The sequence below is a fragment of the Notamacropus eugenii genome, chromosome 3 (assembly GCF_028372415.1).
Source record: "Notamacropus eugenii isolate mMacEug1 chromosome 3, mMacEug1.pri_v2, whole genome shotgun sequence".
In the NCBI taxonomy this organism is placed as follows: domain Eukaryota; kingdom Metazoa; phylum Chordata; class Mammalia; order Diprotodontia; family Macropodidae; genus Notamacropus; species Notamacropus eugenii.
The window spans coordinates 107,041,711-107,113,636 of NC_092874.1; the positions used below are offsets into that span (position 1 = coordinate 107,041,711).

Consider the following 71,926-nt stretch of genomic DNA (forward strand, 5'->3'; position numbering starts at 1 on the left):
TTGTTACACAACATTATTACCTTCTACCTCCAATTGTTGCCCAGTACTTTTAACAATCCCAATCTGTTTCCTGAAAAAAAATCTAACATTGGTGATATTCTATAGCTAGGAATTGTAGAAAACCACAGTCACCAAAGAATCAGCATTGTGGATAACCCAAAAGGCAAAGGCAAAGCTCATGGTGCTTGTAAAATAAGCCATAGCATATTACCAATGTATGCAATAAAAAGCAAAACTGAGATCATCCAAGAGAGAGATGACTGAAAAAAGAGAAGCTTATAAGGCAGAGAGAGAGAGAGAGGAATAATAGATGGGTCGCCTGAGCTCTACATTAGCATCCATGTGATGTTAAGTCCCCTTGGAGGACTTTGAGTGTGTTTCAAGCTAACTCCTTCAAATTGTCCTTGTATGGCATGATCTTTGGTGTATTCATCCTCCTAAATTCCTTCTTCTGGACACACCCCAGTTTGTCTACACTGTTGTGATGCCCAGAATTGAACACAATACTATTGTTGTGGTGTGACAAGTGTCACTTCACTCCTTCTGGTTATCTGTTCCTCTGGATGACATAATAAGCTTGAAAACTACTCCACCCTGCTGTGGTCTGCAGTGGTCATCAGACTGGACACATTTCAGGATGCTTTCCATTATATCCATGAAGATATAAAGTGAGGACCCAGAATACACTAACCTTTCATACTGTTTATGTCAGACTGATAAATAGCCATTTCAGCATCTTCAGCACTAAGTCATCATCAACAACTTTTTTTCTTCTGAAACAGGTTTTTCCTTGCCCCCCTTACATGCTAATGTCTTTCCCTTTCAGTTGCCTTCCATTTTCTCTGTGGATATCTTGCGCATAATAATTTCTTGTAATAACATATCTTGTACATTCTTTACAATTTAGATGTTGTCTCTTCCATTTGAATTAAAGGCATTTTACCTTTCTTGGCATCCCCAGCACTTAGCACAGCATGACATATAGTAAGAGTTTATTTACTAAACACAAATTGACTGGCTTCTTTATCTGCTATAGCTGTCTCTTTTCTGGGTTCAGTAAGTTCAAAGGTCAGGATGACCACAACAATGAAAAAGGAAAGCTACAGTAAAAGACAAAAACATTTAGCTCAATATAACAAATAATCTTGATTCCAAAGGAATAAAGAAGAAACATATATGTGTGTACATATATGTATATATATGTATATGTACTGTCTCAATAGAGTAGTGTAGACTTATTGTGAAATGCTATATACATCATCATAAGGTTGTTCTGCTGGCTGTTTATAAATATTTTCCTTTGTTACAAAGATTTCTTTTGAGAGGAGAGAAGAAAATTGATTTTTTTTAAAAAAAAAAGCATTAATAAAACTTTTTAAGGGAGGCAGAGTCAACAATTTAAATTGTTTCAGAGAGGTCCAAGATGAATAATAAAAAGAATTAATTATTAATTAATAGTATTAACTATAATAATTACATAATTAATAATAATTAATTAAAAGAATGAAATGAATTAAAAACAAAGCAATGAATTTGATGATAAGAATTGGTTTATGGATGATTTGAGATTGAGCAGTTTTAACAGAACAGTGGGGGCAAAAATTGACATGTGCTGGGTATTGAAAAGTGGATAGTGAGAAAATGAGGTATAAGAATAAAGTTCTTTCTAAAAGTTTGACAGTGAATAAAGTGATAGAGCTAAGAAAATAATCAGATAATGTATCAGGATCACATGAAGGTTTTTAGGATAAGGGAGACTACACGTTTGTAGGCATAAGAGAAAGATCCAGTAGAGAGGGAGAGATGAAAGGTGAAAGAGACTAGGAATATAGAGGCAACTTCCTGAGGAGATGGGAATCTACATAGCCTTAGCTAAAGATGATATATTTTTCTGTGATAAAAAGGAGCAGATGAATGGAAACATAAGGGAGTTTTGAGGTATGGAGAAGGGAAGTTGAGGGATATGACATTCAATTCAACAAATATTTTAAGGCATCTCCAAGGCAAAGTTCTTAGCAACTGGAGAGAAGGGAAATCAAGATATGCTTCATCATGGAAGCAGCTGTTGAACTGAACTTTGAAGGAAGCTAAGAATTGTGTGAAGCAGATTGTCCAGGAAGAGTTTTGATCTCCATGAAGTAAAACATAAAAATGTCTCTGCTATGAGAAAGAAGGTGGGCACAGATTTGGGGATCTGAGAATAATGTTCATAGTGGAACAGCTAAATCAATAAAATATGAATAAAAAGATTCCCATGCAATAGTACAGACTCACTTGAATGTAAGTTGTTAAATTTATAGCAACCCCCAGTAGCTTTGTTTTGTGACTTGAAATCCAGCAGATTTCGACAACTTACAGATAGCAGCAGAGAAAGTAGATGAAAAGATATGCAATTCCGAAGTTGGGTTGCATGGTAGTAATGGGTGAAGATCACTGCATGAATCAAGGTTCAAGACTATGGGGAAAAAAATGAAGAATAAGGATAATGGGCTAGAAAAATAAGGAGCAATAAAGAGACTGGAGGTGATCATGTAACAAAGAAGAGGAGCAAAGAGAGAATGAGGAATAGAATAGCTAGGAAAAGGTGAGATAGAAAAGGATGATAGGAAAACTCCATTTACTCCATGGAATACTTTCACTTGTTATAGGAATTCATTCTCTCTGTTACGGAAATTCTTACACCTTGAGTCCATTTCCAAGAAACAGACAGGAACAGATATGGGGGAAGATGAAATGACCAGGAGTCAAAAGACCTGGGTTCTAATGATGGCTCTGCCATAAATTAGCTATTGCTCTTGGACAAGTCTCCTCTCTCCTTCTTAGGCCTCACTTTCCTTATCTATAATATGATGCAGTTGGAGTACATGATCTCTAAGGTCCCTTTTGTATCTAAATCTGTGGTCTTCATCTTCTTCCATAAAACCAAAATTTAGATTATGTAGCTTCTAAGATTCCTTGTAGACCTAGTAACATCTATGAGAAAAAAGATTAGACATATTTCAAAAGACAAATTAGGAACAATCTCATAATAAAACTCCTGCTATATTTTCTGGCCATGGAACCAAATTTTGCCGAAATATTGACAAAATAAGTCATTTTAGAATTGGAATTTAAACATCTGGACCTAACAGAATGGTTGTAATCCAACAACATGCAGTCACTCTTAATCTATACCAGATTATGTGCACACTTTACACAAGTGTGTATAATGAATACAATCAAGTAAGACTAAGAACTGAATCTTCCCCACTCATAAATTTGACACACTTGCTGTAACTAGAAAGACCTATAACAGCTAGGGAACAGCAATGATATCCAAGGGCACTGAGTAGAGCAGTTGGTACACTGTTATTGTAAAAACAATATCACATACTATCACATACTGATCTAAAAGAAAATGAAACTTTTAAATATTTTACAACATTTTGATGTTTTATAAAAGCTTTTATCAGCTATAGCTTGTATGTTTTACTTCTTCTGGGTATGTGTTGCATTTAAAAAAAATTAAAAGCCCCTTCTCTCCCCCCAAAAAATAAACAAATCATGGAAAACAGAAGAGACATGAAAGACAATGCAATTATGTATTATTGAAAGAGAACTGTCCTGGTAATATGATTTAAGTTCCTATATATAGAAACCATAAAATCATAGAACTTTGGAGCTATATGTCAGACTTTGAGATCATATAGTTCAGACCTTAAATTTTACAGTTGAAAAAACTGAGATCCAAAAACTTTAATCATCTTGTTGAAAGTCATACTTTTTAGAAGGGATAGGGAAAGAGCTAAGCTCTCCTGATTTCTAAATTCACAGTTATTCCATTCACATTTACACTGCCTCTGACATACATGATCTTCTTGTCACCCCACCATAACAAATACTCTGTTGTCAAATGTCTATTTTACTTTTAATCACTATCTGGCTTGATTTGAATGTGTTCTCAATTCCCACATGTACCCTAGCTGAATTGTTAGGGATGCATTTACTGAATATTGCTATTGGACATGATGTTGGAAAACATTACCATCTTGTTGCTCAGGACAACAAGGCTGATGATACCTATGGTGCAGAGAGGTTAACAGGGATGGGAGGGTCCCGTGTCATAAAAAGGGGAGGGTCCAGTATGACCCAGATGAACCATATAAATAGGGGCAAGGGTAGGGAGGAGAGGAGAGATACCACAGCTCTCTAGGGGAAAGGTATAAATAACCTGCCTCTGGGATAGTCTACTCTGTGGTACTCTTGAGTCCTGGATATATCCAGCTCAAGCTCTCATTGCATTGAAAAGTCCTTCCCAAAACCACTCAACTTTTTTAACCCATTACCCCTGAAAGGAATATAGTGAGACTAGGATCCACACTCTACTGAACTCCCCAGTGTCATTTCTAGGTTAGAATCTTAACACAACCATGAAGTTCATCCTTCTCTTTGCTCTCCTTTTGGGTGAGTGTCCTGAGTATCTAAAGGCTTTCATCTTGTCAAAAAAAATTGAATTTAGAGGAACAAGGGTATATATGGTCAAAGGTAGAGAAGTATAGAGTATAGAGACAGTTCACAGCAGAGATGGGTATTTACCATCCTTTTATTCCCCCTGCATTCTTCTCTTTGCTTTCCTTTCAGTTTAGTTTCTGTGGGTTCCCATCTTTATCAGGAAATATCTGGGTTAGGAGGGGTAGAAGTGTACATGGTAAGATATGGAAGAGAGATATAAGGAGAATCTGGAGATAGTTATGGGTCATGATGGATGCCTCCCATCTTTTTGTTAACCTCCACCCAAACCCCAACCTATGTCTCTTTTGAAGTTTATTCCTGCCCTGGAAAAAATACTTCTCCCTAATGCTCAGGTTATTAACATGGATTCATTACTACCTGTAGAAATCCTACTCTTAATCACAGGAAAGTGAAACTCAAGACCTCGGCTTCTTCTCCAGTCCTAGCAGGCAGTGATTTATCCATCCTGATTCCCTAGCCCCTATATTTCTGAGAATGTCTGGAAACACACACGCATGCACACATACATGCATTTGTGGAGGGGTGTGTGTGTGTGTGTGTGTGTGTGTGTGTGTGTGTTCTAGGGGACCACTTTCTGCTTCTTTTGGATCGATAACCACTGAAGGACAACAAGGTCGAGACCAAGATGACTAGATTGCCTATAACCAAAAATGTACTGGAAAAACTCAGCATAGAGGATATGCTGTTTTCTGATCTCACAGTTTATCTTTCTCATCCTCTTTTCTCCAGGTACATTTTCCTCTTATTATAATGCAGTAAAGGAAGACCTTCCCCCTTCCCTGGTATATGTCAAAAACCACTTCCATCCCTGCATCGCTGTTCTCCTCCACAAACAATCTTTGTTAGCTGCTGCTCGATGCTACTTATCGTGAGTAATGGAGCCCCTCCACTTCCATGTCCTCAGCCTCCCCACTCCAGATTAATACAAATAGCTAGAAAAAAAGGAGTCAGACTTCCAATCTGTGCCCTTAATGCTTTTTAAGTCTCATAGATTATAAATATATACATGTCTATATATAAATATGTGTGTATAAATTTATATAGGTATGTACACACAGATATACCTGTATATATGCATGTATATGCATATACACACACATAGATTCATGGGTCACTTGGAAATGTGCAGACATATATATCTTCCATGTTAAAAGGTAACCAGAAAGGGTTTTTATTGCATCATATGGAACCAAGGCTTTTAGAAGTCCTAGTTTGAGAGAGACAGAGAGGGGGGGAGGGAGGGAAAGAGAAAGAGGGGGTGGGTGGGAGACAGAGTATTTTCAATGAAATTGAGAGGATAAAAAAGAAGAAAATCCCCAAGGGTGAAGTGAACAAGGACCTGCTTTTCTGGCATTGAAAACAGATATGGTGTTAATTTTTAAAGGAAGAGGATATTACTATTAAGCTTTAAAAAATAATTCTCCCCTATACTCATTCCTTGTATATATCACCCACTCATCCCCACAGAAGCCACAAAGTGTTGGTGGAACATTTCTTGAAGAAATCTAAGGACAAAATAGAGAAAACAATTGATTCCATGCAGATCATTGGCCACTGGAACGTAACTACAGATTCTTTCAAGTACCCCTTGACCTCGATCTCTAAAAGTACCAGTGTTATCCCTGGGGTGACCAATAATTATACTGTCTCTGACTTGGATTGGAGCCCACAGAATGGTACTGGTAAGTAGAGTGGTCCATCTGGCAATAGGCTATGGTCATTTGGAAAAGGGGAGAAACTTGGGCATAGGTGAAGAAATGAGGGGAAAATCTCACTTATAGACTCTTCTTGAATTCCTTTTATGTCTCTTGTTAAGACTCCAAACTGGTCTCTCTTCTCTTTCAAAATCCAAACTTTTCTCTATAAAAGTACTAAATGTCCTTTTCCAAGGCAAGGGCCTCTTAAAAACAACAACAAAAATGGGTAATATTCATGTTTCCTCACAAAACAATCCATAGTCAATGCAGTGAATTTTCCTGTTAAAAAGGAGAGAAAGACAAAAATATACATTACACTGTGCGTATATAGTGGAGAGTGTGCTGGTCTCTCTCTGGTAAGCCTACCACAATGGCTTTGTGAGACACCCAGTGGACAATTCATAAACTGTTCATAGACAAAATTACTTCATTTTTTGTACAATGGGATGGAATCTCCGGAAAAGGGTGCTGAAGAAGAGCAACCTGTTGTTAGTAGTAAGCTTCCTATATCTAGCCTACTTTTAAATCCCTAGTAGTCTGAGTGAGTTCCCTAAGTTCCTGAAGTAGTAATTTCCTTTTCTACCCGGGACCACTTTCTTGGAAGAAAGTTGGAACTGTCTTCCTTGGGAAAACATGAATTATTAAATTCAGGGATTACCCCAGCAATGAAATGTGCTGTCTGTATCCTTTTCCCTGAATTATTTGAGTTACTTAATATTCAGCCCATCATATTCTTTTTGTGTCTCAGAGTAGTGGTACTTAAGGCAACTCCTGGGCTTTTTAGCATTAAATATAAACGTTTTCCATTAGATTTTTAAAATAAGTTGTTCTGCCTCCCAAGTCTTCCATCCTTTCAAAACACCCCATCAACTCAAGTTACAAAATTAAGGTTGACATAATCAGATCACCTCACTTTCTTGCTTAAAAAACTGGCAAAATGTAGCTTTCAATTATGACTCTTGGGGGGAAGAGAAGTGATGACCACAAAGTGATTTCGTTTACTTATTTTATACACATAAAAAAAGATCTTTTCTCACATAACCACAATCATTCTCTTTTCTATATGTCTAAACACAAAAAGGATGACCACACTAGAATGAATCATGGTAATTTAGGGGGAAAGGGAGGGAAGGTGTAGGGAGGCACTGGGTTGCAGGGTACTAGTTGGAAAAATCTCTCTTTTCTGCAGGAAAGCAGCTTAACCTTACGAAAACTTTTCAAACTGCTCTAATCAGAAATCAGAATCTAAATCAGAAAACAAAACTTGGGAAAGGCAGCAGAAAAAACAAGAGATACGTGAAATTCTTAATATCATTTCTGAAACTTTGTATGGGAATTTGGTAATTATCTTACACTCTATTCTCTTCTTGACTTGAAATGTTTGTATATGTTTATAATACATAATTGGAGGAGATTCCCATTATTTTAGACTCCATTAATTTCAGATTTGACCCTGTGATGGGTGGTTGCTGCTATTATTTGCCCTTCGTTCTTGAAGAGGATTATGACATCAGGGAGATGATGCCGTATGAAAATTAAAACTTTTATATCTACAAAAGAGCTTTCTTAACTTGCTTCTCTCTTCTCTATTTCCTTTATTATATGACTTGGAACAGGACTATAGCCCTGTAATGTGTTTTTTTTATTCTATCATTGTGCTAAATTTTGGATTGTTTGGTTTTTTTCTATAAGATTAATGACATAAAAATGGTACATGGCTATTGATGAGGGAGATATGAGGGATTATTATTAATTCTCCAAAGATTATCCCGGCTTGTTGGAGATGGGGAACATTATGTTTTCTAGGGAGATATAGGGAAGGTAAAATGAGACTCAGAGATTGACAACTCAGTGAAATCTCTGGCTGTTTCTAAAGTTTTGGGGAGATGATGATGTGTTTTCAAGTCAACTAAAGTGAATTCAAAGATTGGTGTGAGCTGAGTTGCGAACAGTCTCATACTTCAAAATAAAGATTCCATTAAGCCCTCTTTACTAGGATACTATAAAATATGTATGCATCATAAAATATATTATGCCCTTATGTCTGGGGTATCATAAAATCAAAGTTATCATATGTAGCTAATTAAATTTTAATTTTAGAAATTTTTCTCCTTAAGAATGAATAAGAAAATTGTCCCTGAGAAGGGCCTCAAGCCCAGCACCCATGAGGGAGCTCAATTTTATACTCTTAAAAACTTGCTCCCTAAGATATCATAAATTCACTATTTCATATTTTTAAACAAAACTTTAGAAATTTGCTCCTTATAGAAACTATTCTCATAAAGTCTCTCAAGCCCAGAGATCAAAATTTTAGTGTTAATTTTAGAGCTCAGATTTAAACTCAAGACTTCTGTTTCTCCCAATATAGTATTTTTCTATTACATCATGCAACCTTGGGGGAGGGGGTAAGAAGAGATGGAATTTGGGGCAGCTTTTGTTCCATTTTAGGGAGATGGAGAATACTCTCAACTAGAAGAAATAACTGGTGATCACTGTTTTTTTTCCCTCTTTTTTAGGAAATGGTATTCGCTGCTATCATCTGTAATGACAAGATTTAAGGGGAAAAAGAAAAGGCATTCCCTGGGAAATACTATCAGTCTCTGTAATGATATTTTCCAGTATTTCCTTGGCATCCAGAAAATTGTCTACATGATGAATTACTTCTGTTCCCTCTGACTCACAACATTGTCAGAAAAAAGTCATGGGTTGTAAATTAAAGATAATATGACAGGAAAAGATATCTGCAGCATCTCATTTTTGTTCTCCCTTCTTCATTTCATAAAGTATTCAAATTAGACAAGGCTTATACACTTAATTCTCCCACACACTGAATAAAGTGTTTAGTAGGTTGCTTCCCTCAGGGGAAAGCACTTAGGGGAAAAGAACACATTGATATTGATATGAGATCACATCTGACTCTCAAAGACTCTGTATTGCATTAAAAATATTATTATTGAAATAGGAGGCATTAATGTGGCACATACATGTTGAGGTCGCAAGATGGCTGTTCTTGGAATGAAGAAAGGTCTTAATCCACGTCTGACTCTTTGAACCCTTCAGGTCACTTAATAACAATATATACCCCCAAACAACTCTCTAAGGCTATGGTGTTGGAGCTGATTGCAATCTGTCTGGTTATTAGGAGAGGGACTTTACTAATAGGAGCTTTCTATTATGGACAGATCACAAGGAGGAAGAGGAAGTAGTAGTAGTACTAGTAGAAACCAGCAGCAGCAGCAGCAGTAGTAGTAGTAGTAGTTTCATAGTTTTGAAGAAATATTATTGGGAGGCACTGATATTGAATGACTCTGAGAATAGAGAAGAAGGGGGAAAATTATGAAACAAGATTCAAAGAAGAAGACAATAACCACAGCCAAATTCCAGAACCCGAATTACAGCCATAAATGTGGAACTAAGTAAAATATAAACAGTGCTGAATAGATGCTCAGACAAAATGTGCTATAAGACTTTTTGATATCAAATTAGAATTGGGGGAGGGGAGCTCTATGTCAAAACCCTCAGCTGTTTAGAAGATTATCTTCAGTCCCTTATAAGATAAATGACATAGGCTACTTTATATTTATATGTGTATTTCCCTAGATCAATATTGTCGGACAATAACATTTTCAAAGTCATTCAGTTCATGTATGTGAACCACCTTGCAGGAAAAAAAAAACCATTGTTTAAGACCATCTTCCTCCATATTGTGCTACCTTAATTGTCAGGACGATGAGACACTTAGAGTATTACTGCAGTAACTTTTCTATTTGTCTGTCTCCCTGTACCCAGCATCATCTCCCCCTCTCCATGCATTCTCTATATAGTTCCCTAAAACACAGGTTTGATTATGTGTCATCTCACTGTGACTTCTGTCTAAAAAAAAAAGTTACAGTGGGATATCTTTATCCTCTTAACCTCTAGAATAAAATAATAGACTACTGTATTTGAAGCCCTTTACAGTTAGGATCCAAACTGTGTCTTTTCATACTTCCATTATTTCTCTCTATACCAAAACTATTCCTTTGTACACAGTGACAGTCGACTTCATGTCCAAAGATGCCTGGAAAATTCTTGCTCCTCACCTTCATCCCTTGGAGAAAGCCCCTAGGTTCCATCTTGTGTTTACTTATATATGTGTATTACTTCTCCCAAGTAACAATGTAAGTTCCTTTAGAGTATAGAAATAGTTATCATTTTTGTCTTTGTCCAGTTCCTAGATTTAGCCTGGCACAACAGTGGGTAATATAGGTGCTTTAAATTGAATTAATGTGAGTGGTTTTCTTTCCTGCAGACTGCCAGAGGTAAACATAAGACTGTAAAAGATGCCTTAGGAGTCCAAATAGCACTAGTATATTATTTTTTTCTTAATTCATAAAATAAATAATTTTATAAAAAGCATGCCACCCAAAATGCAATGGAGAGAGAAGCCTTAATAGACCTGAATAGGCTCCAAAAATATTACCAACCAAGAACTGAGCAAGAGAGGCAGCGTATAAAAGATATTAGAAAATATGATTCCAATTCATGCTTCATATATATATATATGTATATGTATATATACATATATATATATATATATATATATATATATATATATATATATATATATATATATATACACACACACATATATGGGTGTCGGTGTGTGTGTGTGTTCATCCTTGGTTGCTGAAGAAGACCATACCATCAGAGAAATAATGACCTGACTTGCACTTGACTTTGTTTTGAGTGAGAGAGGGCTGTGCAGGTCACCAGCCTCATTTCTCCTCCAGAGCCATCTGAATCCAGTGACCATTTTCATCAGGATGACTGGAGATGACCAGGATGAGGCAACTGGGTTCTGATTTGCCCACAGTAACACAACTAGTGAGTGTCTGAGGTGAGATTTGAACTCAGGTCCTCCTGACTCCTGCACTGGTGCTCTATCCACTGCACCACCTAGCTGCCCAATGAAGGAAAAGATAAAAAGAAGTTGAAGGAGGGGTGCTGGGAGTGAGGAGACAAGATACCCCAAGGTATCACTTCACAAGGTACACTCACTATAGACTGGAGAAGCCAAAAGCGCTAGGACAGAGTATTTCTAAGGTGCTAATTCCAGCCAAGTGGCATAGTGGATGGAGCTATGCTATGGACCTGATGTCAGGTAGACCTGAGCTCATATCTGGTCTCAAACACTAAATATCTGGGTGATCCTGAGTAAGTCACTTTACTTCTCTCTATCTCAGTTTCCCCACATGTAAAACGGGGATAATAACAGCATCTACCCCTGCCACCCAGAGTTGTTATGAGACTCAAATGAGACCATACTTATAAAAGCACTTTGCAAACCTAAAGTGCTATGTAAGCGTTAGCTGTAATTATTGTTGTTGCTTCCAGGGCTGGACTGAGCTTCCAAGACAAAGCGGTATCTGTGTTATGGCAGAAAAATTCCAAAGTTGGTTGGGAGAGGAATAAAACATGGCTGGCCTGGGTGGACTCCTTAAACAGGCAGAGCCACTGACAAAAGCTTCAGGAAAAAGAAAGAAGGGAAGAGCAATGCCAATGAATCTTAGATTCAGACCTCAAACAGACCTTAGTAGAGGCCACGGAGTAAAAGGATGGAGTTGGTTAAATGATATGCCCACAACCTACAGCTAGCATGCATCTGAGGTCTTTTCTTATTCCAGGTTCAACATTCTATCTACTATTATGACCTAACTGCTTGAACTTGGCTTCAAGCAAAGCCTAGATTTGTTAAGTAGGGGAAATTCTTTTTTGGGAGAAGAGGATGTATGGCTTGAATTAGATGATCCTTTCCATCTCTGACATTCTGTGATCCAACTCAATTTGAATCAATTGAATGGCAATTTTTAAAGGATCTATGATAAACAATACAAAGGACTAAGTGCTAGTGACTTAAGGATGAAAATGAAACAATCCTAGCTCTCAAATGACTTAAGATATAATGAACGAGGCAAATAAATAGAAGCAATTGAACAACAAACCAGGAAGAAACATGGAGCAAACAATGATAAACCATTAAAATTCAAATATGGGGAGATGATACATTGTGGGGAGGCTGGAAAAGCAAGAAACCAAGTAGCAAGACAATAAATAATTGATTTCTCTCTAGAGAGAAGGATCTTGTAGTAAGACTTCAGTGTGAAATCGAACCTTTTAAAGGAGTCCTCAAGGCTTTTGAAATAGCCCAGCCTTGCCTTAAATAGACCCAGCTTCCCAAGAGAGCTAGTTATTACTGAGAGCTGTATCTTCACTTTCTTTGTAATATTCCAGGTCAGAAGTGTGAGATAATGCTATGTTCTCAGGGCAAGGAGAAAGCTCTGATGGGGCCTGGCAGATGTTGTCCTATGTTGTCTTTTCCAAGTGATGAACTACCTTACAAGACTCTGAAAAATTTTATAACTATGATTTTAGGAATCTGCTGGAAATCCTTGAAAAATCATAGAGAATGAGAGGCACCAAGGGTAACACAAAAATACACTGTTGACAATAGAAATCTCATGGAGATAAGATGTTTCTAGAGGGTGAGAAAAATTACAGAAGTATAACATTTTGGCATTATAAGGGATTCTAAAATAAAATTCTCTAGCCTCTACATTTGTCATATAAAAAAACTGTGGTCCCAGAAAGACTACATTTCTACATTGTGACATAACTACTTCTTAGAAAGGCTAAGATGAGAAAACAAGATACTGAAAGATTTCTAAGACTCCCAAGCATAGAATTCTTTCATTCATATTGTATTGTGAACTGATACCCACCATGTCCAATCTTCTTGTTTGCAAAAGTATCCATGAAACAACTTCTAATTAAGCAAATAAATAATCAGCTTGACTTTATGCTTTCCATTTCCCACATGGAGCTTTTCTGTTTTGTTTGAGGTGCATTCAGAATGTCTGGTCTGTTGCCCAGGACAACAGCAGCGATGTTTATAATGGGTATGGTGATGCTACAGGGAAGGGAGAGGTGAGTGTCATAAAGAGAAAAGTATAAATACACTTTATTACTACTTTAAAAGGGAAAAGGTAGGGATAACCTACCTCTGTAACCTGCTCTATTTTGAGGAATACCTCTGAGCCTTAGAATTCTCAGCTCAGGCTCAGTCTGATCCCATTGAACACTCCTTTCCAACACCATCCACTTCTAGTCAATACCACTGAGGAACAGGAGTGGAAGGAAAAACTGTACTCCATGTTTTCCTGTACTCCCCAGCTTCATCTTTGGGATAGATAAATACCCTGGCATAATCATGAAATACATTTTGCTATTTGTTTTCTTTGTTGGTGAGTATCCATGGGCTTCTATCTTTTTGTTGTTCAAGTTGTTTCAGTAGTATTTGACTATTTATGACCCCATTTCAGGGTTTTCTTGGCAAAGATATTGGGACTGGTTTGCCATTTCCTTCTCTGGCTCATTTTACAAATGAGAAACTGAGGCAAACATGATTAAGTGACTTGCCCAGGGTCACACAGCTATAAGCATCTGAGGACAGATCTTAAGCTTATAAAGATCAGACTTCCTAATTCCAAGCCCAGTGTTCTACCAACTGTGCTACCTAACTTCCTTTATGTAACAGGAAAAGCCTGGGTTCTTGATTGGAAAGGATTAGAGGTGGGAGATATAGGAGAGTATGGAAGATAGTGATGGGGAGCAGACATATGCCTCCTATTCTTTGATTCTCCCCACCTTAGAGAGGTGTCAACCACATCTCCATGTTCCCAAACCAAGGCTGAACAAATAGCATAAGAGATTAGGATCATGGATTTAAAGTTGTAAGGGACCCTAGAGGTCTTTGAGGACAATTTTCTTTCCCTGTCCTGCTCAGGTTATTAGAAAGCATTGGCCTCATTACCTTTAGGGAAATCCTATTTTAATAATAGTAGAATGAAACTCAGAACATTGTCCCATCTCCAATACTAGAAGCTGAAAAGACTATATTGAATTCTCTCCCTCCCACCATCCTAGGTCCTTGCATTTCTGGTAGTGTCTGAGGATAAAGTCTGGTGTGATAATAGGGATCACCTCATTCTTTCATTTCTATTCATCTCCCTTGCTGCTTCTGTTTGATAGATAATAGAGTATGGAAGGAATGAAGTAGCAACTCCAAGACTAGTGTTAACTGAAGCAACTGAGTGAGTTGAACAATGCTCTATTTTTCTGACCCTATAACCTGGCTTCCTTCTCCGTCTTTCCCCCAAGGTGAATTTTCCTTTGGTTATACAGATGAGCAGAATGACGATCCTGCACCCTACCTTGTATATATCAAAAACCAATTTAGCCCCTGTGTAGGTGTTCTGATCCATCAACAGTGGGTCCTGGCAGCTGCTCATTGCTATTTACCGTAAGTGACAAAGGCTTCCATGCCCAAATATAGTTCACTATATTTTCTGGAGTTCTGTAGCTGGAAAACATTTTTTAAGGTTGTCACATTCCACTTCCCCCAAGAATGATAGTACCAGGATCAAATAGAAGGGTTAGTTGTGTATTCTTAAACCACTCCAGATCAGTAGACATTATAAGGGGAGAGAGGATGGTGGGGAAGGCTCTTGGTTGATTAGCAAAAAAAAAAAAAAAAAAAAAAAAAGGCTTAATAAACATAGAAGGTTAAGAGAGACAGTAATAAGAATTGAAAAGTTCATGGAACTTGTAAGGTCAAAGTATGAGGATATATAGTCTCTGTGCCGAAACAGTGTTGTAGAAGAAATAAGGAAGATTTTTGGTTTTGTAAATAAAAAGACCTTCTGGAACTTTAGAAGAATTGTGAGTTTAGAAATGGAAGACAATTGAAGTAGGGCCAAGTCAGAGGAGAATTAACTAAAGGGTGTTTTAAGAAAGCCTCAAACAAAGATGTGGCTATATGAGTGGATTCATAAATTCTTTCATTACTCTCAATCTCTCCATCACTATTGCAGAAGCCTCAAAGTGAAGTTGGGAAATTTCAAGAAAAGAGTTAGAGATGGAACAGAGCAGACCATTAATTCTGTCCAAATCATTCGTTACTGGAATTTGAGCACAGATTCTTCTGAGCATAACCTCATGCTAATCAAGCTATCCAAACCTGCAGTCCTCAATGAAAAGGTCCAGCCCATGGCCTTGCCCACTAAAAGTGTCCCTGCAGGCACAAAGTGTGTTATCTCTGGCCTAGACTGGAGCATTAAAAATAGTGGTGAGTATTCATATGACTCAGAGCCTAAGGAATGGATGAATGAATGAATGAAAAAAAAACATTGTTATGTCTCACTGAGCAAAGTGATAATGATTAGTGATGTCAAAGAGCTCACATTCTAGCGGGAGACAACAGATAAAGGAATTGTCAGCTTCAAGTTAAATGGAAAGGCCCCAATGGGAAAAAGGATTCTTAATGTGTGGAAGCAAAGCAGATAGTAATACTTTTTTGGTTTCATTTCCATTGATATAAACCATATCTGTTGATCTATTTGAAGAATTTGGTAGTAAGAACTTTCTTTTCAGGGTCTTCAGTCACTCCAACTGCTCAAGAGGCAGGGTTTCAAGAAAGAAGTTGCTAGATAGCATGTTCACAATTGCTTGTTGATGCTCTGGATGAAGGCTTCTGGGGCCAGGTTAGAAGCCAGGCCAGTGGTCTGAGAGAACTGCTACTCCTTGGGCTCTGGGGTTCAGAGACTTGAGGGGGCAGTTTCCATCAGGGTCTGAAGGAAGGTGGAGACAGTGATTTTACTCACATGGCACACGTTACCTTGTTTCTCATCAGTATTACTTGTTGTTGCTACCTAGCTTCATTGAATTTAGACTATCTTTTTTATTAGTATATGCTGGACTCCCTATAGCTCTCTGTCTTTCCCCTTAAAGTCTTGTTTTTAATTTTTTCTCATTAGAGTATTACTTTAGGTTCTCTCCACTTTTGCTCATTCATCCTATGTTATCTTCCCTGCTTAAAATCTAAAACTTCTCTCTCAAAATCCATAAAGATTTTGTCAAAACTCCACTGTTTTCTAACAGTGCTATCCCTTGACCCATTATCCCTGAGTACTAGTGTTATATGTCCATCATTCCTATTTTGGCTTCATTTGCCTATGGTATCCTGCCAGAGGCACATATTGGTATTTAGGGAAATCACGAAGAATGGGGAAAGGAAGGGGGGTAGGGAAGAAGGAAGAAGGTGGAAGGCAGTCCTTGGGATGGTGAAAGGACAACCCGGATAAAAAAAGGAGGGAGGAAACCAAATTAAAAATAAATGGAAGCTTAAAATAAAGAACAAGTTGGTTGGTGTTAGGGTTTCTCCTCAGAAAAAAAAAATCCAAGAGTTGAGACAGAAACAGGAAAAAATTATTAGAAGCTGAGAAGAGACGGTCACCAAATTTCCAGCTGCCTCCTTTCACCATTTGAATATCCCACAGACACCTGAAGTTCAACGTGTCCAAAACTCAACGTCATCAACTGTCTTTTCAAACCAACTCCTCCTCCTAATTCCTCTAATTCTGTTCAAAGTAATATTTATTCTCCTAGTCACTCATGCTCCAAACCTTGTGATTAGCTTTGATGTTCCCCCTTGCTCACATGCCTCTGTCAATCAGCGTTAATGCCTTATTGATTCTTTATTCAATAATCTCCCAAACCTTGGCTCTTCATCATTTTCAGGAATATAGTCTCAGTTTCAGTCCCTCAGTTTGCTTCTTAGCTGGACTTGAGGTATTATTTCTGTATAGGTTTTTGACTGACCTCTTCTCTCTCTCTCATCCTCTCTCTCTCTTCTCTCTCTCTCTCTCTCTCTCTCTCTCTCTCTCTCTCTCTCTCTCTCTCTCTCTCTCTCTCTCTCTCTCTCATATTCTCTTTTTCTCTTTCTCCATTTCTTTGCCTCTCCTTTCACCCCCACAAATCTTACCCACATCACTGCAAGATAAATGTGTGATCTCATCATTCCAGTTCAAAAACTGTCATTAGATTTCAAATAGTCAATTAACAAATTTTTATTAAGTGAACTGAGGATAGAAAAAGAGGCAAGAGATAGCTGCTGCCCTCAAGGAGCTCATAATATAATAGACAAATATTTACAAACTAACTAGGACATGATAAATAGGAAAAGACAGGAAATGTACCATAACTTAGAGGAGTGGTAGGTGATGACTACCAAGCAAAATAAACAAACTTGAAAATATACTGAAGCTAATTACTGACCTTAAGGTAGTATATGACTATATAATGGGAATGTTGTAGTCCTCTCATCTTTGGGTTGAGGACTGATGTTCACTGGTGGGATATTGGGAAAGTCTCAGGGTAAATTAGTGATCTTCTCTCTTTTCTATTTGAGTACAGCTTCTTGTACATATTAAGAAATCAGCCTACAAATGTTTTAACTATTTGCTGTGTTACAGAACCATGGCAGACATTCGTAATATAAATACATTGAATGAAGCAATCTCCTGCTACAAATAGCTTACATTCTAATTGGGGGGGGGGGGAGAATATACACAAGAATATGTAAAATAAATATAAAGAGAATAAATACAACTAAATGCAAATGATGTAAACTGGGATCGTTTGAGAGGAGAGAGGGCACAAAAAAATCAGTTGAAAAGAATCCTATTAAGTTAGCTACTAACAACAGGAAATTTTCTCTTTCTCTTTCTCTCAGGCAAGCACCCTGACCTTAGGCAAACCTTCACAGCCCCTCTTCTATCAGACAAAGAGTGCCAGAAAACAAAACAAGGAAAAGTTAGCAAGAACAGGATATGTGTGAAATTCTTAAAGTCGTTCGAGAGAATTTTTGTGGTAAGTTTTCCATTCTCTTCTCTATGTATGAAGACTTCTTTCTACGCCTCTCTCCATAATGATCTAAGGTAGGCTCTTTCCACTGTGCCACATCTTCTCTGTCAAAGGGTGGAAGCAGTGTAGTATTTTGGAAAGAAAACTGGTCCTGGAGTCCGAGGGCCTACCTAGGTTCAGATCTGCCCTGTGACATTTACTACTTGTATGGTCTTAGACAGGACTCCCAACCTTCCTAGGGCCTCATCTCCTTCACCTAATATACAATGAAGGGCATGGTATCTGGGGTCCCTTCCAGCCCTACATCTATGACCCTTTAAGTACACAATAAACAATACATTCTTGTCTTTCTGTCTCTGTCCCTCTAGGATTTTGTGTGAGGTTAGGCAGAAATCTCAGACAGTGAAGACCATTAAGATAAAGTTACTTTCTCCTATTTTGTGATGAAATAAGTTATGATTTTCAACTGATAACCATCACCCAAAAGAATAAAAGTATCCCAGCACACTCTCCCTCTTTTACTTTGGTAATACTGATTTTGGTTACCCAAAACATATGTCCTGTTTATACCACTGTCCTGGTGAAATTACATGTCCCGTTATCCATTAAACCTGTACTATTGTTTCATCTAACACTGAATTTTCATGAAACTAAATACTGACGTTAAGGGTAGTTATATGACTATATATAATGAGAATGTTGTAGTCCTCCCATCTTTGAGGATTGATGTTCACTGATGGGTTATAGGACAAGTCTTAGCATAAATGAGATATAGGATTACATACTTTTCCTCAAGATATTCTCAGGTGTGAAGGTCACTAGGATTGACTAAAAAGCTGGTCTCTGTGTGATCCTAATGCCATCAACTTCTATAGAGACAGTGAGTCCAGATCCTTGATCCCTGTTGCTTAGGGTTTCACAAAGTCATACAAGCTTCTGATCATTAAAAGACCTCAGAGATTTTTTTGCAGCTTGGGGAAACTAATTCCTTTACCTGACACTTGGTTTAACTGGTCCTGAGAGAAAATAAACTCTTTGGTAGTGGCAGAGTTGGGAGTCTAACTCATTTCCTCATTCACATTATAATACACTGTCTATTGTACTATATTGCCTCCGTGATGGACTCCATGAAAGATGGACAGTGGTATGCCCAATCTTGGTAACTGGGGATCTCTAAGTCAAAAGAGAAGTTCTAATTCCTTTTTTCTTTTTTTCTTTCTTTGTAGGAAGCTGTACTGGCTGCTGTCATCTGCAAAGATAAGATTCAAGGGATAGAGGTTGGACATTTCCTGGGAGGTAACATTGGTGTCTACACTAACATCTTCCACTATATTCCTTGGATCCAGAAAATTATGTCTACAAGATGAATTGCCTTTGTTTTCCCCCGAGTTATTCTACTGCAAGGGAAAAGTTAATGTGATATTTCATTGTATTAAAAGGAATATGACATTCAAGTGCCTGGAAAGAATCCTTCAACTGCACTTCTAAACACATCCACCTTCATATATTGCCTAATTTGGGGAAACCATTTTTTTCAAAGGAATGAAGAGTGCAGAGTGGTCCTAGAGACCTATTGGGGAGATATATAAAAGGGATAGAGAAAGAATCCAGAAAGGAAAAATTAGAAGACTATCTCTATTCATTAGCTTGAAGAAGAGATGGCTAATGAATGACTTCCATACCATATTCAAGTAAAATCAAAGGACTGTATGAAGAGAAGTAGATTTCCCTTTTTGTCATTGAAGGACTGAAAGTAAGAGGAAGATGATTGAAGTTAAAGTAGAAGAGAGGTGGTCAGAAATAAGGTAGAATTTCTTGATGGGTATTCTTCATCCCCTCCTTTTTAGGTTAGATGCAAATGTGTTACCTTCTTGGTTTCCGCTTTTTACTACCTTGAAAACAAAACAAGACAAAACAAAAAAAAAAACCTACTATAATATTTTGGCACATACAAGACCTTTTCTCTTTGAGGTACTAGCCTGTGAAGACTTCAGTAGCCTCCCTGCCTCCTTACTAGCTAAAAGCCCTTTTTCCCTTCAGTAAGGTATTTGAATATCAATTAGCCCACAACCCAGCAATCCAACTCCCCACAATCCAACATGAATGAGATCCAGGCTCTTCACTCTTCTCCCCCAACACTCAGTCCTTTTTGACTCAGATAACAACTCTACAAAAATCCACCAAACTTTGCTGGTTTGAAGTGCTTCCTTATACTGGGGCCAGGGGACCTGACCTGCTTCTATTGTCCCTTACTCCCTTTTTTGTTGTGTTTCTCCTCAATACAGCTGGCTTGATTTACTTTCTCTCTGCTGACTTTTCCTTATTGTGTGGTCCAAGCTTCCTTGTACTGTACCTTAGGATTCCAAATCTTACTCTACCTGCATTAAGACAAAGCCCTAGTAATAGCAGAGCTGAGTCAAAGAGTATGCATAGTTCAGCAGCTTTTTAGGCTTAGCTGCAAATTACTTTCCAGAATGGCTAAACCAATTCAAAGTTGCATCAATATCATTTTGCTGTGCCTGTTTTCCCACAATCTCTCCAATATTTGTCATTTTCTTCTTCTGTCATCTTTGCCAATCTAATGGGTATGAAGTGGAGCCTCTGTTGCTTTAATTTTCATCTCTCTAATTATCAGTGACTTGAAACATTTTTTCATATGTTTGATAGCTTGGATTTCTTTCTTTCATATCTTTTGAATATTCGTCTATTTGGAAATGTATTCTTAATCTTATAAATCTGTTCTTGTGTCTTTTACATGAGATTTTATCAAATAAATTTGATTAGCTCTAATTTTTAATCAATTTCTGCCTCCACTGATAAATTTTTTTTTATTTGTTGCTTCCTAGTCATAGCATTAAAAGAAAATGGAAGGATTTAACCTTTAAGATCTATGGTTTGTGGAAAAATTCACAACCAAAGAAGAAAGATGACAAAAGGTTAAATAAACAATTTTGATTATATGAAACTAAAAAAAAACAAAATCTGCATAGTTGGAAGAGAAACAACTATACAGAAGTGACCAGCAAGATGGGAGGACTAGATAGTTTTCTCTGACCCTCAAGATCTCTCAAACCTCTCTAAAACACATATTTTACACCAAAGATAAAGCAATTTCAGATGCCTCCATGGTTTCACACACCAAAAGTCCAGAAATCTGTTCAGACCACAGTAGTACTCTGGCAGCATTCTGTGTTGCAACAGAACTCTACAAGCCAATGGATGAAAAGAAGGAATGGTCCAAGTATGTGTATGGACTTGTAAACAGAGCTTAACTTTATGTTCATATTCCCACATCTTCCCAGTAGCTCAGAGATCCAGACTCCAAATGGTAGAATTTTGCCCACCATGCAATAATACTGGTGAGGCAACAGAGAACTAAGGAACAGAGAAAACAAGGCATGATATGCTATATGGGGGGGAAGGGGGAGAGCTCTGCTAAGTCAGAGGGAAGTACCCAGCATCCATCCAGATAGGACCAGTTTTATCTCCTTAAAAGTAACTAGAAGCAAAAACCTAGGCTAGTGAACCATGAATTTTCCAACATGGAACAAGGCTGAGATGCTTTGAGAACCAGACCCCAGAGAAATGACCAACAAAGTAGAAGAATCAAAAAGGTAAGCAATAAGAAAAAATAAGGGGGAGGGAACTGAAATTACCACAGATCTCAGGAAAAATAAAACTCCAAGATCTTAAGTATAAGCAGAAAACAGGAAAAATATTAACAACATAAGAAAATATGGCCCTCAGATCTGGCAAACAAATTGAGGCATCTATGAATAAATAAATACTACAAAACAAAGGAAAATGATCCAACATCTGAGGAGGAAGGGGCCCTGTGGATTTTGAGGAGAATGTGGAACCACAACATACTTCCTAAGTGGTTTAAAATAGAAATGAGAATTGTGAAACAGATTCTATGCCCTGTCTAGAAGAAATAATTGGTAGAATAGCAAAATTTGAATCTGTAATAATGCCTCACTAAAGAATTAAAAGAGAGAATATCTGATTGACAATGCAAATACACAGAAGTGGAGGCCACAATCTGGAAGAAGAGAAGCAAAAAAATAATATTATAAGAAATAAATATATTGTCTCTTGACAAGAGCAAGAAACATTCCTGAGTAACACATGGTCTATCAAGATCAAGTTTCCAGAAGAAATGCAAATGACAAATAAACATATCAGAAAAATGCTCCAAATCACTAATAATGAAAATAATTACAAATTAAAACAACTCTACATTTCACTGCATTCACAGGCAATTGACAAAGATGATAAAATGTGAAGAGAATAAATGTTGAAAGCTATGTGGAAAAATAGGCACATTAATACTGTTAGGGGAGGTATGAATTGATCCAACCTCATGGGAAACAATTTCAAATCATGTTAGGAAAGTGATTAAGGTGTTCATACTCTTCAGCATGAAGATATGATCGCTATCAGTCATTTACGTCTAAGAAAGTTAAAGACAGAAGGAAAGTTTCCTCAGATGCCAAAATATTTACAGCAGCAGAGTTAGTGGTAGAACAAAACTGGAAACAGTGGATGTTCATCAATTAAGAACAAATTATGGGATGTTAATGTAATGTGTGTTTGTCCTTTGTTGCCAAAGAAGACCATGCCATCAGAGAAATGATGACATGATTTGCACTTGACTTCGTTTTGAGTGAGGAAGGGCTGTGTAGGTCACCAGCCTCACTTCTCCTCCAGAGCCATCTGAATCCAGTGACCAGATATTCATCAGAATGACTGGAGATGACCCAGGATGAGGAGACTGGGGTTAAGTGACTTGCCCAAGATCACACAGCCAGTGAGTGTCAAGTGTCAAGTGTTAATGTAATAGAATATTATTGTATGGTCAGAAAAAATGAAGATGAAGAATTCAGAGCTACTTGAGAAGATTTGTATGAACTGATACAGAACAACACAAGCTTGAACTAAGTGAACAATCTACAAAGAAAAACTGTCATAAAAGAAAACAAAAGATATCAGAACTATCAATCTAATGACGAATTCTGAATTCAGAGGACTGTTAAAATATTCCTCCTCAGAACACTGATGGGGAGTGAAGTATAAATACTGTCAGATAAGATGGTTTGTTTTGCTTAAGTGCATTTCTTTGTTTCAAGGGAGATTTCAATTGATATGATATTGGCAAATAACAGCAATGTTTTTAAAAGCATCAATAAATGTTTTTAAGACAACAAAATGTTAGTAAAAAGGCTATAGAGAAGCATATTAAAGTGTCCATTTTGACCAGAGTGGATTTATTCAGGAATTCCAAAATTGAAATTATTATTATAATAAATCATAACAAAATAACATGTAACCCGTGGTTTAGGGTCAACCAGAAACTTTGCACTCATAAGAATAATCCATGACACACTCAAAACTTAAGAATCCCTGACTAGAGATTCCTATCTCAGTCTCGATATGCTAGTGACATGTGAGATAGACCTATTCAGAAAATGATGAAGGCATATCCTAGAATGGAATTGTGAAGTTTTGCTGTCTTAAAGATATAGCCATGGTAAGTCTTAAGTTGCATTCTTTCTTCTAATGTACTATCACTTTAAGAAAAATTATTTTTAACTGAGCATTCTCCCTGTAGAAGTCCCTTCTCCAGTGGAAGCTAGTTTTTATTTTCAACTAGATTTGCATTTTGCTTCTCTTGTAAAACTGTATACTCATTCAAACACACATTTAGGTTAAGAAATGGCCCAAGTTCTGCAAGAAGACACGTGCTTTGATAATAATTCACATGAAAAAGTCCTAGCAGGAGAGAGAGGGTTTAGAAGACCCCAAATTCAAGATAAGCCAAATAGTGCAAGACAGCTATGAGAAAAACTGCTGTGGACAGCTGGTAGTGAACAAAGAAGAATGTATGTGAATCATGGAGATGGATGCGCCAGGTCTGCAGGGAATAGGTGAGGATGGCAAGATTACAAGAGCATGGGGGGAGCGATATGAAGGAGAATTGGAAAGGGCAAGGTTATTCCAAAATTTAAATATCAGAGTCTGCATTTGATTCTAGGGGCAATTGGGAACCACTAGGTTTTATTGAGAGGAGTTCATCAGAACTGTGCTTTAGAAGGATCACCTTGGGGAGAATAACGGTAATAGCTGACATTTATTTATGCAGCATTGTAAAGTTTGCAAAATATCTTATACTGAATTGCTTATTTAAGCTTTACAAACTTAGGAAGTAGGGACTAACAGTAACATTATCTCCATTTTATAGAAATTGAGGCTCAGGGAGGGTAAGGGATTTTCTTACGGTCAAAGGTGGGATTCAAATCCAGGTCTTTCTATTCCAATCTAATCTAATACTGTTTGAGCTATAACACACTGCATCTCCTGAATACCTTATACCTACTGGGCGTGCTTGTAATTTCATTGGCACAAGGAACTACCAGATGAGAAAACTCATTTTAGCCATTGCAGGTCAGCACTTTCTCTGCAATTTACAGTTTTAGAGCTGTCTAAAGGAGAGGTCTCAAGCACCCCACAGAATAGCCTGCAACATTCCTGAGTGTGGCCAGAACCAGATTAAAATGGAACTGGGAAATATTTAACAAGATAAGGAAAAACAAAATATAACAGATAAAATTACATTTTAAAACTAAATTAATCTATAGCTCCACAAACATCATGATGCACCAATTAATGATCTCTGTCTCTGTTTGATTGAACACCACTGGTCTAGAACATAGAAATTAAGTGACTTGCACAGGGATAACTAGTAGGGATCAGAAGTGACACATGACATCAGATCTTTCTGGGCCCATGGCCAGGTGTCTCTATCCACTATGTCATGCTGCTTATGAGAATGGAATGAGATGATAGCTATTACCATATTTTCAGAAGCATGTAAACTGTTATGAGATACAAAATAATCTTTTGTTATGTATAATTCAAAACTGTTATGAACTCATCACAATACAGTTTCAATGTTTTATTACTGGAATGGAAATCTGCTAGTTATAATACAAGTAATTTAATGGTACTTAGAAATGTCATCTTCCATATTGCCACCCACAGAGAAGAGGTCCCCAGTTCTAGAAAAAGTCTGACTAATGTACAACAGAGCTGGGATGACTTCACTGCAGGCCATTTCCAGCATCCCTTAGTAATTCTTTTAGGGGCCATACTAATTTTAGCCTAATTTTTTTGTCTGGGGTCACAGTGATGAGGATGATAATGGGAATGGTGGTGGAGGATATGATGATGGTGATGATGATAACAAGGGGTCATTGTCACAAAGAGAGAGGGGCCAGGGTAAGGTATAAATAGCTCTTACAGGTACCAGAGGGTATTGTCAAGCAGGAGGCTAACATGACCTTGTCATCTTGGGAATGGTGGAAGTTTCCTGGCTCTGGAACTCTCTTCTCTGGAAGAGGAAAAATCTCTGAGTCCTAGAGTCCCCTATTCAAGCTCTAAGCTTCATTCTAGCATTCAGAACTCTCCCTCCAACTCAATCTACTACTTCCATCCGTATCAGTGAGGAAGACTTTGCTGCTTCCCTCTCTCTCCCTCCCCAGCATCAGCAGTAAGACAGGATTCTAACATGGCTATGAAGTTTCTCCTTCAATTTGTTCTGTTTGCCAGTGAGTGAGCCATTGGTAATTCTATCTTTATGACTCAAGAAAAATGAAAGCAGGCTGGTATTGGCTGGGTCATGAAACCAGAGTGGGGGAGTTGAGTAGGAATGTTGGGGCAAGAGAAGTCTAAAAACATAGTGCCACTTGGCACAGTGGAAAGAATGCTGGATTTCAAATCAGAGAACCTGGGTTCAAATAACTGTTTCCTCTCTCCTATCCACCCACTCTACTGAATTCTGGAGTTGCTGCAAAAATAGAGTTGGGGGCAGGGGCAGACCAGGAGAAGAGAAATTATTTCATTTCACTACCCCATTTCTTTTCTTTACTTCTTAGACTGAAGGCTACAGTGACACAGACATAACGTAAGAGGAAGCACAGAACTGTAGAACATCAGAGGCTATCTAATCTAGTCTATACCTGAACAGGAATTTCTTTTAGAACAAGTCATCTAGCCTCCATTTGAAAACTTTCTGTGATAGGCAACATTTCCACAATTCCAGCAAATCCAGTACCTTTTCCTAAGGTGTATTTTATTTTTGTTACTCTAAACTGCTGCCATCTCCCTTTCCCCAGGTGCATTTTCCTCTAATGACAAAACTGAACAGAAAGAAGATCCTGCCCCCTACCTAGTATATTTCAGGTCCCACGTGAACCCCTGTGTTGGAGTCCTCATTCATCGACAATGGGTGTTGGCAGCTACTCATTGCTACTTACCGTAAGTGATATATATTCTGATCCTTAATAATGAGACAACTAATAAAACTGCGCATACCCTTTGATCCAGCAATATGATTGCGAAGTATGTATTCCAAAGAGATTTTTTTTTTAAAAAAAAGAAGCTGTTTGTATGAAATATTTATCGCAGCTCTTTGTGTGGTAACTTAGAATTAGAAATCAAGAGAATGCCTATCATTTGATGAATGGCTGAACAAGTTGTGGTATATTATTGTAATGGAATATTATTGTGCTACAAGTAATGACAAGTGGGATGATTTCAGAAAAACCTAAGAAGATTCACATGAACTGATGCAAAATGAAATGAGCAGAACCAGTAACAGCAATATTGCATGATGAATTGTGAATAACCTGGCTATTCTCAGCAATACAATGATCCAAGACAATCCCAAAGGACTGATGATGGAAAATGTTATCCATATCCAAAGAACTGGTGCTGTCTGAATACAGAGTGAAGCATTTCATTTTTCACTTCCTTCTTTCCTTTCTTCCTTTCTTTCTTCCTTCCTTCTTTTATCCTTCTTTCCTTTCCTTTTGTTCACATTTCCTTGAACAAAATAACTAATATGGAAGTGTTTTACATGTTTAAGCATGTACAACCCATATCAAATTGCTTACTGTCTCATGGAAGGGGGAAGGAAGGGAGAGAGGGATAGAATTTGGAACACAAAAGCTTAAAAACAACTGCTAAAAATTGTTTTCACACATAATTGGAGAGAAAAAAATTTTTTAAAAAGGTGATTGACCATACTTTTGTCAATGACATTTTATAACAGACTACATCTTTATAATCATGTAATTTACTTGAAAGTTATAGAGAATACAAAATTCTGAGAGTGATTATCATTTTTCGATTATTAAAAACATTTTATTTGGTAAAACAAAGCACTGTTTTAAAGGTTAAAAATAATAAGGCCACTAGATACAATAAGATAAAACATTAGATATTGTTTCAGAAAGACCTGAGTTCAAATCCAGCCTCAATACTTGCCAGCTGTGTGATCCTAGAAGTTTACTATCTGTGTGACCCTGGGCAAGTCATTTAACTTACATTTGCCTCAATTTTTTTCTGTCTCTAAAACAGAGATAAAATGATAGCATCTACCTCCAAAAACTGCTGTGAGGGTCAGAGGAGAAGTTATTTTTAAAGGGCTTTGAAAAAACCTTAAAATACTATATAAATGTTAGCTATCAATAATCAGTCACCTCTAACCCCCTTTGGTCTCCATTTGCATGCCTACATATAATGCTGCCTTAGTCACTTACTTTTTTTTTAGAGTTTTAGAGTTGCAACTGATATTTTGAGGTTATCATATTTCTACCCTTAGAACAGGACAACATCTTGGTCCAATTAGATTAACTATTCAATCTCACACCACCCCAGAGGAGTCTCTTTGTATATACGTGGGTATACATATATTCACACACATTGTTCTGTGTGTATGTGGTAGATTGAGAGCGATGGAATTAACAAAATATTATGGGAGAATAGAATGCCTATAATTCTGCTCTTTCTCCTAGCACTCTCACCTGCCAGTCCTCTCCCAATTCCTTGCAGAAACCTCATATTGGTGCTGGGGAATTCCAAGGTTGGGACGAAGAATAGAACTGAGCAGATTTTTAAACCAACGGACGTTATTCGCTACTGGAATGAAAGTGATGAGTACCAAGAGCATGACATCATGCTGCTCAAGCTGCCCCAGCCAGTAACCCTCAACCACAAGGTCCAGCCCATAGCTCTGCCCACACGAAACTTCCCAGAAGGTACCGAGTGCACTATTTCCGGCTTGGACTGGAGCATGGACAATCTCGGTGAGTTGCCTGGGCATTTAGTACAACACAGAGAAATACGCTTCAAAGGAAAGTCACCAAGAGGGCCAATCCCAACTAGAGTCAACACTGCTTTGCCACAAAGAGATTTCACATGGCTCCCTTGCTGTCCTGGATTCTTTCAGTGTAGGGCAACTATAACAGGATGGGGTCGGCCTGAATAACGGGATATATGTGTGCATCCATGTCCTTATTCAGCCAGAAAGACAGCCTTAGTGTGGGGAAGGCATTGGTGTTCTCTTTGGAACCTTTGGCAGCAGATGCTGCCTCTTTGTCTCCATAGATCTACTTAGCCTTGGACCTTTCTGATCATGGTAATAAGATAGTAAATTTATATCTTTTATATCTCCTATCAGTTCTGCCTATATAAAGAGAACATTTTTTAAAAATCATGGCAAATTAAAAGGAAGGAAAGTTGATCCAGACAGTAGCAACAAAATTGAAAGGTATTTCTTTTTCCTTCTGCCTTTCAGGCAATCACCCAGACCTGCGGCAGAACATAAAAGCACCTCTGATCTCTGAAAAAGAGTGCAAGACCACTAGGCAAGGAAGAATCATCAAGCATGTGATATGTGTCCAGTTTTTGAAGTTGTTCGAGAGACTGTTTGTGGTAATTTTCTTTTTTCCTTTCAACTTAAATTTTATCTGTTTCTACCACATAAACAGGAAGGAGGGAAGGAAGAAAGGAAGGAAGGAAGAAAGGAAGGAAGGAAGGAAGGAAGGAAGGAAGGAAGGAAGGAAGGAAGGAAGGAAGGAAGGAAGGAAGGATTTTTAAGCACCTACTATATGCACAAGCACTGGTGCTATACACTTTACAAATATTATCTCAGCCACCAGGGGAGGTGGTTGCTATTATTATGATCATTTTCTAATTGAGGAAACTGGCAAACAGAGGTTAAGTAACTTGCCCAGAGTCATAGTAAGTATCTGAGGCTTAATTTGAACTCAGGTCTTCCTAACTAGACCAGTGCTCTTATCACGGAGCTATCTAGCTGTTTTATTAACCAGTTCCCACAACTTTCAAATTTGTAAGCATGCGACCCTAGAAGTCTGAAGTTTAAAGCTCCACACCCTCTGTGAAAAAAAGGGTTTTCTAAGCAAATTAGCTGTGTGAAAATCAATTGCTAAGGAAATTTTTAACCTGTTTAAGAGAGCAGCAATTGTACACCAAGTAGCACTCATTTGCATATCATTAATTAATGTACTTCTTACAAGTTATCTTTATCCATTAAAATGCACCTTATAGAAAGACTCTGGTTTAAAAAAAACCTGTTTAGCCATTTCTGTTCATATCAGAACGTGTAGCATAAAACAATAAACAATATTTACTGAAGCATTCAGACTTTTCACTCACTGAGCTAAGACCTATGTCTTTTCTGCCATTTAGTCTAAATTAATGAGGTCTGACTGATTGTATTTCAATAAGTTTTCTCTTCTGAGTCTATGAATTGCTATCTGGCAAAAAATGGGAGTCATCACGCTAACACATTAAAGAAATAATTTTCCCATAACACATTGCCTGTGTGATCTCCCAACAATCCCTATCTATAGAGTGGACACCAAATGATCTAAATTCCCTAAAACTCTAAATCTGGGAACCTAATGAATCAAGGATGTGTTAGCCTAGAAAAGAAATGGTCAAATGATAGTTGTGTTACAGTATTTGAAGAGCCAGCACATAGAAAGGAGATGAGAATTATCCTATAGAGCCCCATGAAAACACAATTAGGAACAATGGGTGAGGGTTGGGCTTGAGATAAGAAAATATTTCCTAACCATTACAGCCATCACACTTTTGGAATGGGCTGCCTCCAGGAGTGTGTGTGTGTGTGTGTGTATGTGTGTGTGTGTGTGCGCGCGCGCGTGTGTTCATCCTTGGTTGCCGAAGAAGACGATGCCATCAGAGAAATGATGACATGACTTGCACTTGCCTTTGTTTTGAGTAAGGGAGGGCTGTGCAGGTCACCAGCCTTACTTCTCCTCCAGAGCCATCTGAATCCAGTGACCAGAGACTGGAAATGACCTAGGATGAGGCAATTGGGGTTAGTGACTTGCCCAAGGTCACACAGCTAGTAAATGTCAAGTGTCTGAGGTGAGATTTGAACTCAGATCCTCCTGACTGGTGCTCTATCCACTGCACCACCTAGTAAATTATAAATAAAAGATCTTCAAGAAAAAGCCAAGATAATGACATGTTGGAAATGTTGTAGGAGGGGATTGGTAGTCTGGTATGGGTTGGAAAAGGTAACTTCTTAGGTGTCTTCTGACTTAATCAATCAGTGTGCCCAAGATGCTGTCTTCCATGTGAATATCTTGGAACCAAATCTGTATTAAATTGTGCACTCAAATTCCAACTTCATTTAGACTTGTAACAATAACAGCAGAAGCAGCAACAATAAAAATCACAATAATTATATTTATATAGTGCTTCAAGGTTTGCAAAGCTCTTTACAAATATTATCCCATTTGAACCTTACAACAACCCTGGGAGGTAGGCACTATTATTATCATCCTCCTCCTACAAATGAGCAAACTGAGGCAGATGGTGGTGTAAGTGACTTGCCCAGGGTTACAAAGCTAGTAAGTACCAAAGCTGAATTTTGATCTTGGGTCTTCCTGAGTCCAAGTTAAGCACTCTATCTTCTGTTATGCCACCTAGCTGCCCATCTTCCCAAAACTGGCATCATGGATCCATTAAATGGTATGGGGTTATGAAATTCTATAAATGTTTCGATCACAGTCTTACCTTGCCCCAGATTTTAGGTACAGAGAACAATAGAGTCTCTACAGGTAACCATGATTAAGAGTAAAATATATCACACCTTTCTTGAGTACACTTCTTCCATAATGCCTGCAATTCATTTTCATTAAGGGCTTAGATCTTCCCTTAATGAAGGTATAGAGGTTTGGGGCTGAAGGTTGTCCAATGAGCACTGGAGTTAGAGATTATCAAAAGTTCAGTGTGGTATGAGAGGCACTTTGACCCTCCCTGTTGAACACGTCTTGAGTATCCTTAAATTTCTTTTACATGGTCAGTGGGTCAATCTGCTAAGACACCAACACTGAAGGATTATTATGTAAATGGTGGCTATCTTTGCCACAAGCCTCCAGAGAACCTCTCCACTTCTATTCATACAACTACCAACCTAGTTCAGGCCCTTATCACCTTTCATGAGTCTCAACAATTGATAATCCCTGAGTCAAGTCTCTTCCCTTCCAATATACCTACCAATATACCCTCCACTCAGCTGCCAAAGGCATTTCCCTCATAAAGCACAGGTCTGACATGCTATTTGCCCTAATCAGTAAATTCTACATGTACATGTACACCACTACTTTGATCCCATCAAACCTTCCTCTTACATTTAGTTACATAGCACCTGGTCCCTATTTTCCACATTCCTCTGCACTGGTTATTCCTCATGCATAGAATGATGTCCCTCCTTTAACTCTTAGAAGGCTTAGGCTCAACACAAGTGCCAGATCGTATATGAAGTCTTTCCTGATGCCTACAGCTACACTTAATGCTTTCTCCCCCCTCTACCAATTATATGTTTTGTATCTATTGTGTGTGTATATAAATACATAGATATAGCTTCTCTCAATAAAATGATTTGTTCTGTGAAGTTTGGATTCAGTTAAAGGGCCACATTTGAGGACCTAGGGGGCCACATGTGGCCTTGAGGACACAGGTTCCCTGCCACTGGGTATAACTCCCCTAACTAGACTATAAGCTCATCAAGGGAAGAGATTGTTTTAGCTATTTTCTTGGGATCCTCTGATATATGATGCTGTGAGGGAATTTTTTTTAGAAGCCACTACAAAGACAGGATTGTATTAAAAGGACTACCCACAGATCCATTAATACTCAGACCCAGAGAAAAGTGAGAAGGAAAAACCTAGAGATATGTGCAGAGTCGTTATTGAATTTTCAGTGTGTGCATTTATACCTCAGAAATTTGGGCAGCTAGGTGGTGAAGTGGATAGAGAACTAGTGCAGGAGTCAGGGGGACCTGAGTTCAAATCTCACCTCAGACACTTGACACTCACTAGCTGTATGACCTTGGGCAAGTCACTTAACCCCAATTGCCTCATCCTGGGTCATCACCAGTCAACCTGATGAATATCTGGTCACTGGATTCAGATGATCAGATGACTCTGGAGGAGAAGTGAGGCTAGTGATCTGCACAGCCCTCCCTCACTCAAAATGAAGTCAAGTGCAAGTCATGTCATCATTTCTCTGATGACATGGACTTCTTCAGCAATGAAGGACAAACACACACAAAATTGAATAATATTTTAGTGTGGACAAGGGAGTCAAGAGATCATCTCACACAATCACACACTGGGTCAATGAGGAAAAAAAGGTCTAGAAAGGTGCAAAACATAACAAATCAAAAAGTGAATTAGTGGTAGCTCCCATAACTATCTAGTACTCCTGGTATGCCACTCGATACTTCCACTGGAGATTGGGAGTGATAGAAAGAAGTTGGTCTCTCCTCTAGTTCAGGGTCTGCGTAAGTCTCAGTTTGAGAACTGAATGTCAATAATCTATTTTCTCTTCATTTAGGAACTTGCTGTTGCTACTGTCATATGCCAAGACACGATTCAAGGGATAGAAGTAGGAAATTTCCTAGGAGAGAATATTGGTGTCTACACTAATATCTACTACTATGTTCCTTGGATAAAGAACATCACGTCTACAAGATGAATTCTGTCTCTCTGCTTCCCCTGACATATGATGTTATGAGGGAAATGTTTTTAAAAGCCATCACAAAGACAGGATTGTATTAAAGGACTACCAACAGACCGAAAGACTCAGCAGTCATTCTTCCATTGCCCTTGGCATTAATATATTTGTATAGTATACTGGATCTAATTTTTTCATCATATTTTCAAAAGAATGTGGCCAGATGGGAAGAGATCCAGCAAAGAGTGAGAAGGAAAACCTTAGTGGTGTGTGCAGAGTCATTATTAAATTTTCAGTATGAGCATTTACACCTCAGAAATTAGCAATCAGCTACAAATCAGGGTTTGGTTTATGGTCTTGTTGATTTCTAGACTTAAGATAGTATTCACGTAAACTAAACTGAAAAGTGCATGTGCATACAATTTTTCCCCAGAGCTCATAATCCTGTAATTGTTGTATAAACATGAGCTCAGCAGAGTGCAGTAGAAGGCTCAGAGAATGAAGTCATTACTAGATTGGAGGCATCTGTATGGTGCTTTAAGGTTTCCAAAACACTTTATATCCATTATCTCACATCATCCCTAGGAGGAAAAAAAATCAAAAGGATGGAAAGTCTTAATACAGTTTAAACTGAAAAGTGTGTGTATGTGTATTTTTTCCTAGGGGTTCAGCTAAACATTTATCAGCACCCTCTTCCATTGCTCTACAAACATTTTTCATTATAATTGTTGTCAATATATAAATTATTCTCCTAGTTCCGATCACTTCACTCTGCATCAGTTCAGAAAGGTTGTCCCAGTTTCCTCCACAGCAAAGTGATCGGAACTTAGGAGAATAATTTATAAATGATAACATTATAATGAAAAACAACTTTGAAAACAATGATTCAACAGACTTGGCTTGCTGGCTCATAGACAACACCTCGGATCCAGACCAGTTGTTCTCACAAAACTGTCCAACTCTTGTAGGAAACTTCAAAAGCTCATACTGTAATTCAGACCCAAACCTGAATCCCACCCTATCCCACCCCATCCATGACATTCCCTGACAAATGACTATCTAATCACTATTCAAAGACTTCCAGTGACAGGGAACCTGCTGATATAGGGGATTCCAATTTAGGTCGGATATAAATATTAGAAAGTTTTCCTTTTATTCACTTAAAATCTGCCTCTGGGAAGGTTCTACTTATTGCTCCTATTTCTGCCCTCTAGAGCTAAGCAGAGCAAGCTTGATCTGTCTTCACTTTGACAGTCTCATATACATGAAGACAGTTGTCAGTGACCTCTCTACATCTTCTCTTCTTTGGGATATCATCATTCTTTGAAAATCAGTGACCACCCTCCCCCAAAATGCAGTCTTTCTTATCCATTAGACTTCCATAGGATGCCTCTTAAGGATATAGACTGGGATGAGAAATTAGAAGCAGGTACAGGTAAAAAGCCAGTAAGAGGAAAGGTATTAATGGCAATGGTGCAGCTAATCAAATTCTTGTTTAATCAAAACATCCTTTATTCAAGCAAGGAAAGAACTAGACCATGCGCATCCCGGTGTGCACCACAGATTGCTAGACAAAGAAATAAAGACATAAACAAATGGAATAAATGTTGACCATGTTTAAGGGCTTAAAAAATGAAAGACAAAAAGAAATGAATATGGTCCTAGGTCAGAGGGGCATTACACCAATTTGTGGCTGGAAAAGCACTGGCAAGAAATAATTTTAGCATGGATAAGATTGAGCAAGCACTTTCCAATGTTCCATCTAGAAAAGTAAAATTGTTCCTAGTAGTGCAGGTTAGAAATGATGAATCTACCCAAAGTATTTTACGTGAAAGTCAGGCACTAGAGTGAGGGTTCTTAACACTGAATCCAGGGGTCATTTCATTTTCCAAGTCCATGAACTTAGAAGAGGAAAAAAAAGATATTTTTAATTTTACTAGCTTCTAAATGAAATTTAACATTTTTTAATTATGAAAATTTTTAAATAACATTATTCTGAGGAGTCCATAGGCTTCACTAGTTGGCCAAAAGAGACCAAGACATACAGAAAAAAGATTAAGAATCCTTGCTTTAGAAACACAGCAAAATAAGGTGGCCTAGAATCTAGATTCCACAGTGGGAAGAAAGGAAAGAATGTAAAGAGGCTAGGAGCCTGGAACTGGCAGGGTTGTGGCACAGACAATTTCCATCACTCTCCAAAGTGACCTAAAGAGGCCACCGTGGGTTTCTCGGGTACAAACTTCCTGAGTCCTAGAATGTGCAGCTCGCGGAGCAGCTTGCCAGACGTGGACGGACTTGGGAACCTTCTGAGCTATGACCGCCATCTGAAAAAAGTTGGTTGTAGTTGGTGATGGTGCATGTGGTAAGACATGCTTGCTGATTGTATTTAGCAAACACCAGTTCCCTGAGGTTTATGTGCCCACAGTGTTTGAAAATTATGTAGCAGATATTGAAGTGGATGGAAAACAGGTGGAGTTGGCTTCGTGGGACACAGTTGGTCAAGAAGATTATGATCGCCTTAGACCTCTTTCAAAGCTACCCAGATACCGATGTTATACTTATGTGTTTTTCCACCAATAGCCCTGATATTTTTGAAAACATCCCAGAGAAGTGGACCCCGGAGGTGAAGCATTCCTGTCCCAATGTGCCCGTTATCTTGGTTGGGAACAAGAAAGATCTTCGAAATGATGAGCACACGAGAGGAGAGCTGGCCAAGATGAAGCAGGAGCCAGTGAAACCTGAAGAAGGCAGATATATGGCAAATCAGATGGGTGCATTTGATCATATGGAGTGTTCAGCAAAGACCAAAGACAGCGTGAGGGAGGTTTTTGAAATGGCCACAAGAGCGGCTTTGCAAGCCAGATGAGGAAAGAAAAAATCCAGGGGCCTTGTCTTGTAAACACAGTGGAAAGCCCAAGCCCTCACTCGGTTAATTTTTGAAGTGCTGTTTATTAATCTTTGTGTATGATTACTGGCCTTTTTCATTTATCTATAATTTACTTGAAGAAATTTACAAATCAGAAATCAACTTGCCACCAGTATTTAGAAGCAACCATGATAGTAAACATGTTCTGCTGTTGTCAGCTGCAGGGCCCTCTGGAAATTAAATACAAAGTCACTTCAGAGCAGGCCCTCTTATAAGGCTTTCATTGGTATAGCTCTGGGGTATTATTCAATTGTTTGAAAATGGGACCCAGTCAGAGAGGGCAAGTCCGCATACAGATGTGCCAAAGCTACAGTTCTGTGGTTTCATGTTAGTTACCTTAGAGCTACTATGTAATTAGTGCCACTTAATTACGTTACCAAAAAATAAATGTATCTACCCCAGCTTAGATATAGTATTTTTTGTATAACTGGATTTCCTAATTCTGATATTTGTTATCTCTACAGAAGATCTCTTTGGGTTGGGTTTTTTTTCTTTTAAAAAAGTACATTTGAACATAAAGTCAGATGGAAAAACATTTGAAATCCTTTTTTGTCATTTCCTCCAGTGAATGACAGCCATTAACAGTTCTTCTCCTGCACAACATAGCCCAGTGTCCATCCATGTCTCCCGCAGCTGGAGTCAGCAGATGGGGAATTGGTTCCACTCCAAGGCAATGCCATGGTTCAGAATGATAGATCTGAACTCAAGTTGCAGCATCTTGGTCTATATACAATGTGTTTTTCTTATTTCTTACTCTTACAGTGGTGACTCCCCTTAATCTCCTGGGGGAGCTTACTACCCATTCTCTTTACTGATGGCCAAAGTTCCCCTTGGAACTTCTCATTCCTCTCCAGCTGACTAAACTTTTCTGTATCAGTTAATTTTTTCCAACTACTAATAGAATAAAGGTGTTTTTCCTAAAAAAAAAAAAAAAAAAAAAAAAGGTAACTGAAGCAGTCCCCTCCTTCCATGGGGCCCTGCCTCACCTCCTGAACCCTATACCTGTGTCTGAAATTCCAAGAAACAGCCTGGAACCATAAAAGAGAAATTTGATGGACAGATGGACAACCAGGCTGTGAATATAGTGAGGACCTGGGCTTCAAGCACACAGGCAAAGAAAATGGATCAATGAAATCATGCTCTGGAACATTCAGCTGAAAATTCCCGCAAAATGCCTGAAAGCTTAGGCAAGAGTGTAAATTGATTTTTTTTTCTATAGTTGACTCAATTCTTTATTTCTCTTCATCTAGGGAAATCAAATTTATGTCTAAACTAGAAAAGGAGTTTCTCTCCCCACTTCCCCTTTCCCTCTCTTCTCTCCCTCTCCCTCCTCCCCTCTTTCTTTCTCTCTCCCCTCATTCTCTCTCTTTTCTCCTCATTGTCTCTCTCTGTCTATCTTTCTCTTCTCTATCTATCTATCTATCTATCTATCTCTCTATCTATCTATCTCAGAACCCTATGAAGTTCTCAGGTGCTTCTGTCAATCACTGCCAGCACCTCCCTTCATTCATTCATTCATTCTCCAGATTCCAAACTTTTGGAGCTGGAAAGCACAGCAGAAGCCATCCAGTCCATCTCATAGTGGAACAAGAATCCTTGTATTCCCCACCGAAAGTGCTCAAGCATAACCTTTGAGAGTCCCAGTTAGAGGAGCAATGACAGACCATTCCACATGCCTATTCCTTTAGCAAACATTGATTAAGTTCCTACTGCTTAAAACTTCTTGACTGCGTGTGGAATTGAGGGTGAAAGAGAGTAAAGATCGAAAAACAAACAGAAAAATGTCTGTGGTCTGCAAAGGAGGTAGAAGTGAGGAATGGAACCCTACCCTAGGTCATTTCATGTGTAATTTACATGAGCACACCTAGATCCTGAAACCTCAGGCTGCCCTCAATGATGGGAGCAGCCCTCCAGGAGAAGGGGCCTGACATCCTCTGGCAACACCAGCCACAAAGGAGCTACCACGCTTACAGCAACCAAAATGGAAGTAAAGGATTTGATTATAACCTATGAAAACCTATGAAAATAAGATGTGGACAGAGCTTCCCCCAGCTGGTGAAACAGTGTAACAGATTCCCTGGATCTCCCAGGGAATGAAATGCCCCTTGATCTACTCAAGCAGGAAAAGGCCCAGATATCCCAAGGAGCTCCAGCTTGCACTTCCCAGCTCAGAAAGATATAAATTATGCCCAGATAATATAAAACTCTGAGAAGAAGTTGGACTCTCACTTGCAGCTGAGAACATCTTTCTGGAACCAGACCCTTCAAAGGCCCCCAGGGCAAACCCAGCTTGACAGCATGCAATGCTTACAACCCTTGGATGCAGGACTGAGTAAAGACATGGAAGAGAGTTCTGGCTGCTCCAGTGTTCTGCTGCTGCCTGACTTGGAGCCCACACGGATCCAGGGGCCAGGGACCTACATCATTCCCAGTCAGATGATTAAACAACCCCCAAACTAAGATCGTTGGCCTTCTACCCTCCTAAGCACTCAACCAGGCACCATCTCAGGCCAAGAGAAGACTTAACTATAATCCTTGATCAACCACAGCCCTGGTCCCTGAGAGGTCTGGTCCAATGCTGGCTACCTTTGCCTTATTGTATGACCCTGACAGTCACTTCCTCTTCCTCAGCCTCAATTTTCTTCTCTCTAAAATGAGAGGCTCCTACAAAATGATCTTTGAAGTCTTTAATTGTTTCCAGTGTGTAATCTTTTGTATTCCTACCTTTTAAAATTGGAAAATAAAAGGATGTCCCCAAGGAAAAAAAATTAAAATTAAAAAAAATCAAAAACTGGAAAAGGAAAGTATATTTTTTGTTTGCTACAATTTGGGAAAATTTGATACTTTCTCCCCAAGAGTATAAAGACCCAGCCATGGCTGATGGAGTTAATTAAATTAATGTACTTTGCCTTACCATAGGAGAAACATCAATGGTTTCTATTCATTTTTTTTTCTTCTGTATTTTAATCAGAATCAGACAAGAAAATTAGTCTTAGAGGGTAGAAAATCCTTTACCTAGAAAACTTCTATTCTTTTTCACTGGCAGCTATAAAAGCAGTCAAGAACAATTTGCTATGACCAAGTCTTCCTCCCCAGATCACATTTGCTGGAGTCTCCAAGAGCACACTGTCTTCCACAGAATTCTCTGGAATTATTTCGTCTTGGGATTCCCCATAGTCAAGATAGCAGAGTGAAAGAAAGGAGGTGTAAGCAGTCACAAACATCTGAGATCAATGCCTTGGGGAGGTTAACAAAGGGTCTTTTCCTCCCAGTTTTGACCAGGTGGTCAGAAGAAGTGATACAAAAACACTCTTAAAGTCTCTCTGAAGAACTTTGGAATTGATAGAATGGCATGGGAGACGCTGGCAAAGGACCATGCAACATGGCACACCCACATCAAAGAAGGCCCTATGCTCTATGAACAAAACAGAATTGAAGTAGCTCAAAAGAAACTCAAGACGTGCAAATCTAGAGAATCCACCTCAAATGTTCACATGGACTATTTGTGCCTGACCTTTGGTAAAGGATTTCATGCTCATATTAGTCTTATCAGCCACATTGTAATTTGACTCTAACATAGAGATGTCATTTTGGTCCTTGTAGGGAGCCCTTGAGGACCACAACAGTTTCATGAGTTCATGATGGCCCACTCTATTGTGCTAATGGAGCAAAGGTTGTTGGTTCTGCCCTCCAGGATCCCATACAATAGCCTCAAGGCTTTCAGGTCTTAGGTAAACATCTTAGTATTTGACAAACATCTTGAGGCAGTTATTGGGACAAGCATTTGTTAATGAAAGAGGATTGGTGAAAGCAATCACAGCACAAGCTTGCCACGAGTATGGAATTATGGCTGCACAGAATATAAGGCTTGTACTTGCTAATAATAAATGGAGCTTGTAACATCTTTGTCTCCCGCCTCATCACTGTGTGCCTGAGATCAAGATGTCCCGGGGGTCGGGGGTCTCTCCACTGAGCCGGCTGTAACATGTCCACTTAGAGAATGAAGGGCAACAAACAACCAATCTTTGTGATGGTAAATTGGGCCACCTTTTGTCTCAGTTCATACCTAGCCCTTAGTCATTGAATGGGCATGACCTAAGACAAACTGAGACCTGAGGAAGGCCATAATTTAGAAAGACCAAGGGCATCCACCACATCCTGGCCCATCAATCAGTCATCTTGCCTTTTGTCTCGCTGTTAGACTCCAGTGATTCTGCAGAAGAGTGAGGCCAACAACTTTGCATGGCTCTACTTCACTCAGATCCAATTCACATGAAAGTCAAGATATCACCCTTATGATGTCATTGGTCCCCTTTGAGAACAAAGATGAAAAACAGCAATAAGAGATTCATGGGACAAAACTTGAAGATGATGGAAAAAGGAGTATCGAAGAAGTTAATAAAATAAGGGACATTACCTCCCTCTAAGTGAGTACCTGAAAAGACCTAAAAAGGCAAAGGTCTCCCATTGCATCCTGGACCATCTCCAGTCATCCTGATGAATATCTGGTCACTGGATCCAGATGGCTCAGGAGGAGAAAGTGAGGCTGGTGACCTTGCACAGCCATCCCTCACTCAAATCAAAGTCAAGTGCAAGTCATGTTATCATTTCTCTGATGTCATGGTCTTCAAAGGAGAAAGGAGAATAGAGACTTCAAAGCAACAATATGAGCTTCTGTCCAGCCAACCCTCCTACCCTGTACATGATGCCACATCCTCTTGTGCTGTCCCTTCAAAGAGATAATCACCATGTCAGAGGAAAGAAGAAACAGTGAAAGGGATTGAACTTCCTGTGTTAAAACAAAATTTGGAAAAATAATACTGGTCCGTTGAGTGGAATAAGGTACTGATATTCCCTGGGACTTGGTGAAAAGACTTTGAACTCATCAGTGTAATAAGAAGTAGGATGGTCAAGAGGGACCCTAGAAAGAAGCAGTACAAATCCCATGATCCTGTGCCTCAGCCACATGAAGGTAAGATGAGCAAAGGTTGTAAGCTTCACACAAAAGAAGACACTGAGGCAGGTGTTAAACCAGAGTTTGACCTCATTTATAAAATGTCAGATAATACTGACCTAATGTTACCAAAAATCTTTCCAGAAGAATGAATGTATACTTACGTCTGTCATGATCAATCACTGAAGGAAAAATCCACAAATGGCTGGCTCTAGAACCATGAGACCGTGATGGGATATTCTGAAGCTCTTAAGTCAACCATGTAAACTCCAGACCACAAAGAACCCATTTCCCACAATCCCAGTGAGGAATTTAGCTGTGGTCTGCCATCAGCAAGTCTCCTGGTACAGACAGCATTGCTGGCGAAGCAGTGGAAAGAGAGCAGGGTGAGTGCTGAATACAAGTTTCACACCCAACTCCATGGAACAAGTCTCCTTAAACGATGAAGTTGTGGAAGTAGGAATGTGAAAAGCTCTGAACTAAGATGCTGGGTACCCTTGGAATGACATCAGTCCATCAGAGTGGAATTTTCCTTTTCACAATACTGGTTTCTCTTGATGTTGTCCTCTGATAGAGAATACAAAGCTATGTTTAGGAAATGTGTCCTCAGACATAATAATCCCTCCCTGAATTGCATCCACATGGACTCTAGTATGCATTCTGGGAGTAGGGAACAAGGCCATAGTCTCTTTCAAAGGGCTAGGAATTCAGTTTAATAGATCTCATCACACACACACACACACCTACATTTCCCTAGCAAAGTCATATTAATACAAGCTAAACTTGAATCACCGAGTAGAAAATCATGCCATCAAAATGATGATTTTCACAGAAGGATCCTTGACTACATAAACATAAAAGTTTGATATTTGCCTATACACAAAGGCGCATTACACTGTGTGGGGGACATGAAGTGAGAGGACAAAAGTTAAAGGTCAACCAACAATTGTCAAGTACCTACTTTAGACCCAGCTTTGTTCTGAGTGCTGAGGAAAATACAAAAGATGTATGTGACATATCCTCTGACACCAAGGACCTTACAATTTAGAGGTGAAGACAAGATACATAAAACCATTTTGGAACAAAACTAGACATATATCAACCATGCACCAGTCAGCACTGACCTTCACAGACCGGTTCATATTGAGAGTTCATATTGAGTCTTCTTGAAGGTCATGTTACATGCCTTGAGTCTGTGTGACTTTCTGAATCAGTGAACAGGTAAGGACAGCTCAAAGCTAGATATTAAAAGTGTGGGCAGGGGTGGAGGAAGGGGTAGTTAACTAGATCTGTAATTGAATTGGGGGTGGGAATTCTAGATGAAGAATTTCCTCAATCCATGAAGATCAGGGTATCTTCTTTCCAAACAATAGTCTTAGAAAGTTGCCAAGGTACCAAAAGGTTAAGTGTCTGGCTCAGGATCACACAGTATATGGCAGAAATTAGATTTGAAATCAGGTTTTTCTGACAAAGACCAGCTTTCTATCCAGTTAGTAAGTCAATAAACATTTATTAAGAGCCTACAATGGGCCAAGTACTATGTTAAGCAGTGGGGAGACAAAGAAAGAAAAATGACAGTTCCCACTCTCAAGGAGCTCACAGTCCAGTCTAAGGTGGGAGACAATATGAAAACAATTATATACAAACAAGCTACATAGAGTATAAATTGTGGATAGTAAACAGAGGGAAAGCACTGGAATTAAGGGGGATTACAGAAGACTTCTTGGAGAAGGGATTTGAGTAGGAACCTGAAGGAAGCCAGGGAAACCAAGAGGTAAAGATGAGTAGGGAGAAAACTCCAGGCATCTGGTACAGCCACTGAAAATTCCTAGATTATCTTATTCAAAGAATAGTAATGAGACTTCTGTCACTGGATCACAGAATGCATGAGGTTAAGTAAGGTGTAAGATGAATAGAAAGGTAGGAAGGAGCAGGGCATGGAGATCTTTGAATACCAAAAGAAAGAACTTTATATATATCCCAGAGGTGAGCCATGCAAGTTTATTGAGGAGTGTCAGGGGGTGGGGAGGGATGACATAGTTAGACCTGTGCTTTAGAAAGATGACTTTGAGAGAGGATTCTGGGAAGATGGCAAGCAGGTCAGAAAATGTCACGCTCTCAAAATTTTCCTCCACAAAAGAGATTTAAAAAAAATAAGAGTAGGGGAAGAACCAGGAACTTCCTGGGACAATCTCAGAAGATCCGAAGAAAAAATTCCAGGATGAGGTTTGGTCTCTTGAAAAGTTAATACATCCAGACTAGGGTAGGCTTTAATAACAAGCAACAAGCCCTGGAGTTAGCTGGGTTGGGAAGCTGCCTTGGCCCCGGCCACAGGAACTTTTACCCCTGAGAAAGTGAGGGCAGTTGGGCATCTGACCTGGGGAAGATCTAGGGAAACTCTGCTGACAAGGAATGTCAGACCCAGCTGTGCCATGGAGACAAAGTAGGGGTAAGAATGAACCAGCACAGGCCTGATAAGTGCAGAAGCAGTGGGATGGGATGCTGCTGGCTCTGGGCACTTACAAGAGGCTAGAGGTCCTGGTTTGAGTTCAAGGTCAGAGGGGAGAACTGAAGAGGATCTGAGACCAGAGGTGCCATCCCTCATACCCCAGGACTAGAGATGATTATAAAAACTAAACTATTACCCCCAAAAAAATATACAGACAAAGGAGAAAGAATCCAACCATAGAGAACTACTATGGGAATAGACAAGACCAGGGCTCATCTTGAGAGGAGGATACCAAAGCAAAGAAACCCTCTTTTAACCCAAAGAGTAATGCCAAATCCTCACCTGCCCAGAAAGAATTCATTGAAGAACTATAAAGAGACGTTTAAAATCAAATGAGAGAGATTGAGAAAAGACTAAAAAAGAAAAATAAGAAGATTTTGAAAAGAATTATGAAAAGAAAGTCAACCAATTAGAAAAGGAGATCCAGAATCTTAAGGAAGGAAATGACTCCTTGAAAAATCAGAATTGGGGAAGAGGAAGCCAGCAAAGTTATGAGATCAAGAAATAAAAAAACAAAATATAAAGAATGAACAACTAGAAGAGAATGTGAAACATCTCATAAGAAAAGCAACTGATCTGGAGAACAGATCAAAAAGAGGAAACATAAGAATAATCAAACTACCTGAAAGCTATGATCAAAAAAGGAATCTTGATACAATAATACAAGAAAGAATTTAAGAAAATTGTCCTGAAGCATTAGAATAAGAATAGAAAGTAGAAATAAAAAAAATTCAGCAATCACCAACTGAAAGAGATCCTATGAGAAAAAAAAAAACACAGGAATATTATAGTCAAACTCCAGAACCTTCAGCTCAAGGACAAAATATTATGAGCAACAAGAAAATAAAACTTACATATGGCAGTACCACTATTAGAATCACACAAGACATAGCAGTGGCGACACTAAAATATCAAAGGTTTTGGAACACTGTATATCAAAAAGCAAAAGTTGTGGCAGGAAATATCATATCAGCAAATTTAAGTATAATTCTGAATGAAAAACATGTGGACATTTAATGAATTCTCAGACTTTCAGGACTTTGTTTTAAAAAAACTGAACTTAATAGAAGATTTGACATACAAGAGCCAAAAGAATATAAGGTACATATCAATGAGCAATTACAAGGAACTCATTTAGGACAGACTGTTTATACCTTTTATGTATGTAAAATGTAAAACCAATGTCTAAGATTGTTATTAGTAATTAAATAACTTTTAAGAAAGATTGGAGTAGACTTGAGTATATGACTTCAAAAAGTAAAACCATTCAAGAACAACTAAAAGAGTAATTATCTTATACAAATGAGATGCAAGAGGAAGAACCAATATAGAGGAATTAGATGGGGGAGGGGAGCTGTTAGTTCTGGAAACCTACTTTCATCAGGAATAGATCCAAAGGGGAAAATACATATACATCAGAGTCCTCAACAAATATCTAGGAGTGGTCAAATTGGTGCAAGGAGAACCAGGACATAATAATGCTATGAAAACCTAGAGATAAGAGAATGTCAAGGAGAAGACAGCGATCATTAGTGCCAAAGGCAGCAGAGAAGTCAAAAAGGATGAGGATTGAGTAAAAGGCCATTTTATTTGGCAATTAAGAGATGTTTGGTAACTGAAGAGAAACATTTCAGTTGAATGATGAAGTGAGGAACCAAACTGTCAGAAAGTTAAGAAGGAAGTGAGAAGAAAGGAAGTAGAGGCATCTTTTGTAAACACCTTTTCAAGGAGTTTAGCCACAAAAGCAAGGAAAGATAAGATAGGAACAAAGTGATGTGGAGTGAGTCAATTGAGGGTTTTTTGAGGATGGCGGAGACATGGAGTGTTTATAGGCAGCAAGGATGTAGCCAGTAGACAAGGAAAGATTGAAAATAAGAGTGTGGATGATGAAGGGGGAAATCCACTGGAGATGGAAGGATGGAATTGGATATCTTATACATCTAGATTGCCTTTCTTTGGCAAGGAAAAGGACTATTCATCTTGTTAGAGAGGGGTGAATGTGGAGATAATGGCAGAAGATATATGGGAGATCAAAGCAGAAGAGAAGGAGGAGAGAAGAAGCTCTCCATGAATGGCCCCAATTTTTTTCAGTGAAATATGAAGCAAGGTTCTCAAGTGATGGGAGGGAAAGAGAAAGGGAAGTTTGAGGAGGGGTGAAAATGTTTGGAAAAGCTTCTGTGCTAAGTCAGAGAGTAGGTCAATTAAGGACATATAAAGGGATTGCCTTGTGGCAGTGAAGGCCCAATTGAGATTATGTAAAATACATTTGTAGTGGATCCAGTCAGTATAGTTTCAGGATTTTCTCCAGCTCCTTTCAGTACTTCATAAATGGAAGCAAAGTGGCAAATTGTGGAAGTAATCCAAGATTGAAACTAGGCAGGGGAAAATTGGTAATAGTAGAAGAAGGCTTGAGAGAAGAAAACAACATAGAGTTAAACTGGTTCCCCAAGGGGTCAAAATGGGGAAGGAATTCAGGAATTGTCCATAGCAAAGGTGAGGAAGGAGCTCATATACCAAAGCACAGAGATGGAATATAGAATTTTGTATTTGGGAGAAAGGAATTAGGACCATTTGGCTGAAACATAGAGCATGACTAGTATCTCGATAAACAACTTTGGACATCCTGGGTCTTTTCTTATCACTAATAATCAACTTCCTAAGTACTCAGAATTATTTTCCTCCTACTTCTATTCCCCTTCCTCTTGAGGTTCTACAGAACCCTTTAGGATTCTCTGGTCGAACAGTGAATATACAGTGAAAATCCCATAGGTATGAGAGTGTCTAGTCATGATGCCACTGACTACCTGCGTGATATAGGACAAGACATGGCTTCTCTCTGAGCCTAGGTCTTCTCATCTACAAAACAAGATTGGACTCCACATTCTTTAAGACCCCTTAAGTTCTATCATGCTATGTGGTAGTGTTTTTGTTGTTTTTGTCCTATAGAAGTGTAATTTGTTTATTTAGCAAAAATTGGGTGAGTTTCTAAGCTATGAGTAAGGCTACACTTGATATTCTATGCCAGGGGGCAAGAGAAGAATTAGCGAAGCTGATAGGAAAAGAAAAATATTTCCAGAAGCCAACTGTGTTGCAACTAGGTAAGCTGCCTTCTTTATCTACCTCCTCCTTTCTACTCTTGTTGACATCTGACTGTCTTGGTTGTGTTAAATTTTATCTCATTGTGTCAGCTTTATGTAGTCAAAGAGGTTGCAAACTCTGTAACGGTGGACACCATATTTTATGCTTATTTTATTTCCTTGTATAGTGCTAGGCATAGTTATAATATGAACAGACAGTCAATAAATTGTTGTTGAAATGAACTAAATGTCTAGGTCTCACTTTTCAAGTCTATAAAATGAAGGGGTTGGATGGGATATTTCTAAGATTCTTTTCAGCTTTAAACCTTATGATGTACATCAATGAAATTAACTCCCTGTCACCCTGGAGTTGTGGGAAAAGCTCTGAAGTTAGAGTCAGAAGACCTGGGTGATGATTCTGCCTCAGCCACTTGCTACCTGTATGCACTGACAAGTCATTTAGAATGTAAGCTTCTTACAAAATAGATGCCCATCTATTGGAGAATAGCTAAACAAATTGTGGTATATGAAGGTAATGGAATATTGTAGTGTTGTAATAAATGATGGATGTGACAAATACAAAGAACCATGAAAAGACACATGAACTGATACAGAAAGCAAAAGCAATATGAACAATCACTATAATAATGTAAGTGGAAAAAACAATAATCATAAAACAATTGAGTGAATGTTATAGAATTACAAAGAACAACCATGCTCCTCAAGATGGCATATGAGAAGATCATTCTTCCCACTCCTTTTCAGAGGCAGGAAGTTCATGGGTGTGGAACATTGTATATATTTTCACTTTTTTGATATAGTGTTTGGTTTTGCTTATTTTTTTCTTTTGAATTTTCTTTTTATTCTTTAAAAGCATTGTTCATTATATAAGATGGGAGAGGAGAGATATTAAGAGAAATTCAGACAATAAAAGTATAAATAAAATTTGTTTTTAAAAAAAGAATATAGGGTCTGTAAGGGTAGGGACTCTTTTTGCTTTTTGTTGTGTCCCTAATTTATACTACAGTATGTGACATATAATAGGTTCTTAATAAATGCCTATTGATTAATGGACTTTACCCCTTGGGATCTCAGTTCTTCCCTAGGGCCTCAGCTATCAGAGTTGAAAAGACAAGATTATTTTTCTTCCTTACTGGTTTTTTTGTCATTTATATAGTCAATCTTCATCATCATCAGTGTTGGTCCTTCGTTTTCAAAGACCAGCGACATCATGAGGTAATGTCTTGACTTACATGTGAATTGAATTTAAGCGAGGCAGAATTGCACAGTCATCAATAACAAAGCTGACTCCAATAAGCAGTCACAAAGTGCCCAGAGATCCAGGTCTGGACATTATCCCTGAAGCACCAGCTGTCCTTCAGCTGGGGTTAAATGATCTTTGGGCTGATTCTCCTTTAGAGGAACTGCAGGGCATCATATGTCATGTAAATTGGGTAGGGATCCTTTTTCTCTCTTTCTTTAATGAGGACAGGTTTGCATATACATATGAGTAAGTATACAAATCACTGGTTTTTCAAATGCCAGTTTGTTTCCATTAGAGAGTCCAGTTAATTGCCCTAAGAAATCAGGAATTATTTTTCAGAGAGCATGAGAAGGCCCACAGCCTGCCTCCCCAATCTGGCTAGATGTGGATAAGGCAGTGCTGGCACCACCACTGAGTCCTTTGGAAGAATTTAAGATTCAAAGATAAAATTGTGAAACTATCACATATAATATGTACATTCTCCACATGTATGAATATCACATGAATATTATATGTACATTCCCCATCACTGAAAGTCTTCAGATATAACCTGAAAAGCCACTCATTAGGGATGCTCCAAAGAAATTTCTGTTCAGATGGCTGTTGGATTAGAATTAGATGACCTCTGAAGTGTCTGTTCCACCTCTGAGATTCTGTGACCCTATGAACCCATGCCTAAAAAGTCCCACTGCAAACAAATAGGTCCCCTTTTAACATGAGTGCAATAATCTAGAGCTGTTGGATATACCTCAGGATGACAAACTACTGGGCATTGTCCAGTAACTCAAAAACTGCTGCCTCCTTCCTATCCTCAAGAAGGATAAGCAGTCTAGCTTATCTGAAGGAAAATATTTCTTTGCATCCAATAGGATCACTCATACCCACCTTCGTAGACCCCTGAGAGTAATGATCTAAACAAAGTAACACCCTGATGAAAGAAGCATCTTGGTGGAACAGATGGTAGGATACTAGACTTGGAGTCAATAAGAGCTAAGTTCCAATCCTCAATCAGTATATATTAATTGTGTCATCCTTAGCAAGTGTGCCTCTGAGTGTTAAGCTTCAGTTTCCCATCTGTAAAAGGGGGTAACAATAGTACCTATCTCACAGGATTGTTGTAAGGAACACATGAGATAGCATATTGCCCTAAAGAAAAACTAAAATGGAGGGATCTAAGGGAAGGAAGGTTGGTAGGAAGTTTTACCAATAATGTGGGATGAGATGATTCTGATCTTGGCAAGTGAAGATCAGTGAAAGGACCTGAATATGTCTAACTCGGAGAAGAGAAGACTCAAAAAGGATGTGATAACTGTTTTCTAGAATCTGAAGTGCCATCATTTATTTAGAAGAGGCATTAGAATTGTTTGACATAGACGTAGAAGGCAGAACCAGGAACTATGGGTGGAAGTAAGGGGTAAATTTTGACTTAATGTCAGGAAAAACTCCATCTAAAAGTATAACGGGCTACTTTGAGAAGTGATGGGTTCCCCCTCCTTTGAGGTCTTCAAGTAGAAGCTGAATGACTGCTTTTCTTGTTTGTTATAATGGGGTTTCTTCAGCTATGGGTTAGACTAGATTGGGGTTGGCAAATTATGGTCCTGGAATCAGTCCATCCATTTTTGCACAATCTTCAAGGTAAGAATAGTTTTATTTTTTAACATTTTCAAATAGGATTTTGCTGCATTTTAAATTATAAAAATCATTTTTCATTCAGGTATGCAAAAACATCTGATTGGCCAGAGTTGGTCCTCGGGTCACCATTTGACAACCCCTGAACTAAATGACTTGTTGATGTCTCTTTCAACTCTCAAATTCATTGATTCTTGGCTCCCCCAAAGGTGCCCAGGTTTTTTACTCTAGTGGATGCAAACCAGTGCAGATCTGGTTACCAACATACCCTTTCATAAATAGATTTGCCTACTGCATGCTGAAGAGACAACAACATCACTCTCTTGTACTAAAAACAAATAGCAGTCTTGCACCTACTTCACTAACCTAAACTATGATCAGATACAGAACTAAATCAATTTCCTAGAAAAAGATTGGGAGAATCCCAAGCAAAAGGAAACATCAGGGTGTAGTGCTTTTCCTAGTCAGTTCACACTTTTCCAATGACACTTGTTAGCTCAGGAGGTTACATTCAGGGTCCTGGCAAGTTGTCTTGATGGCTAACTCATCAAGATGAAGATTGTGCAATACAATTTAGAACTCACACACTGCTAACAGTAGACCAATAGCATCCTCTCTGTATATAACAGAACTCAGAATTATAAGTCTTCAAGCCTAACCAGTAACTGACTTGAAATCTCCTATTTAACACCTCCAAATATTATCCAATAGAAGGATCACAGTGTTTATATACTTAAAGAATGACAGTGATGGGGAACTCACTATCTTGAATTCTAGCCCTTGAGTTCACTATCTTGAGTTCACTAGCCCTTTCTGTCTAAATAGCTTTCACTATTAAATAATTTTTCCTTACTGTAGCCTAGATATCCCCAATCTGTATGTTCTACTCATGGTCCTCCTGGTTTTGCCCTCTGAAGACAGGCAGAATAAGTCTAATCTCTCCTCCATATTACAGACCTTCAAATACCTACAGAGAACTCTCATGCCCCAGCCCCAAGACTTTTCTGCTCGCTACAAAGTAGAGCCAAAGAGAAAACAAGATACCATACCCACTCACACTCGGACAATGTCTTCACTGGAATGAAATTTCACTATATGACTAATTATCCAGTCTCGTTTATAGTGTTTCTCACCTCAGTGGTTACCTTAGGGAGGTAATGCCAGGAGAAGGGAATATCTGAATGCTTAGAAATGGGAAGATTACCCCAGATATCAGAAAAAGCAGAAACGCCTCATTTTTTGTGCTTTGGATACAGAGTTCGGTGTAGTAGAAAGAAAATGGAATCCATAATCAAATTCCCGAGAGACTAACCTTCTTTCTGCTTCTACTATGCTACACTAGTGATATTGGCAAATGGCTTAAGGTCTCTGGACAATAGATTCTTCATCTATAAAATAAAGAGTTTATACTAGGCCCTAGTTTAAAGTCCCATTCAGCTGCAAATCCTATAATCCTACTTTTACCATTAAGGAATGCTACTAGACAACATCTTGACCCTATAGGAAGTTAGCAAGACTATTACACTCATGGTTTAACCTTCCAAGCAGCTGAAGGAGACTTAGCACCTGGGTTGTCTCCTCATTGCCTTTCCTTGCTTACACCTTTTAGCACCAGATGTCTTCCTTCTTGGGACATCAAGGACTAGATATTGGAGCACAGTAATATCTTGTTTTGTCTCCTATGGAACATATTTGTAACTCAAAGTAACATCTTAGATCACATCTACCCTGTACCTAATATTACCCAACATTTTCCTAGTCTGTCCCCTCCCCTGACTGCTGTGCGAGCTCCCCACTTCCCCCCCTTCTTCAACTGTCTTTCAAGACGAATAACCAATCCTGACCAATGGCTCCCATTGCAATATCTATGCAGGTGGCACTGAGAATATTCCCCTCTACCACCAGCATACTGATATCACTCTCGCTCACAAAATAAACTTAGTGCTTCACAAGCGCAAGGGCAGTAAATAAGAGCCTTACCCCTCTCTTTCATTTTTGATAAGACAGAGTAAGCAGCCATGAATAAATTGGATCTGAATCACAGATCTTACTACATTACTACGTGTTACATTTGGGAAGCAGTGTGGCATAGTAGATAGAACAGAGAATTTAAGTCAGAAAACCCCAAAGGCAAATTCCATCTCCCATAATTACTACTTCTATGTGACCCCTGGGTAAGTCACTTAAGTCTCTGCAGGCCTTGGTTTCCTCATTAACAAAAAATGAAGGGGTTGGATTCAATGAATTCTAAGGTACCTTTTAATTCTAAGTCTATGATCCTATACAGCAGTAAAGGAAGAATTTGGCCATTGTACCATAAGAGCATGCTGAAGCCAGCTCTAGCCAGCTTCTCAAAGTTGATTGTTAAATTTCCAGTGTACATATTTACACCTCAAAAACTGGCAAGTGTTACAAATTGGGACTCAATTATTGCTTCATTGTTTTCCAGATTTAATAAAGAGATAGAGAAAAAGTTGACAATGCAAATTAAACTTAAAGGTGTGTTGTATATATTCATTTTCAGAGAGCTAGCTGTCAAAAATTTGCAATACACCCCTTGCCACCATGCAACTGACATAGGAAGATCAAAGCAACAGTTACACAGACAAAAAAATAGAGAAATTATATTAAGATGAGCAAAATTCAGATTAAACATGCTTGCTTGCAATGATGAGAGAGTGGAGCTTAATTTTTTAAAGTTTATGTCTCTATAAGTAGCACAATTTGTTATTTTTCTTCATATAGGGAGATAAACTTGTATCTATACTAGAAAAGATAAGAGTATTATTATTTGCTGTAATTCAAGAACATCAAGCACTTTCTATTCAGGATCTTAATTCATCCATGCTCTCCAAAAGTAATTACAAGAATGTACTTTGCATTGACTTCGTCTTCCTTCCACTTTTCCCCCATAATTCATATAGGATCAAATAAGAAAATGGAGAATTATTGTACATAAAATTTACTTTACTGCTGACAGCTGTCCAAAACAGTAAAGAGCATGATCTGCTTTAAACAAGTCTTTCTTTCCAAATCACATTGGTTGGGATCTCCAAAGACACACTATCTTCCACAGAATTCTCTGAAATTGCTGCTTCAACTTGGGATTTCCCACAATCAAGATGGCAGAATGAAAGGAGGAGTAAGCAGCCATGAATGTCTCAGAGATCAGCACTTCAGTGAGATTAGCTGGAGGAAATTTGGAAATGATGGTGAAAGGAGTAGCCAGGCAGTAGATAACATAAAGGAGAAAAAAGGAAATGAGAGATTTTAGGGCAGCAACATGAGCCTTTGTCTGAGCATCCTTTCTATTCTCCATGTGGTGCAACATTGTTCTGTGGTGTCTGCTCAAACTGATGATCAGCATGCTGGAGGAAAGGAGAAACACCATGAAAGGGACAAAGCTTCCCATGTTGAGCAAGAGTATTTGGAAATAATGCTGGCCAATGAAGAAGTATACAGTACTGACGTTTCTTGGAATGCTGTTAAATTTCAGAATGGGTAGAAGGAGCAGGGTGACCAGGAGTGACCCCAGAAGGAAACAGAATCCAAACCCCATGGCCCTCTGTTTCAACCACATGAAAGCAGGACAGACAAAATTTGTGATCTTTATGCAATAGATAACACTGAGGCAAGTAGCCAAGCAAAGGTTTGCCTGGCTTAAAAAGACCCAGCAAACATTGAAATAGTATAGCCAGTCCCCTTCTAAGAAGTAAGAGTAGGCAATTAAGTCTATCAGGATCAGCCACTGGAGGTGAAATCTGCAGATGGCCAACCCCAGAACAATAAGGCCATACGGGGTTGTTGTAAAGTACTTGAAACAATTGTGTAAACTCCAAGCCACAAGGAATCCATTCCCCACAACCCCAATGAGAAATTCAGCAATAGTCACTGCCAACAGAAAGCTCTGTGGTACAGTCAGCATAGTTGGGATAGAGGGAAAGCAACTTTCTTAACTATTCCGAGCCAAGAGGTGTCCGTCAAGAATGATGCTCTGAAAATGTAGAAGGCTTCGAACTAAGATTCCAAGACCCCTTGGAATGACATTGGTCAAGTAAGACAGAATTTTCCCTTTCATCAAGCCTGGATGAGGCTATGAGTCAAACCAGATGCTGTTATCTGAGAGAGATCACAAAGCTGTAGCCAGGGAAAGCTTTCTCTGAGCTAACAATCTCCCCTTGATTTGCATCTACACGATGCCTTGTATGAAACATAGCCACAATCTTAGCCCTAAAGATGCCGACAAATAGAAGCCAACGACCCCAGAAAGGTCACATTAATACATGACAACACACTGAATTGTCGTGGGTAAGAGAACTCAGGACATTAAAAAAAGAATTTATGATTTTCAGAGAAAAATACTAAATATGTAAACAGGAAAGCTTCATAATTGCATCACCCATCTATTTTTTAAAAATTATTATGAAATTGACAAACATAAACAGGAATACTTCCCTTTACAAAAAAGGAAGAAAAAGTTGTATGTAAAACTGGGATTCTCTATTACATACAGCTTTGTTTTTTAAAACATATGTTAAATTTAACACAGTAATACCCACACTGCCTTGTATGTCTGTGTCCCCTTCTGAATTTCTTTCTGCTCTCTTCTGTAATTTTTTTCAGTGTTTCATTGGCACTGACATTCTTTTCTTTCTTTTCTTCTTATTTTTGGAATCATTATCACTTTCTCCCTCAACTCTACTGGTTCCCCCTCCCCTCAAGAAAAAAATGAAAGTCTTTGTTTTTAATAAAGTCTAGCAAAAAATAAAAATTCACACAGTTGTGTTTGAAAATTTAAGTCTCACTCTTACAGTATAACACCTCTTTCAGGAGAGGAGTATCCATGATTAGCCATTGTACTAATCAGAGTTCTTAAGTCTTTCAAATTTGGTTTAATTTACTATATTGTAATCATTGCATAAAATCTTGCCCTAGATATGTTCTCTTCAACTTGCAACAGTTTATATATCTTTCCTTCTTTCTTTGAATTTATCCCTTTCATCATTTCTTAAAGCACAATATTTTTTTATTTTAGCTTCTTTTGTTAATCTGAATTTGACAAATACCAACAAACACAAAAAGTTTCCATGATATAAAGAAGAACAGAAAAAGAATTGCATATGAGATCATATGTCTTATTACATACAGGTTGTAATTTGTCATATATATATATATATGTATATATATATATATACGTATATATGTATATATACGTATGTATATATACTCAGTTCTGCACATCAGTTCCAAATCTGTCTCACTTGTCTATATTGCTTTCTGAATTGTCTTCCAATCTCTTCAGTGCAGTTTCATTAAATGTTGCGCTTAATACTCTTTTCTTTTTTCCTTTATTTGGCATCAATTTTTCTCTCTCTTCCATCTCCGAATTCTTCCATCTTCAAGAAAATATTCTCTCTTTTAACAAGTTTGCATAGTCAAACAAAACAAATATAGGCATGGTCAATGTCCAAAGACATATGTTTCATTCTAGTCTATCACTTCTTTGTCAAGAAGTGAGTAATATGTTTCATCACCAGTCCTTTGGAATTGTGACCAGACATTGCATTGATCTGAGGTTCTAAGTCTTTCAAAGTTGTTTTTTATAACATTGCAATTATAAAATTTGTTTTCAGTTATGTTCATTTCTCTGTATCCATTAATTCATACAAGTCTTCCCAGGTTTCTGTGAATTCATCCCTTTCAATATTTCTTATGGAAATAATAAAATTCCATTATAATACTTGGGTTCTTAACTGGATTGCTATTTCCTACAAAACCCACAGGATATAACCCTGTTTCCTCAGGCGATCTCAATATATCTACTGTGGAACATTGCTTCATCTCATCAAATGACTTTCAAGGACTTCACACATCTAGTCTAATGTCTTTGATTGATTGACTCAATAAATGTTTTATTATCTAGTTAAGGTAGTTACTTTTAAGTGGGGTGGGGTAGTTTATTGGCTGACTCAATCGCACACACATCCCAATCTTACACACAGTTCATTGTCATTCTCTAGCTGATGGACATCTATTGTGTTTCTAGTTCTTTGCTACAGCAAAAAATAGTTCTGATATAAATAGATGAGTCCTTTCCCTCTCTCCTTGGTGTTCATGTCTAATAATAGTATCACTGGATCAAAGAATATGTTCAGTCTAGTGATTTGGGGGCATGGTTATAAATTGTTTTCCAGCCTATTTGAACCAACTCATAGCTCCACTAACAGGGCATTAGTGTGCTTACCAAAACACAACCCCTAAGTTTTTGCACCTGCATGAGGAATAAATTTGAGAAGTTGAAATGCTAGAGGCCGAGAGACCAAAAAGGAGCCTTTTGCAATAGTCCAGGTTAGAAGCCAGGAAGGCCTGAATTAGGATAGTGACTGTGTGAGTAGAGAGGACGTAGATATGAGAGATGTTATAGAGAAAAAATCAACAAAACTTTCCCTCATTCCCACCTCACCTCCATGTCCATTTAATAACAATTTTCTTTCTTGACCTTCACATAGCACCTAAGTGACAAGAGTGAATAAAGTCTTGAACTCGGAGCCAGGAAGATCTGAGTTCAAATACCATCTCAGGCACTTATTAGTTATATAACCCTGGGCAAGTTATTTAACTTCTCTCAGTCTCAGTTTACTCATCTGTAAAATACTGATGATAATAATAGCATATAACCTGCAGAGTAGTCGTAAGGAGCAAATAAGATAACTTATGGAAACCACTTAGTAAACCTTGAAACACTATATAAATACTGTATATTGCTATAAATGATGCCCTTAACATTTAACGTTACATATTACAATTACCTGTTTTGGTGTTACATCCCTCTACTGAACTGTAAGCTCTTTGAGCGAAAAGTTTTTATCTAATTCAAACTTTCCATCCTCCCCTGTAACTTGCACATGGTTCTGCACACAGAAGGTGCTTAACAAAATTTTTCAGTGTCATATTGTATTTTATTGTAAAGCAGTGAATGAAGCAACCAGTATTAGAATAAGAAGGGAAGGAGGGAGAGAGGGAAAAATCAAGCATTTATTAAGAACTTATTATGTGCCAGGCACCATGCTAAAGCACTTTACAAATGTTATCTCATTTGATCTTCACAGCAACCCTGGGAGATGGGTGCTGTTATTATTCCACTTTATGGTTAAGTAAACTGAGGGAGAGGTTTAGTGACTTGCCCAGAGTCCCAAAGCTGATCATTGTCTAAGGCTGTATTTGAACTCACATCTTTCTAAGTCAAGAAGCTGGCTACCTAGAATGGTGGCAGTAGAGAAGGAATGGGGAGGAAAATTGTTAAGGAATGGGCTGGACTGGGGGGAGGGAGGGGAATGATCCTGTGCTTAAAAATGTATTTCATATGATAGGATCCTCATCCTCATCCCTTTCATACCTGCTCCTCACCCATCAAACCACATCCACTGGTTAAGTGTCCCCTCTCTCCATTCCACCTGTCCTCTATATACTACAACTTATAGAGTAGTCCTTCCTTCTAGAAAACAGTTTTCACTCAAAACATAGCATTTCCTTGGCTGTCCCAAGTACACCCTTTTAGGTGGGATGCATCTTGCCCAGGATTGTCTCCCCCAAAGCGAAGTCTCTGTGACACTGCCCCATGCCTGTATGTTGTTCTCTCACCTACCCTTCCATATCTCTTTCGCAATCTCCCATCGTACACCAAACTACTTTCTCTTATACATCTAAAAGAACAGCTGCCCCACACCTGAGATCTGCCCCAATCTACTAGAAAGATGCATAGCATGTGCATAATGTGTACACCATCAATACAGGTGTTCATGATGAGCATGATGCACAGTAACAATGATGGCTATACCAACAAGGACCTCAGAAGACAAACGTTCACATTTGCTATCTACTATTTCCTATCACTTCTTCAGAAAACACATTTTTTGTTTTAAGTAAACTGTTAACACTGTATTCGTTTTATTATTTGACATTTATTTCTAATCTAAATCAATATCTATGGACCACTAAAGTTCTAGAAATCATTCTATTTAAAGAAGATATTCCCACTTTCTTCAGCCTTTCGACTTTGTCCCCCCCTTCCATCTTTCCGATCAATAATCTGGGAACTGAAGGACTGGGGTGCTCAGGGCCCCTGAATGAAGTTTGTTTATCTATTTCTCTATTTCATGAACTTTTTTCTCTTTCTTTCTTACCCTTTGTGTCTCCTTGTTTCCCTCCTTTCTCTTCTTTCACTTCCATTTCCTCTTCATCTGCCCATTTTTATTTCCTTACCTGAATTTCAGACCTATCAGTGACACAGTCAAAAAGAATGTAGTCAATTTACTCATTATTCAGAACTGTGTGATGTATCGTAAGCTCCTTTAGATCAGGGTTTTTGTTGTTTCAATTTTAATATCCCCAGAACATACATAGCATTTTGCACGTACTAAGTAAATGTTTCCCAAAAGGAATTAAATTAAATCAAACATAGATATTCAAAGATTAATGCAAAATATGCAAAAACAGAAGCTAAAAGTTGAAGAAGATAAGTCAAGTCAACAAATATTTATTAAGTATCTACTTTGTGCAAGACATTGTGTGAAATTCCAAGGATACAAAGAAAGACAGGAAAAAAACCCTCATTTCTACTCTCAAAGAGGTCTAATGGGGGAGACATTATATAAACAACTATGCACAAAGATGTATGTAGGATAAATTGAAGAGAACTGGGAAAGTCTTCTTGTTGAAGGTTCGACTTTAGCTGGGACTTGAAGGAATCCAGGTCAGTCAAGATTCAGTGCAAAGAGGGATTACAATCACTGAGGACAGTCAGTGAAAATGCCTAGAGTCTGAGGATGGAGTGTCTTGTGCAATGAATAGCAAGGAGGCCAGTGTCACTAAATTACAAAGTAAGTGAGGGATTGGTGGGAATAAGATGGAAGGAGGCTGGAAAGATAAAACGAGGCCAAGTTACGAAGAACTTGGAATGGAATGGAAGGCTGGCCTAGATCCTCAGGTTAGAGGAGGCTCACTGAAGTCTAGGTTTCCTCATAAAATGCTATCTTCAATTGCACCATAAAATATTCTTTATTCTTGCTCTGAGTTTAGGGTGCAATAGGATAATGAGGATAGTATGTCCTGGGGAATAAGTGCAGTTGACCATTGTCGTTATGCCTCTAATCCAATAATTGCTTATCCAAAGGGAAGGGAAAAAGATAACTAGTTGAGCAATGGAGTAAGGAACATAGAGAACAAGAAAATAAATCATAACTTTCATAGCACCTACATGAGCTTCAGTCTGGGGGTTCCAAAATCTGCTGGCATTTTTCTGCATCTCCTGCATATGCCTTCTCAGGGAAGAAATTAACAGGGAACAGGAAACCAAATTGATGACAAACTGGAGAATGAAGCCCAATCCTGTTGGGATCATCAGAAGCAAGGAGCCACTGGTGCTGACCATGGTGCTGTTCCTCACATTTTCCTTTGTGGAATCAATTGAGTTAGGGATTTTGCTAAGCAAGATAAACAGAAAACGTGAAGAGACAGGAACCAGTAGACATGCTAGCAAAAGCCAGGGTGTCTTCAAGGATAGATTTCGCTTCAGCCAGAGAAACAAAGAATGGTTGAAGTTGGCGATCTTCACACAATAAAAGATATTGAGCAAGGTCACAATCCAGAGACTGCAGGAATCAAAGAACATCCAAGCATTCAAAATTATGATGGACATAAGACTAGGGGACTCACTCTCTGGAAAAATTAAGCTCAACAAAAAGTACAGGCATATTAGACACAGACATATGTATCTGGTGATGGAGAGACTAGACAGGATCATATCAAAGGAGGAAAGATTTTTACTTTTGATCCAGATTCTACAATTGACTATCACAATCAATAGATTTCCAACAATCCCTGTCAGGAGCTGAGTTAGAGAGAAAATCATGATGAAAATATGAAAGAAAAAAGAAATGGACGGAACCATCTTTGTGCGTCCAGGATTCCCCACTTACTGCGATGCTAAAGCAGAAATTCCAGTATTGTTCAGACCTGCCCTTGTGGAAAAACTGTTCTTAACCTCTTTTTTTTTCCAGAACTGCAAATGAGATTAGTGCATCATCTAAGGACCAGCTGCTTTCTCTGGGATGCAAATCTTCCAAGGATTACATTACTGCTCCTTCATTCACACCCTCTCTGTTTTCCTTAGGGGAACATAATTATATCAAATCAGGAACAGCTTGACATGAAGGAGGGGGCATGTCCAATGGAGAAGTGTCAGAAGTCTTCCTTTAACTCTGTATTTTCAATCTCTCATCCTGTACCTTCTTTCCTCCTATGGGTAAAATATTGGTCAGAATATGTGGGATAAACCCAACTTTTCCTCATGGCAGAGGAAAGAAAATATTTGAGGTAGACTAATCTGTGTCTCCTAGCTTTTATAAATTTTAATTGTAATTCTTATTGGTAACATGAGAAATACTGTGATGTAGGGAGTAAAAATCTTAAAGTCAGGAAAATCTGGGTTCGAGTCCTACCCATGAGTTATACTTATCATGTAACCCTGGGCCATGTAGCTCTCTTAACTAAAACGATAAAGAATTTGCTCATCTGTATCAGTGGGATGAATTTTGTCCCCTCCCCAGTGTCTCCCTCCCCCAGTATCACATTAATGAAGTCACAAGTTCAACCCCACCCTCAGCTCTCAAACAAAAACTTTAAAGATATGACATGTAGTAAAATTTAGTGGGAAAAGATCTTGCCATGGAAACAAGGAGCTCTGGATTCCAATTCTGACTGACACTTACTAGCTATATTACCCTGGATAAGTCTGTTAAACTCTCAGTGACCCAGACAACTCTCTAAGATAGTAAACTACTTGACAGTTACCAGTCTGCAATGTTAGAGCAAATTTTCTCACTGTGAGTTCCCTATATCAGTAAAATCACAGGCATGGATCTTATAAAGAAAGCTACAAGACATTCCAGCCCACCTGAGGATACAATGAAATGGTATCACCTCTCTTGGGGCCAACTGAGTCTACCATGGCATGAGTCTACAGTGACTTTTCAAATCATAGCAGAACAAGAGGGAAACAGACAGACGGACAGACTGCTGACCACTCCTCCTGCCAGGAAGGACACAAACAGAAATTGAAAAGCAGACCTTTTTACCTGCTGCTGAAACTCCAAGGAGCTTGCTACTCCCCTGCCTTATCCTCCCCTCCACATACATAGCCACAGAAGCCTGAGGAGCAGCAGAACTGCTCCCTACTGACTGTGTTCCAGGAGAAGAGAAAAACAGAAAAAAAACAATAGCCACTGATTCTAATCTAGTTCCATGGCTGCTCCTTAGTTCTTTCCCCTGAAAAGCAGAATACTTCCTGCATTCTAAGCTTAGACTTGAGAGGTAGCAAAGGTACCCTTAAATAATGAGGTAGAAATAAATAATCAAGTTATTTGACATGGGAAGAAGCGAAACAAACTCCTAACAAAACTTTGTGTCCCCAAGCTGTGCTGTGGATTGTTTAAAATGTTGGGCATGAAGAATATGGAATGGTCAAGTGATGGCGACTATGCTACAAAATATATTCTAGACCACAACTTAGGAGCTTTTCCCTGTGGTCTTGCATAGCCCATCAGAAGTCATGGAACTCTGACAGACAGGGACCATGTCTCCACCTTCTATTAAGTCCTCTTCACTAACTTTCTCCTGCAAACTAGCTCCTCTAATATAGTGCTGAATGAGGTTTAGAAAGTCAGTGAATGTTTGCTGAATTAATGAGCAATTAATTCAGAAAATATACAATATCAGAGAGACAGAGACCTGAGAGACAGAGAGAGAGAGAAAGAGAGAGAGAGAGAGAGAGAGAGAGAGAGAGAGAGATGAATGAAAGCTATTTGAGAGCAGGGACACTTTTTGTCCTTGTATCTCTAATCCCAGCACAAAATCTTACTTGTTAGATAGATTTTAGTTGCTGGATATTGGGGATCATCTAGTCAAATCCGCTCATTTTATGATTCACATATCCTGAATCTCATACTTATAAAGGGTCTCAGAAGTCATTTATTTCAACCTACACTTGAACAGGAATCCCCACTAGAGTATCCTTGATTTGAACTCAAGTCTTCCTGACTCTAAGTCCAGTACTCTATCCACTCTCTCCACTGACATTGTATATCCTCAGTTGGTCATCTACTTTAAGATCACCTAGGTAGCCGGATATCACACCAAAATGTGGCTTGGTCATCTCAGCTCTCAATCACACTGGGATCTTTAATTTACAGTGTGTGCGTGTGTGTGCGTGTGTGTGCGTGCGTGTGCGTGAGACAATAACACCATTAATCAGCCAGACATTATGTAATTTTGTTTCTAATATGAATGATAGATTTACAATGATCCAGCTCATTTCCTCATCTAATCCTCATGGAAAAAAGAATTTGAGCTGGAAGGAACCAGAGGAACAGGGAGATGAAGCTGTCTTCCAAAAGCCATTTAGGTATTTAGTAGCAGAGCCAAGACTTTTCTTGAGTGTTTGGGGCTTGAAATAATAGGTACAAATTCAAGAGGTGAAAAGAAGAAACCCATATATGTGGTTCTCTAGTTCCAATTATACATCAAGATAGAAAATTGAATTCAGCTGACAATAGATTGAGTATCTTGACTGCATTTTGTCTCCACATGGACTGTGAATAGACCATTAAAAGTAGGCACTGTCCCTGAGTGTAGCATCTCCCAAATGTCCAAGGGATGCGGGATTTTAATCAGATCTGCAAATTGCTGTCAATATTTTATGAAGGTATTTCTCCATCCTTTGGACTCTATCTTAAGTTAATAGCTTCCTAGATTTTGGAGTTGAAAGAGGTGTTAGAAACCATCAGCTATACAGCCTCCTTAGTGTGCAGATGAGGAAACTGAGGCACAACAGATTGAGTGAGTTCCCCAACATCACATAGCTAGTAAGTGTGTGAGACAGGATTCAAACTCAGGTTTTCCTGGCTCCAAGTCTTGAACTCTATCCATTGCTCCACCTAGTGGCCACAACCATACTGAAAGAAGAGAAGAACTTCAGTGAATTGAGAGGCTCAGAGGTCCTTCACGCATTTAAAAGTGGCCTTTAGCTCAATATCACTGACAGTTTAACTAGAACCATGGTCACCCCTCCCTCTTTGCAGTGTTGTGGACATCCCAGCTCCAGGCGGCAGAAGTTTGCCTGGGAAGCTTCCTGGGACCTCCAATAGCACCAAGGAGTAAGCATTCTGTGATGTATGAGATCTCTGCAAGAGATAAGATAAACTGAGGAAAGGGGGCACGATGCATATCTGGTATTGCAACAAAATTCAACTCCACATCCCAATCCGCCCTTCTCCCAGAGCCTCAGAGATCTAAACTGCCAATAGAAATCATATCCAACTGTAGTGGTACCAGTGTGACAGTGGTTTAAATTGTCCAAACAAGAAACTGAGGAACGAAAGGATTAGGAGAAGACATCAGGACAGGACACCACGTATATGTGTGAGAAGGGGGTGAAACCCTCTAATCTAGAGGGGACAAACCCCGCCTCCAGCTGACGCTTCTAGTTTTGTCCCCACAAAAGTCACCTGGGGCAGATATCTAGGCTGGTGAACCATAAATTGCCCAGAATGAGAGGAGGCTGAGATGCTTTGAGATTCAGCCCCTAGGGAAACCACCATCAGAGGAGAGGAAGTCAGAAAGTGATCCACACAAGAAAATAATATAGAAAAATCTGAAAGCTATATCTCAGGAAGAAGAAAACTCAAAGACTTTGAACATAACCAGATAAACTGACAGTGGAAGCATTAACAGTAGAAAGAAAAGTGGCCTCTAGACCTTGTAAATGAATTCAGTCATCTATGAATAAATACTGCAAAACAAAGGATAACAGTCCAACATTTGAGGAGAATATGAAACCACAAGATGCTGTTCCTGAGTGGTCTAAAAAAGAAATGAGAATTATGAGAACAGAACGTATGGCCTGCACAGCAAAAATAATGACTTTATTAATTAATAATTTAGGCAGCTGAAGCACTGCTGAGCCTTTTTAGTACACAATCACCCCGGTAGGGTACAGAGAAAGTACTGAATTATTTTGGCAAAAAAATATCATCACAACCCAAAGCAATTTCAAAGACTATCTATCTTTTTCCTTCTCCTTCCCCCTTTCTTAAGCTATAGAAGTTAATATAAGACAATCAAGACAGTCCTGAGAGGTTTCCACTCAAGCTGTAGATAATACCAAAAGTCAATAAGCCTAGATAAATCTTCAAATAGCAGATAATTTTGCTTTCTTTAAAATCAGATTCCAGTAGCTACAGTGCCTATCTAGCTTCAATCAGCTCTTTTTGTAGACAGCCTTTGTCCAATCAATCCCCTCTCAGCAAAGTAAAAGCCCTCCCAAATAGCATACCTTCCAGGAAAGTATCTGTAGTTCTTTTTCTGCCTGTCAGCTCAGCTCCTATGAATTTCTGTTGACTATCTTCTGTAAGCACTTTCTCACACTCCCTTGTAGGTCTTCTGTCTCTAACTCCTCTTGGACTGAGCTTCCTCTCCTGTTTCTTTCTTTATCTGGTCATCTCCTAACTCAATCAAGACCTCCTTATAAAAACTGTGACCCATCTCTAACTCATGATATGAAACTCAAAAAATGTTTCTTTCAGGTGTGACCCCAATAATTTTATGCAATCATTTTATAGGCCCCCCAATAGTTATTTGATTTATAGCTTTATAGCTATCTCCTTTGAAATTATGGAAACAATAAGAGGTAAATGACTTTATGAACCATTATGTACTGCAGTCATCTTTAACTCAGAGCTCTGCCTTCAAACAGGCTCTTTCAGTACACTCTTCTTCTGCCACTCTCTCTCCATTTTTCTTTCATTCTATTTTCTTCTTCCTCTCCCTTTTCTCCCCTTCCCTACCTATACTTCAAGTCTGCAAATGTCTTGCAGTGCTTCCCTACAATAAAACATTATTTAACCTCACTAAGGGTCCCCAGACTGGCTGTCTCTGCCAGATTTCAATTACACTGGGTCTCTAAGTAGTATCTCCTAGATTTAGGGAGCTTCAGGTTCCTATTAAATGACCAGTGGAATGTTGTGGGGTAGTAGTTTCTGTAGTGGCAAAGTATAGACACTAAGTGACTGAACAAGAAACACTGTTCATTCACAGAACTTCGGGGCGGGGGGGAATCACTGATTTTTCAAGAGGTAGCAGAGTTTATAAGAATACATAGATCTATGTGACACACAGAGAGAAGGTCTTTTCAACTTTTTTGTTTCCAGCACTTTACATAGTGCCTTTCACATACTAGGAGATGACTAAATTTTTGATGAATTGAGTCAAATCAAATTGTATTGAACAATCAAATTGTACTGAAAAACTAAGATGAAGGATGTGAAATCTGAAAAAAAAATTATTTCCTAAAGTAATGGGGGGAAACTGCAAGAACTGAACAGAAGACTAGTCCGGATGCCCAGATCAAGTTTTTCTTGTGAAATTCCACCATCTGTTGCACAACAGAGTGTTCTTCATTCTCTCTTTTAGTTCAAGATATGTTAGAATAATGAGGAAAATATAACCTGGAAAGTAAGCAGAGATGATGATTACACAGATATTGTGGATCCAGTAACTCACTGAAGGGAGATGGATAATCAGTTGAACAATGGAATAAGGAACCTAGAGAACTAAGAAGAGATTAGGAGAGAACAGGAAACCAAATTGATTATGATTTGGAGGAGGCCTGAGCCCAGACAACAGGAGCACCAAAAAGATGACACTATAGAGTCTCACATGCTCCTGAGTGAAATTGATTGAGGTAAGGCTTTCAGCAAGCAAAAAACATACAAGATCTGTAAAGAAAAGAAATAAAAGACAAACTAGAAACAGTTAGAGAGTCTTCAAGGATAGATTCCACTTTAGCCAGAGAAATAATGGATAATAGAAGTTGGTGATCTTCATACAGTAAAAAATGTTGTGCAAGTTCACAATCCAGAGGCTGCAGGAATCCAAGAATGTCTAAGAGCACAAAATTATTTTTGGATGGAAGCGCCGACGACTTGCTTTTTTTGGAAGAAGAAAGAAGGACATTAAGTTCAGGAATATTAGATTCAGACTTATGCATCTGTTGATGGAAAGACTAGACAGCAGCCTATCAAGGGAAGAAAGCTTTATTTTTTTATTTTGATCTAGATCCCACAATTGTCCACAATGATCAATAGGTTTCCAATGATCCCTATGAGGAGCTGAGTTGGTGAAAATAACTGAAGAATATCTCAAAGAAAACAGAAAAGGAAGGACCATCTCCCTGTGCCCAGGATTCCACACTTGACATTAAGGGAGAAATACTGGGGCTAATCAGATCTATACTAATATCCAAACAGGACAAAGCTAGTCTTACCTCTTTTTTCCTCCAGAGCCACAAATGAGATTGAAGCATCATCAATCATTTAAGGACCAGCTGCTTTTTTTCTAAGATGTCAATCTTCCTAGAACTATTTTAATGTTTCTTCATATATACTCTTTCTGTTTTCCTTAGGGAAGCATAATCATGACAAAACAGAAGCAATCTGGCATGCCACTAGGAACAAGGAGATTCAGAGGAAGGAGTGCCAGAGCTGATATTAATACATCATTTCTTATACAATGCCCCTCAGTTCTCCCACCCTATATTTGGCTTCCCCCTCCCTAGGGTTGAGGGGCATAAGCTGAGTCGAAGTTGGTGTTAACTTATATGTACCTCAATGCAGTGGATGGAGAGTATTGGCTCCAAAACAAGCTGTGCCTCTCTTGGTCAAGAAAGCGTTTTCCATGACCAAAAAGAAAAGTTTTCTTACATGGGCAAAACTTATTCAGCCCCCCCAAATAAGAACACCTCCACCCCAACAACAGAGCATTCTAGAGTCCTATGGTCCCCTGTGGGTGAAGAATCCAACCATGTTTTGCAACTATTGGTGAAGATACCTTCAACTGGCATTATTAGTCCAGGTTAAGGTTATCATCTGGTAAGTTAATGTTCCAGCACAGATAAGGGTTGACAAAAGTTAATTGGTTTTAATGAGAAAATAGAGGCCTCACTTGGGACCATTTGAAAAGGCAATTGTGCTCAAATATTTTGAGGGAAAGAGAGAGACACAGAGGCAGAAAGAGAGAATATATTGACCAATCATTGTAGCTATAATAGAGGAAGATGGAACAAGAATTCAAGACTCTAAAGAACTATTTAGAGAAAGTTGGAGGCAGGGGAAAATGAAAATGAAGACAATGTAAACAGATTCTAAAGACATAAAAGGAAACAATTCCAACAAGAAGGAAAAATGAGACTTATCTGAAGAGACTTATGAGGAGGAATGTCACTGACCAATTTAGATTTTTAAAAGAAGTGTACAGAAAGTGGAAGCAAAAGCAGAAGATGAATAAAAATTGTATAGATACAACCCTGTAAAAATAGTGTCAGGAGTGCTGGAGCTCAGAATTAGCTGAAGCTTGCGAAGTGAGCTAAGGACAACAAAAAAGAACTTTTAGCTACATTAGGAGAAGGTCTGGCAGGGGAGGGAGATGTAGGGGAGATGACCAAAGAAAGGAAAAGACTTTGCTTAGGATGGATCGGACAAAGATAACTAATAACAGAGAAAGACAACGTATCTCAATTTTTATTTTGATTCTGTTTTATCTGTCGAGGAGAATAATATTTGTTTCAGTTCACTTAAGTATTTCCATGCCTCTAAAATGATCTATTTCCTCATTTCTTGAAACATAACAATATTCTATTACATATTTAGTCGTTGTGTTTTGCTGCTACAAATATTTTCATACATATGGGACTTTTTCCTGTTTCTTTGACATCTTTTGGGTTTAGATCTAACAGCAGTAGAGCTAAGTCAAAGGGCATGCACTCTTCAGTAGCTTTTTGTGCATAATTCCACACTGATTTACAGAATAGTTGCATCTATTCACAAGCCCACCAATAATGAATCAATGTGCCTGTTTTCCCACAGCTGCTCTCGGGGATACCTTTTGGTATCTCTGACAATCAGATAGGTATGAGATTATAATCTCAGAATTGCTTTAATTTGTAATATTCTAACAGTGATTTGGAGCATTTTTTCATATAAACATAGATAATCTGGGTTTCTTCACTTGAGAATTGCCTATTAATATCCCTGGATCATTTATCATTTAGGGAATGGGTTTTTTGTTTATAAATTTGAATGAGAAGAATGAAATAAGCAGAACCAGGAAAACAATTCATACAATAATTTTTATATCATAAAAACAAATACCTTTGAAAACTGTAAGTAGTACAATCAACTCAATGATTATTCATGACTCAAAAAGATCAATGATGAAGCATAATATCCGTTATGGCAAACTATCTCCACAAGCACTCCCCTATATCTAAATACAGAAAATTCACTTTAGGTCAGGTTTAAATTGTTATTAAAATTCACTGTAGGTTAGATTTTAAATCTCATTATAATCTGTTTCAAGTGTCTTAGAGGTTATGTTATATGATTGCAACCTTCAATACTTCAAATATCCATGATTTCATGCCTATGAGAATCACCTGACAGAGCATGACAACACCTCTGCATTTTTGTACATGCCTTCAAGAGTTGCTGTGGCCAAAATAAAGATCATTACTTGACTGACAAATTCAACTCTCTGATGAACATCTTCTCTAAACTTACTGATTCTTGTTCCTAAGCAAAAGACAATTAAAATCTACATTCAAAGCCTTTCCAGTTTAGTTGGACCTAACAAAGATTGCTCAGAGAGCAGTCTTCAAAAGCACTGCATCAACTGCCTCTATGATGATGCAAGATAAATGGGATATTAGTGTAGGTTCTGGGATATTCCAATTTAACTTGGACTTTAAAAATATTTTTAACCTGTTAACTAAAATCAGTAATTACTCAATCCTAAAAATCAGAGCATATTGATGAATGGAACTTCAGTATAGATGTAATACAAATGCTAAATGTTGGGAAGGAGAACAGCAGTAAAACCTTCTCAAAAACTAAAGCCAGAGATGCAGTCAGATGGAGACAAGACTAAGTAGGCATAGGCAGTGAGATGTGGGGGAGGCATCATGTTAGCGGCCATGTCAGAGAGGAAACAGGTGAACGTAGGGCTCCTAGAGGCAAATGATAAGTCTGAGGAGTTCCTAGCTAAACTAGGTTAGATGAAGATGTACATGTTTAGGAAGATAACTATAATAATGAAAACAGATGACATCTTCAATCAGTTGCAAGCCTAACTGGAGAAACATGCATACAAGATGGAGACCTCATAGCTCTCAGGAGTCATGAAGCAATGAAAAAATAGAACTGTTCTAAGTACTTGGAGCAAGGATGAGGAAAAAAGCAGAGATGAGAAATATTAGTGAGCATACGTAGTTACATCATTACCTGCTTTGATACATTTTGGTTTATTGTAAATAACAAAAAATGGCTTGATACATTTTTTAAAAAATTATATTGGATTTAGAGTTGGAAGACTTGGGAATCAATTCTAGCTTTTCCAGCAAGTCCCACATATGATCTGTATGACCTTGAGAAAGTCACTTTTCTTCTATGGACTTCAGCAACCTCACTGGAAAATGTAGGAATTAGACTAGGAGGTCTCTAAGGCTCCTTGAAGTACTAGATCATTTGCTTTTATGGTCCTAAGTACACCCAGAGTGTCAGTATTCTATAGATATGGAAGGAAAGCTGGTTGTAGTTTGTTTTACATATCCTAGATTTGGGGAAATAAAATTTCAGAGTTCAGAGAAAGACTCTCATGGACTAAAATACCACAGGATAAGTCAACACAAGAGGAGCAAGAATGAGCTTGCATTGAAGACATCAATAGAAATGATTCTGATGAGGAGAGAGGAGGTTGTTGTCTAAAGAGACCAATATATTATCCAACTTAAATTTTTAAAAGGCATGTATAGGAAATGGGAAGCAAGAGAAAGTTACAAAGGAAGAATACAAAAGTAGAGGCATAGTACTGTCGGAAAAGTTTCAGGAGCACTAAAGTTCAAAAGGAACTGAGTGAGGATATCAAGTGCAGAGGGGATAGCCATCAGCTGATGATACCAGCCCTCCCTCACTTAAATCCACTTTAGCTGCATGTCATGGCATCACCTCCATGATGTCCAGAATGAAGGACAAACAACAACAATAGAAAAGAGCCTCGACTAGGTATGGTTTGGACTAAATGGTATCTGAGAGTTTTTCCAACTCTGTCTGACATTCTGTGATTCTATAGCATTGCCCTGCTACTTCCTCATGGAAAATAGGTTGAACTTGTTCTCCTTGGCCCTAAAAGACCAAAAATTGGAACAATGGGTAAAAGATATAGGGAGACATATTTCAATTTGATATGAGAAAAATCTTGTTGATTATTATTCTGCCCAAAAATGGAATAAACTGCCTACTAGGGTAGTGAAATCTCCATCACTAGAAGTCTTCTAGTGAAAATTAAGTGAATACTTGTCCAGGATATTGTAGAGCAAATTCCTGTTAGGATACTAAATTAACCTGAGGACCACTGAAGAACCTTACAATTCTGATAATCTCTAATATGAACACCAAAAATAAAAGGGCTAAAACTTGGACTGTGATTTCATTGGCATAGGGAACTCTTGAACAAGAAATAGCCCTCTGCCTATCCAGGTCAGGATCTTCTCCAAAATTTAAAGAGAGGAATCTAGAGAACTGAGAGGTTTGGGGTCACACAACTTGGATATGTCAAATGTAGTATCTGAACCCAGGTGTTCCTGGGTCTGAAAATCCTGAAATGTACCTAATGTTTATGTTTCTTTAAATTTTGTACTAAATTGTGTATTGCATTATAAGTCAAAATTAGAGACTAACCAAAATTCCTCCCATTATAGTCCATTCTGTGTGACATTGACCCTTCTATTCTGTGTATGACACTGTCTCCTCTCTTCTCTTTACAACACTTATCTATTTCTCCTGTGGGATACTTCTTCACTGGAAAAGGAAAGAGCAAACCACTCTAGTATCTTTGCCAAACAACCCCATGGGCAGTATGGTCTATTGGGGTCACAAAGAGTTGGACACAACTGAATGAATGAACAACAATAACCTACAGAATACTAACTCTACCAACCTGTAGGTTTTGACACAAAAGCCCATTTTTTATAATAAAATGAGAAATCATGATTCTTTTTTTCTTTTACTTAGAATATTTTATTTCTTCCCAATTACATGCAAAAACAATTTTTAACATTCATTCTTTAAACTTTTGAGTTCAAATTCTCTCCATCCCTCTTCTTCCCTCTCCCTGAGAGGGTTAACAATTTGATGTAAGTTATACATGCGTTGTTGTTCAGTTGTTTCAATCATATCTGACTCTTCATGACATCATTTGGGGTTTTCTTGGCAAATGGAGTGGCTTGCCATTTTTTTCTCAAGCTCATTTTACAGATAAGGAAACTGAGGCAAACAGCGTTAAGTCACTTGTCCAGGGTCACATAGCTAGTAAGTGTCTGAGACCAGATTTGAACTCAGAAAGATGAGTTTTCCTTATTCCAGACCTGGAGCTCTATGCACTAAACCATCTAGCTGCCAGATGAAATATGTGCAGTCATACAAAACATTTCTACATTGGTTGGTCGTTGTCCTTCGTCTTTGAAGAAGATCAAAATGACATCACCATGATAAAGTGAAATTTCAGTGTGTCCGACTGTGGCTGATCAGACCAATAGGAGCTCGGAGTGCTCTACCACAGGTTGGGCACAGATAGTCTGTGTGCATATTTAGGTGGATGTCCAAAATGTGTGCATCCTGCATTTACCTTGTGCTGTCTCAATTCTGCTTTGCTCAAAGAGCACAGCATCCTTTCTGATGTGGGCACGCCATGTTGAGCAGTCCTGTGCCAGTGTCTCCCATGCTGCACAGTCAAATCCAAAGTTCTTGAGAGAGACCTTGAGATCGTCCCTGTCTCCCTTCTTCTGGCCCCTATGTGATCGCATGCCCCATGTGAGTTCTCTATAAAACAGTATTTTTGCAAGTGGACATTTTGCATTTGAACACCATGGCCAGCCCATCAGAGCTGCGCTCTCTGAAGCATAGTTTGAATACTTGACAGTTCAGCTCAAGTAAGGACTTCAGTGTCTGGTACCTTATCCTGCCAAGTGATCCTCAAAATCTTCCTAAGACAGTTCAAATGGAAGCAATTCAGTTTCCTGGATGGCACTGCTAGACTGTCTATATTTCACAAGCATATAACAATGAGCAATCAAATTTTGACATAATTTTCCATAAGCCCTCAACTAACAGTATCAAAGGCCTTGGTCAGATCTACAAGCATTGTGTACAGACCTCTGTTCTGCTACTGGCATTTCTCCTGGAGTTGTCAGACTTCAAAACCTCAAAAAGGGATGACTTCAACCTGAGGTAAACGATCAGTAGCCTCAGCATTGATTGATGATGGTCTGTTGAGAACACTATGGAAGTGTTCAGCCCATCTCTCTAGGATCATGTCCTTATCACTAATCAATGTGGCTCCATCAGCACTGAGTAGTTATGATGCACCATAGGTTTTTGGTCCACAAATAGCTTTCAGGGAATCATAAAAGTGTCTTGGATTGTTACTATCAGCATAAAACTGAATTTCACTTCTTCTTACTGAACCAGGAATCTTGCATCTCTCTAAGTTTTGCTTGTACTTTGTTTTTGATGGAATTAAATGCTGCCTTGTTAGAGGTGGATGAACTATTGTTCTGGTAAATCGTGTGGAGTTCTCGTTTTTCATTCAGCAGCTTC

The 71,926-nt window shown here is 38.5% G+C and overlaps 4 protein-coding genes and 1 pseudogene across 5 annotated transcripts; 4 read left to right on the forward strand and 1 right to left on the reverse strand.

Moving 5' to 3' along the window:
• The first annotated feature begins 4,185 nt into the window (after window positions 1–4,185).
• Window positions 4,186–8,968, forward strand: LOC140533151 (probable inactive serine protease 37). Of its 2 annotated transcripts, XM_072652522.1 has the most exons (5): window positions 4,186–4,443; window positions 5,242–5,380; window positions 5,980–6,194; window positions 7,399–7,549; window positions 8,726–8,967. In XM_072652522.1, the coding sequence occupies exons 1-5, from the start codon at window positions 4,410–4,412 to the stop codon at window positions 8,883–8,885; spliced, it is 699 nt and encodes a 232-aa protein (XP_072508623.1). In that variant the 5' UTR covers window positions 4,186–4,409; the 3' UTR covers window positions 8,886–8,967. The 2 variants fall into 2 exon arrangements, with proteins under 2 accessions (XP_072508623.1, XP_072508624.1); XM_072652523.1 differs by lacking the exon at window positions 7,399–7,549 and having other exon boundaries at window positions 8,726–8,968.
• Window positions 8,969–13,209: 4,241 nt separating this feature from the next.
• On the forward strand, window positions 13,210–19,405 carry LOC140533150 (probable inactive serine protease 37). Its single transcript, XM_072652521.1, has 5 exons — window positions 13,210–13,492; window positions 14,409–14,550; window positions 15,122–15,375; window positions 17,821–17,957; window positions 19,178–19,405. Exons 1-5 carry the CDS (start codon window positions 13,459–13,461, stop codon window positions 19,316–19,318), a joined length of 708 nt encoding a protein of 235 aa, XP_072508622.1. The 5' UTR covers window positions 13,210–13,458; the 3' UTR covers window positions 19,319–19,405.
• Window positions 19,406–25,265: 5,860 nt separating this feature from the next.
• On the forward strand, window positions 25,266–32,927 carry LOC140533154 (probable inactive serine protease 37). Its single transcript, XM_072652528.1, has 5 exons — window positions 25,266–25,558; window positions 26,126–26,267; window positions 27,846–28,099; window positions 28,591–28,727; window positions 32,688–32,927. Exons 1-5 carry the CDS (start codon window positions 25,519–25,521, stop codon window positions 32,826–32,828), a joined length of 714 nt encoding a protein of 237 aa, XP_072508629.1. The 5' UTR covers window positions 25,266–25,518; the 3' UTR covers window positions 32,829–32,927.
• A 2,193-nt stretch (window positions 32,928–35,120) lies between these two features.
• On the forward strand, window positions 35,121–35,808 carry LOC140531240 (transforming protein RhoA pseudogene; annotated as a pseudogene).
• A 22,392-nt stretch (window positions 35,809–58,200) lies between these two features.
• TAS2R4 (taste 2 receptor member 4) lies at window positions 58,201–59,214 on the reverse strand. Its single transcript, XM_072650299.1, has one exon. The coding sequence runs from the start codon at window positions 59,113–59,115 to the stop codon at window positions 58,201–58,203; it is 915 nt and encodes a 304-aa protein (XP_072506400.1). The 5' UTR covers window positions 59,116–59,214.
• Between the last annotated feature and the right edge of the window lie 12,712 nt (window positions 59,215–71,926).

Excerpts from the sequence above, each read along its gene's own strand:
- LOC140533151 (XM_072652522.1), top strand. The coding sequence starts at position 4,410 with ATGAAGTTCATCCTTCTCTTTGCTCTCCTTTTGG. Across the intron at positions 6,195-7,398 it reads GAGCCCACAGAATGGTACTG|GAAAGCAGCTTAACCTTACG; the intron begins GTAAGTAGAGTG and ends TCTTTTCTGCAG. Across the intron at positions 7,550-8,725 it reads AAACTTTGTATGGGAATTTG|GAAATGGTATTCGCTGCTAT; the intron begins GTAATTATCTTA and ends CCTCTTTTTTAG.
- LOC140533150 (XM_072652521.1), top strand. The coding sequence starts at position 13,459 with ATGAAATACATTTTGCTATTTGTTTTCTTTGTTG. Across the intron at positions 13,493-14,408 it reads GCTATTTGTTTTCTTTGTTG|GTGAATTTTCCTTTGGTTAT; the intron begins GTGAGTATCCAT and ends CTTTCCCCCAAG. Across the intron at positions 15,376-17,820 it reads CTGGAGCATTAAAAATAGTG|GCAAGCACCCTGACCTTAGG; the intron begins GTGAGTATTCAT and ends TCTTTCTCTCAG.
- LOC140533154 (XM_072652528.1), top strand. The coding sequence starts at position 25,519 with ATGGCTATGAAGTTTCTCCTTCAATTTGTTCTGTTTGCCA. Across the intron at positions 26,268-27,845 it reads GCTACTCATTGCTACTTACC|AAACCTCATATTGGTGCTGG; the intron begins GTAAGTGATATA and ends AATTCCTTGCAG. Across the intron at positions 28,100-28,590 it reads CTGGAGCATGGACAATCTCG|GCAATCACCCAGACCTGCGG; the intron begins GTGAGTTGCCTG and ends TCTGCCTTTCAG.
- TAS2R4 (XM_072650299.1), bottom strand. The coding sequence starts at position 59,115 with ATGGTTCCGTCCATTTCTTTTTTCTTTCATATTTTCATCATGATTTTC.